Raw genomic sequence first — 72,089 nt, 5'->3', positions numbered from 1 at the left:
GAGGAATTTCTAATTAGTTGCAATGAAATCTCCATCTTGGTTTCTGTTCAATGACGGCAAATTTGCAAAACAAAAATATTTATCTTCAACATTGTTGCTTTAAAATGTTTCCTGTGTTTACTATACTCCAGCAGGCCGTGATATACGTCTGTCTTCCCCCCCCCCCCAGTCTATAAATGCGAACTTAAAACAAACGGCTTCCTTAATGTTACATGCATCACGAAATGCAGTAACTTTAGTGGAGTTGTAGAGTTTACTTAATTTTTGTAAATATTTAAAAACAATAATTAACAGTTCAATTTAGGTGAAATTGCAGTGGTAAGTTTCCAATTTATAATTATTACTATATTGAACGTCTCTAAAAATAATATGTCAAAAGCCTAAAGCAGTAAAATCAATATGTCACTTAAGCGGTAAGAAGAGGGAAATTGTTATGTGTGTTCGGTTGGGAATACTGAATGTGAAATTTTAGACTTACCGCGGGTTGGTTTTGTGCGGAAACCAAGCAAATGCGCACGATCTCGCACAAAATATATTTGTTTTTACCTCCTCTATTACCCCTGAAACGTTTTAAACGTTATTTTAACACTCTGTATATATATTATATACGTTTCTTTCTTAGAAGTAATATCTTTTTACTTAATGTGTTTTGATTGTAAACCGACGAAACATTTACCAGTAATGTACTGACAAACAATTTGAAACTGTTAAATTTGAACATCAGATATCTTTACTTTCCCACAATTTTATGTTGCAAACACAGGAATACCGTGTTTACTCGTGTAACTCTCACAAATTTTTGCTATAAATTTGTTGTATTACATTAAGGGTACGTGACTATACAAAAATACGAGATGTGTCGAGTATTTTCATATCATATTTTCTTTATTCATTGCTAACTCTGTAGCACCTCTTAGCGCTTTCTGATTGAGCTACATTGTTAACAGTATGACATTGAAATGTGTTATCCAAGTTTCTCCCCAGGGACAGTCCTGATAATTATTGTATTTTAATTTTGAAGATCGATTAATTAATAACACGGCACACTTGCAGTCACAGTAACATTCGTACAAATTTCCAGATTCTAGACACCCAGGGAAATTTTCTTCTTCAGGGAAAATTCCCCTAGAGACGAGCCCGAGAATTGAACCCGGGACTCCAGATGTGGAAGTCAGCATGTTGACCACCAGACCATGGAGACAGCCATCATAGTAATTCTTGAGAGAATTTCATAATACAAGTTGGTGCATAAGTAGATATACAATAATAAATTACCGGTATAGTTTTATTAAATACAGATGAGGATTAAAATCGATAACGGATCCATCGGGCAGTTAAATTGATGTTGAGTGTCGGTTGATGTGATTGTTGTTGCAAAATCAGATACCTATATATATATATATACTTAATTACTCACTTATTGGCTTTTAAGGAACCCGGAGGTTCATTGCTGTCCTCACATAAGCCCGCTATTGGTCCCTATCCTGAGCAAGATTAATCCAGTCTCTATCATCATATCCCACCTCCCTCAAATCCATTTTAATATTATCTTCCCATCTACGTCTCGGCCTCCCCAAAAGTCTTTTTCCCTCCTGCCTCCCAACTAATACTCTATATGCATTTCTGGATTCGCCCATACGTCCTACATGCCCTGCCCATCTCAAACGTCTGAATTTAATGTTCCTAATTATGTCAGGTGAATAATACAATGCGTGCAGTTCTGTGTTGTGTAACTTTCTCCATTCTCCTGTAACTTCATCCCTCTTAGCCCCAAATATTTTCCTAAGCACCTTATTCTCAAATACCCTGAACCTATGTTCCTCTCTCGAAGTGAGAGTCCAAGTTTCACAACCATACAGAACAACCGGTAATACAACTGTTTTATAAATTCTAACTTTCAGATTTCTTGACAGCAGACTGGATGATAAAGGATTCTCAACCGAATAATAACAGGCATTTCCCATATTTATTCTGTGTTTAATTTCCTCCCGAGTATCATTTATATTTGTTACTGTTGCTCCTAGATATTTGAACTTTTCCACCTCTCAAAAGATAAATTTCCTATTTTTATATTTCCATTTCGTACAATATTGTGGTCACGAGACATAATCATATGCTTTGTCTTTTCGGGATTGACTTCCAAATCTATATCTTTAGTTGCTTCCAGTAAAATATATAATAATAATAATAATAATAATAATAATAATAATAATAATAATAAACCTATATTGTATTATTGTGTACCTAATTATGCACATCATGTATACAAAAGTATTGCCCAATACAATTTAATAAATAATTGTTATACATATTAGGCGTGTAATATTTTTTATTAAAGTACTTAATTTGCAGTATAAAGTTATCCTTTATATACATGTTAGCCTTGCTAGAAACGAGAGGATGAATTTACAAAATCCACTTGTCACTACGGCATCGAGTAACAAAAACAAACATAGAAATATCCACTACTTGTTCGTAGAAAGGTTAACATGATTATAAAAGGTAAGTTATGCACTAAATATGAACACAGCAACTGGTAATTTCATTAGAAAGTGTTAGATAATACCATAATTATATTAAGGCTAGCTGCGAAAGTGCAACTTCATGCAGCAGATTAGAACGCGGCCATACGAGTGCTCCAAGACCCAAGAGTGCAATAGAGCTATTTTTGTGACTAGTTGTATACGACATGTTATCTACTTGTGTATTTTTCTAAAAAAATGGAATAAAAGAAATTCGTAATAAGACAATTAAAATTTCTTACTATGATGTACCGAAGTACGTATGATATTTCCGTGCATCCTTCTTTATATGTTAAAAGTTAGTTTCTTTTATATAATCCGGGTTGCCACGTTAGAGTTCCTCAGTAACCACATTGTTGCAACGTAAAATCAACAAGCTGCTGTTGTCATTTTTTTCTCGCTAGCATAATACTAAACAGAGTCTTATAAATTCTACACTAAAAATACGTAGCAACCTGTGTTTTAATTTATAACAAAAAATGTGATACTTTTTAAATAGGACGTCAAAAATGACCTAGGTCTACTTTTGTAAAAAAAAAAAATGGACAATATACACATATGTTAATCACTTATTTTTACTTTCAAAATAAAACCTCAATCGCAAATCAAGAATCAGGTATAACTCCCTGTAAAGTTGATTTGAATAATTTCGTGGGAAAAAATGTTCCGGGGCCGTGCATCGAACCCGGGACCTTCGGTTAAAAGTACCACGCTCTACCAACTGAGCTACCAGGGAACTCTACCCAGCACCGATCCAAGCTAAAGGTCCCGGGTTCGATGCCCGTCCCCGGAACAATTTTTCCCTCGAAATTATTCAAAATCTCAATAGCGTCCTTAATATCAAATAATCAAATATAATAAAAAATGTAGTAATTATAAAAAAACATCGGGATTCATTGTCTATCCTATCATCTGTTTCCTTATTCGTCTGCCCTTAGTCTTCCTTTCACAATGTAAAAATTATGTATCGTTTATTTTATGGTAGATCGATGGTACATTATTACAAAACAACAGGATTGCTATTTCATAGTTTTCCAAGTATAATAAAACTTATGTTATGAAGAGACATAGGATTTGTATGCAAATGCAGGTTCTGTTTGCTCTTACATATTATGATACGCAAAGTGGGACCGAAGAATATTTCACTTTCTTCTAAACCAGTGTGTGAAGTTTTATAGTGCATATATCTGCATATTTCGACTGTTGGGGCATATTTCAGGAATACAACCTTAAACATGCTTATTTTAAGATACAAACGGTAGTCAATAATTTTCGGGACTGTCCTGAATGTAGGCAACACACAGGACATAAACGGGAAAGACGTTATCTCATAACCTGGGAAACGCCTGGAATCTATACTAAACGCATCACTTCAAAGACAGAGAAGAAGACTAGCCGTAAGGTGTATATGGAGAGATTCCAGAAAAAATAGAAATAGGTCCTTGACTTGTTTGCACAAAATCACTTATAGAAGCTCAGTTCTTAATGACAATCTGACGTTGTTTGATAGACTGACAACAGACATGGAAGCAATGATCTTCAGTGACACGAGTATGTATGTTTAACGGTACAATAATTAATACACGTGCAGTACGAATATTGATTGCAGATTATATATATGAAAAAAACCACACATATTCATTGCCTTTCGGTAACATCCAGTTTGTGAGATCATAAAAAAACATTCGATGAGTATTGCATTACCATTCTGTCATGTATTGTATGGATCAACTTAGAAGCGAACTATCAGGGTTGGTGTAGGCCTTAGAGAGGAGGAACCCACGAATTGCAGATGCTAAGTGCCAACTCGGAAATACTGCCTGTATTAATTTGAATTTATATTCAATAAACAGTTTCTTATATTAGATTCATTGGTATATTGAAGTGCATACGTGTCTTTAATGGCGTATTGAAGTGCATATGTATCTTTAATGACATATTTAAGTGAATATGTATCTTTAATTGCATATTTAAGTGTATATGTACCTTTAATGGCATATTTAAGTGCTTATATAATATTATGGTTTATTTAATGACGCTCGCAACTGCCGAGGTTATATCAGCGTCGCCGGTGTGCCGGACTTTTGTCCCGCAGGAGTTCTTTTACATGCCAATAAATCTACTGACATGAGCCTGTCGCATTTAAGCACACTTAAATGCCATCGGCCTGAGCCGGGGTCGAATCCGCAACCTCGAGCACAAATGCATATATATCTTTAATAGCATATTTAAGTGAATATGCATCTTTAATGGCATATTTAAGTGAATATGGATCTTTAATGACATATTTAAGTGCATAAGTATTTTAATGGCATATTTAAGTGAATGTACATCTTTAGTGTCATATTTTAGTGTATATTCTTCTTTACTGGCATATTTAAATGCATATTTCTCTTTAATGACATATTTAAGAGTAGTGTGCTTTTATCTTTAATGGCATATTTAAGTGTATATTTTTCTTTAGCATCATATTTAAGTATATATTATTCTTTAGTGGCATATTTAAGTGCATATTTATTTTTAAAGCACATTTAAATGCATATTCATATTTAGTATATATTTAAGTTCATATTTCTCTTTAATGACATATTTAAGTATACATTTTTTGTGGCATATTTCTCTTTAATGACATATTTAAGTATAAATTTTTCTTTAGTGGCATTCTTAAGTGCATAGTTCTTTTTTATGGCACATTTAAGTCCAGGTTGCTCTTTAGTGGTATATTTAAGTGCAGATTTCTCTTCAATGGCATATTTTACTACATAATTCTTTAGTGGCATATTTAATGCATGTATCTTTTTAATGATTTACTTGAGTATACATTTCTCTTTAGTCGAATATTTAAGTGCTTATTTCTCTTTACCGGTACATTTAAGTGCATATTTATCTTCAGTGGCATATTTAAGTGTATATTTCTTTTTTATGGCATATTTAATTTATATCTTTAATGGCATATTTAACGCATATTTCTTTCTAATGACTTATTTGAGTTTACATTTTTCTTTAGTGGCATATTTAAGTGCTTATTTCTTTTTAACGGCATATTTAAGTTATATCTTTAATGGCATATTTAACGCATATTTCTTTCTAATGACTTATTTGAGTTTACATTTTTCTTTAGTGGCACATTTAAGTGCTTATTTCTTTTTAACGGCATATTTAAGTTATATCTTTAATGGCATATTTAACGCATATTTCTTTCTAATGACTTATTTGAGTTTACATTTTTCTTTAGTGGCATATTTAAGTGCTTATTTCTTTTTAACGGCATATTTAAGTTATATCTTTAATGGCATATTTAACGCATATTTCTTTCTAATGACTTATTTGAGTTTACATTTTTCTTTAGTGGCATATTTAAGTGCTTATTTCTTTTTAACGGCATATTTAAGTTATATCTTTAATGGCATATTTAACGCCTATTTCCTTCTAATGACTTATTTAAGTTTACATTTTTCTTTAGTGGCATATTTAAGTGCATATTTCTTTTTAACGGCATATTTAGGTTATATCTTTAATGGCATATTTAACGCATATTTCTTTCTAATGACTTATTTGAGTTTACATTTTTCTTTAGTGGCATATTTAAGTGCATATTTCTTTTTAACGGCACATTTACGTTATATCTTTAATGGCATATTTAACGCATATTTCTTTCTAATGACTTATTTCAGTTTACATTTTTCTTTAGTGGCATATTTAAGTGCATATTTCTCTTTAACGGCACATTTAAGTGCATATTTATCTTCAGTGGCATATTTAAGTACATATTTCTCTTTAATGGCATAATTAAGTGTATCTTTAATGACATATTTAAGTAAATATTTATTTTTAGTGGCATATTTAAATGCATATTTTCTTTTAGTAGCACATGTGAGTACATATTTCTTCGAATTTAACTGCATTTTTTGCATTTTTTTACTGTATTTGGTGCATAAAAATCCAATGTCTACTTATAAACAAAGGTGATAGGTTCGTAGTTCGGTTAGTTTATTGTCTTTATTTTATATCATAAGTTGCTACCTTATAACAGAGATAATAGTTTTTATCCATGACCATAACGAAAAACATGCCTTTACTAAATACTTTTGCGTTTGTAAAGTAGGCTTTTATTCAACATTACTTTATTCCACTAGTGAGATAAAGACTTTACCTCACAGTTTGAACTTTAACTCACAGTTCATTAGTATTTTCCTAGTACCCGGGCACGCATGTATACTTTTCCATTCAACTATTACTCAAGAAGTTAATATATTAGTTACTAGATGTCACTACCTCTACTTCTTTATTACCATTTCTTAAATATACATACACTCAATCTCCTTCTCTTTTCTCTATCTACTACATCGTAATTTGTGCATTGCATCCATATCTAATGTGTATTTTTTTTTAAACGTGTAATAATTTACCTTTTGGGAGGCGATGAGACTTGAACCTGCGAAGTTGGGTTTATAGGATTTTATAACATTTTATAAAAACACGCGTTAATCAACTGAGCTAAATAGACACGATGATTAATTAAGTTTTAATATTTCTCTTAAGTTTACAGAAGTAAAATGTGAAATTATTTTAATCACATTAGTCCCGTGAACAGTTCTAAATAATCCCTGAAACTTCAAAAAGATGAAAATACACGTTTAAAATGAAAAAATATACATTAAAACTATATAATTAATTATAATTTGTTATTTATCCAACGCCTTAGATACCATTCTTTACTAATCATGGCCTCCTACATCATGACCTACCTAGTACACGTATCGATTCTAAAATCCATGCCATGATATGTGATTATATGAAGACTTATTTTCAACATACTTTCTTTTATAAAACAGAATTTTTCGTTATGGTCATGGATAAAATTACGTATGGTACTTGTGAGCGTGATCTTTATTGCGCTCGTGTAATTTAAGCACTCGGCTGACGCCTCGTGCTTAAATCTTTCCACTCGTGCAATAAAGATGCACTTACCTCACAAGTACCATAAATAACTATTATTTTTCGCCTGATCTTGTGTGGTATAAAAATAATGTCATATGACCAAATGCAATCATTGGTAGTTATAAATTGCAAATCCTTCAACCAACGCTCCTATAGGAATTGTATGACGTTGACAAACATTTGCATACGACCTCAACATGCTTTTTTATACCGTTTCTAAGAAACGGCATTAGGAAATAAATTATGACCTTTCTTACGGATGTTAAAACGATGTAGCAATACATATTCACAGATCCTCATGCACGCAACAATTAAGTTCCACGTTCGATGTTGCGTGAAGGCCACGGGCGCGGGTTCGACTTCCTTCAACAGAAATTAAAATCGCAGGCCATACGGAACCCTGCCGCAGGAAAAAATTGACTGCTAATCTCCCTCTGAACCGCTCTCCCCCCTGTACGACAGACCTAGAGTAAAGGCTGGTTCACAATAAACCGGAAACGAGAATCGGAACGAAAACGGTAAAATTGTTAAAATGTACACATATAAATGCGAGCATTCACAATTAACGAAAAGCTTGCCGGAGCCCGAGATCGGGAACGGAGAGTTGGCCAAGTTTCCTATCACAGTCCACTAGATTCATTCTATTGCCATCTAAAAGCTATTTTGTCGTCGTATATTTTGTAGCAAGAAGATCGTGACATAACCTATGCATTATTTTGTTCTGTGTTGTGCATCATGGAGCAAGTTTTATTTGATGAGATTCTAATATTGAAATCCTCGCATTTACGATAAGCGGTGCGCCTCGTATAAAGATGGGAAAATGAAGGAGAATACGTGGCTTTCAATAGCTGCGTCTATTAACACCGATCCTAAGTGAATCATATTTTATTACTGTATTGGTTGTATTACACACTACATATTCACGCTTCAATTCAATAACTACTGTTGTGTTCATTTTTGTTCTATTACAAATGTTTCTTCTCTAATTATTTTACGTTATGGTAGACTTAAAATAGGTTGTGATAATAAAGATGCATGGGCATATTTATAGTACCGTACCTAATGAAATGTTTCAGTTGAATACATGTCGATATGCATAGTCGTCTAAGTTCTCGGTTTATTATGAATCAAACATTTTCATATTCTCGTCCTCTGCTTCTCGTTTTCATTCTGGTTCTCGTTCCCGGTTTATTGTGAACCAGCCTTAAGACTTTATCCTTCCACGAACTCGGGTCTCTGCTAGCCAAGATCCCAGGAACACTGTTTCTCATAAAATGGAACATTTATCTGTGTGCTAGTAGAGAAAAAAATATTGTAACAAAATGACATTGTCTCTAATGTTTGTTGTGTCGATGTATTCTTTAGTGCAAGAACTTCATTTATGCATTCATGACCCACGTCATGCTTCTACTAAAACACTGATCAAATGGAATGCGCACCCATACTTATTATGTCGGCGGATTTATCCTCTCTTGCTTTTATATTTTAAGAAGTTGCGTGCATCATCTTGCGACTTCTAAATGGGGCAGTAGAGCAAATGGACAGCTTCAAATACTTGGAGTGTACTCATGAGCTGCTGCCAAGAATTCAAAAGGAGAATAGCAATGGCAAAGGAAGCTTTTAATAGGAAATGGAGCATCTTCTGCGGGTCTTTGGAAAAAAGAACTAAGGAAAAGACAGTGAAGTGCTTTGTGTGGAGTGTGGCATTGTATGGGGCAGAAACATGGATATTACTACGTAGTGAAGAGAAGCGAATAGAAGCATTTGAAATGTGAATATGGAGAGGAATAGAACGTGTGAAATGGACAGACAGAATGAGACATGAAGCTGTGTTGGAAAGAGTGGGTGAAGAAAGAATGATACTGAAACTGATCAGGAAGAGGAAAAAGAATTGGTTGGGACTGGCTGAAAAGAAACTGTCTACTGAAGAATGTATTGGAGGGAATGGTGGACGGAAGAAGAGTTCGGGGCAGAAGAAAATATCAGATGATAGACGACATTAAGATATATGGATCATATGCGGAGACTAAGAGAAGACAGAACATAGGAAAGATTGGAGAAAGCTGGGTTTGCAGTGAAAGATCTACCCTTGGGCAGAACACTAAGAATGAATGAATGAATGAATGTGCATCACACCATTTCCTTAAAGAAACCCCCAGACACCCGGAATGTTTCTTTATGTAGACAATTCCAACAATAATAAGGACACATTAATTAATAACGTATTTTTTATTTAATTTATTTATATTTCGTGTTCAATTTTGAATGGAAGCTTTCACCATTATTGTTTTTACGTTGACGTCATAGGTTTGTTTGCCGAGCCTAACCAAAGTCGAACGATTTTACTAATTTAATAAAATTCGTGATACTTTCGCATATCTGAGTTTAGAAATCAGCATTTTAATTTGCTAGATTATGTCCGTTTTAAGAAAATGTGTTAATTTTCACGTGAACAAGAAAATGTTAATTTTATCTCTTAAAATTTCTGAGAAGATTTCGTCGAGGAAGTTGCTGGAATCGAGGCCAATTGGCTAGAAATTCATTTACGCAGTGATCTACATCATACGGATATTGCTTACTTACAACTTACAAATGACTTTTAAGGAACCCGAAGGTTCATTACCGCCCTCATATACTCATATAAGCCCGCCATCCTGAGCAAGATTAATCCAGTCTCTATCATCATATCTCACCTCCCTTAAATCCATTTTAATATTATCCTCCCATCTACGTCTCGGCCTCCCCAAAGGTCTTTTCCCTCCGGTCTCCCAACTAACACTCTATATTCATTTCTGGATTCTCCCATACGTGCTACATGCCCTGCCCATTTCAAACATCTGGATTTAATGTTCCTAATTATGTCAGGTGAAGAATAAAATGCGTGCAGTTCTGCGTTGTGTAACTTTCTCCATTCTCCTGTAACTTTATCCTTCTTAGCCCCAAATATTTTCCTAAGAACCTTATTCTCAAACACCCTGAACCTCTGTTCCTCTCTCAAAGTAGAGTCCAATTTTCATACCGATATTGCTGTCCAACTAAAACTTTTGTAAGAAATTAAGTTCAAGAATAAATTTTAATGCTCTGTTGTAACATTCATTTAGCTCTTTAAAATGTTAAAAAAAAGTATTGGTTGGAATAAAAACACGGATAACATTTATTTCTTGTTTTTAATAAACAGCTACATTCAGACGTTTGAGATGGTCAGGGCATCTAGCACGTATGGGCAAATCCAGAAATGCATATAGTGTGCTAGGTGGGAGGCCGGAAGAAAAAATCTTTGGGGAGGCCGAGACAAGGATGGGAGGATAATATTAAAATGGATTTTATGGAGGTGGGATATAATGGTAGAGACTGGATTAATATTGCTCAGGATAGGGGCCGATGGCGGGCTTATGTGAGGGCGGCAATGAACCTACGGGTTCTCTAAAAGCCGTAAGTAAGTATACAACAGACACACAGATAGCCATTCCTACAGTCAGTGGCGTGTAGCTGCATCTCTGAAATGTTGGCATACATTGCAAGAATAAGATGGCATTAATTGAGTCAAGTGTACCAAAAACCCGCCTATTTTTTTTTGCCCCTACTACAGAACTTCATATATAAATTGTAAACTTGCAAGCACCGAATCACTTGTTAGACCTGTATTGAGAAAATAAAACCAGTTCTCAACTGTTTAATATTTTTATTTTTAAACTTGTACTGGCTTCACTTTCATTCCTTAATTTGTTCGATACTTCACTATAAGACAATGTTGCAAATATTTTTAACAACTGATACTTAGAGCAAGTTGTATGTTCACTTTGTAACATTAAGAAGTCGATTTTTTCCACACTTGACCTAGACGTCCTTGGCACCAACAGGTTTAATGTACTATGCATACGTATATTCTTGATGTTCATTTTTCGCGACTTAAGTGACTGTTGCCACATTGTTTATCCTTAGGACTAGGAATTTCATGCCCAAAAAACCTACTAAATATGCATGCAAGTATGCCTTTAAAAGTCTTAAAATATGCCAATACATTTCTTGATATATCACTAATAAATAAGTAATAATAATAATAATAATAATAACAATGAAATAACATTGTAGATTAAACTAGATGAGATTAAACTTACATTCATTGTTGAAAGCGGCACAATACTGTGCCGTGAGATTAGCTAGATATGCAGTGGAACTTTTAATACTTTTCTGGTAAAAATAATGAAAATAATTTCACTCAATATCAGTTTTCAAAAATAAAATATGGTGCTTTTATTTTTAAAAAATCCAAACTATGCATTTTTATGCAGCATAAAATCAGCTTTAATGAGATTAAACGAGAAAATATGCCGCAATAATATAAATATACTGAAATATTATGCATTTTTTAAAAACGCCAAAATATGCCACAATAATATAAATATACTGAAATATTATGCATTTTAAAAAAGGTCAAAATATGCCACAATAATATAAATATACTGAAATATTATGCATTTTTAAAAAACGCCAAAATATGCCACAATAATATAAATATACTGAAATATTATGCATTTTAAAAAAGGTCAAAATATGCCACAATAATATAAATATACTGAAATATTATGCATTTTTAAAATGGCCAAAACATGCCACAATTTTATATATATATATATATATACTGACATATTATGCATTTTTAAAAAGGCCAAAACATGTCACAATAATATAAATATACTGACATATTATGCATTTTTAAAAAGGCCAAAAACGCCACAATAATATAAATATAGTGAAATATTATGCATTTTTAAAAAACGCCAAAATATGCCACAATAATATAAATATACTGAAATATTATGCATTTTAAAAAAGGTCAAAATATGCCACAATAATATAAATATACTGAAATATTATGCATTTTTAAAATGGCCAAAACATGCCACAATTTCATATATATATATATATATATATATATATATATATATATATATATATATACTGACATATTATGCATTTTTAAAAAGGCCAAAACATGTCACAATAATATAAATATACTGAAATATTATGCATTTATAAAAAGGCCAAAATATGCCACAATTATATATATATATACACACACTGAAATATTATGATTTTTAAAAAGGCCAAAACATGCCACAATTATATATATACTGAAATATTATGCATTTTTAAAAAAGGCCAAAATATGCGACAATAATATATACTGATATATTATGCATTTTTTATAAAAGGCCAAAATATGCCACAATAATATAAATATACTGAAATATTATGCATTTTAAAAAAGGTCAAAATATGCCACAATAATATAAATATACTGAAATATTATGCATTTTTAAAATGGCCAAAACATGCCACAATTTTATATATACATATATATATATATATATATATATATATATATATATATATATATATATATATATATATATACTGACATATTATGCATTTTTAAAAAGGCCAAAACATGTCACAATAATATAAATATACTGAAATATTATGCATTTATAAAAAGGCCAAAATATGCCACAATTATATATATATATACACACACTGAAATATTATGATTTTTAAAAAGGCCAAAACATGCCACAATTATATATATACTGAAATATTATGCATTTTTAAAAAAGGCCAAAATATGCGACAATAATATATACTGATATATTATGCATTTTTTATAAAAGGCCAAAATATGCCACAATAATATAAATATACTGAAATATTATGCATTTTAAAAAAGGTCAAAATATGCCACAATAATATAAATATACTGAAATATTATGCATTTTTAAAAAGGCCAAAACATGCCACAATTATATATATATATATATATATATATATATATATATATATACTGACATATTATGAATTTTTAAAAAGGCCAAAACATGTCACAATAATATAAATATACTGAAATATTATGCATTTATAAAAAGGCCAAAATATGCCACAATTATATATATATATATATATATATACACACTGAAATATTATGCATTTTTAAAAGGGCCAAAACATGCCACAATTATATATATACTGAAATATTATGCATTTTTAAAAAAGGCCAAAATATGCGACAATAATATATACTGATATATTATGCATTTTTTATAAAAGTCCAAAATATGTGACAGTAATATATACTGATATATTATGCATTTTTTATAAAAGGCCAAAATATGCCACAATAATATACATATACTAAAATATTATGCATTTTAAAAAGGCCAAAATATGCCACAATTATATGTATACTGAAATACTGTGCATTTCTAAAAAGGCCAAAATATGCCACAATAACATAAATATACTGAAATATTATGCATTTTTAAAAAGGCCAAAACATGCCACAATTATATATATATATATATATATATATATATATATATATATATATATATATGTATGTATGTACATATCTATACCGAAATATTATGCATTTTTAAAAAAGGCCACAATATGTGACAATAATATATATACCGATATATTATGCATTTTTTATAAAAGGCCAAAATATGCCACAATAATATAAATATACTGAAATATTATGGCATTTTAAAAAAAGGCCAAAATATGTCACAATAATATATACATATATATACAGGGTGTTTAAAAAATACGGGGCATAATTTCAGGTATGTATTTCCCACATGTAGACAATCAAAATAGTTGATTACAACATGTGTCCGGAAATGCTTCATTTCCGAGTTATGGCCTTCACAACATTGAAATTCACCGGAACGTTTTTCTTTCCGCAGGTCGTTGTCATTACAGAATATGTTCAAAATGTCCACCTCCTGCTTGAATACAGACCTCACATCGATGTCTCATTGACCTGCGAACACGATCCCAAACTCCAGGAGTATTGCGTATGTCCTCAGAACATGCCACAATTCGATTCCGAAGGGATTCCAAATCAGGCACCGGAGACGAATAAACCAATGATTTCAAATGGCCCCACAAGTAGAAATCGAGAGGGTTCAGATCAGGTGAGCGTGGAGGCCAAGTAATTGGGCCACCTCTACCTATCCATCGATCAGGAAACCTTCGATCCATGTACCGGCGAGCCGTACGACTGAAGTGTGCAGAAGCGCCATCATGCAAGAAGTGAATGTGTTGACGATTGATCAGTGGAGTGTCTTCTAAAACATGAGGTATGGTTCCGGTGAATTTCAATGTTGTGAAGGCCATAACTCGGAAATAAAGCATTTCCGGACACATGTTGTAATGAACTATTTTGATTGTCTACATGTGGGAAATACATACCTGAAATTATGCCCTGTATTTTTTAAACACTCTGTATACATCTGTGTGTGTGAGTATATATACTGAAATATTATGCAGTTTTAAAAAAGGCCAAAATATGTCACAATAATATAAATATACTGAAATATTATGCATTTTTTTTAAAAAGACCAAAATATGCCACAATAATATAAATATACTGAAATATTATGCATTTTTAAAAAAGGCCAAAATATGCCACAGTAACATAAATATACTGAAATATTATGCATTTTTAAAAAAGGCCAAAATATGCCACAGTAACATAAATATACTGAAATATTATGCATTTTTAAAATAGGCAAAATATGCCACAATAATATAAATATACTGAAACATTATGCAATTTTAAAAAAGGCCAAAATATGCCACAGTAACATAGATATACTGAAATATTATGCATTTTTAAAGAAGGCCAAAATATGCCACAGTAACATAAATATACTGAAATATTATGCATTTTTAAAATAGGCAAAATATGCCACAATAACATAAATATACTGAAATATTATGCGTTTTTAAAAAAAGGCCAAAATATGCCACAATAATATAAATATACTAAAATATGCATTTTTAAATAAGGCCAAAATATGCCACAATAATATAAATATACTGAAATATTACGCATTTTTTAAAAAGGCCAAAATATGCCACAATAATATCAATATACTGAAATATTATGCATTTTTAAAAAAAGGCCAAAATATGCCACAATAATATAAATATACTGAAATATTATGCATTTTTAAAAAGGCCAAAATATGTCACAATAATATAAAAATTACTAAAATATTATGCATTTTTAAAAAAGGCCAAAATATGCCACAGTAACATAAATATTCTGAAATATTATGCATTTTTAAAATAGGCAAAATATGCCACAATAATATAAAAATTACTGAAATATTATGCATTTTTAAAAAAGGCCAAAATATGCCACAGTATCATAAATATACTGAAATATTATGCTTTTTTAAAATAGGCAAAATATGGCACAATAATATAAACATATTGAAATATTATGCACTTTTAAAAAAGGGCCAAAATATGCCACAATAATATAAACATACTAAAATATGTATTTTTAAAAAAGGCCAAAATATGCCACAATAATATAAATATACTGACATATTATGCATCTTTTAAAAAAGGCCAAAATATGCCACAATAATATAAATATATTGAAATATTATGCATTTTTTAAAAAAGGCCAAAATATGCCACAATAATATAAATATACTGAAATATTATGCATTTTTTAAAAAAGGCCAAAATATGCCACAATAATATAAATATACTGAAATATCCCTTTTTAAAAAGGCCAAAATATGCCACAATAATATAAATATACTGATATATTATGCATTTTTAAAAATGGCCAAAATATGCAAATATATGCAACATAAAATTTGGTTTGTTAAGATTAAATTCGTGAAGATAATTAATCAGAAATTAATTACAGCCAATGGAAAAATATATGCAAATGCATGAACGTCCCGGCCCTATTTACTGTATCTTACAAAAATTAGCTTGTATAATTTTTATATTCAAATAGTCGCGATCCAGTTGGGACGGTTCTCTTGTCAGTCAGCACTTTGTAGGCTGCTGGGACGGTTCTCTTGTCAGTCAGCACTTTGTAGGCTATGTTGGGAACGTGAGACACGAGTAACAAGTTTTCTGATCAACAGTCGTAATTATCCGGAATCTATTTTAACTCTTGCATGAGCGCAGTTGCTAGGATACGTGTCACTGATGGTCAACTTCAGAGAGTTAAGAAATAATGGGCGCCAGATAATAGCAAGTGGCCCTATTAGACAAAAAAAATAGAAATAGAAAACGTCTGTACCTTCATGCTAACTAAAAAATTACCTGGAATTTTCCATTAACCTTCTGGAATAAGTTACTGTGACCATGCAACTTTATGGTTTAATTGTCTCTATGAATGTCAGAAAAACTAACAAGAAAAATAGCCATGAGAAACGCGTAGTACCTAGTTAAGGAATTATTACGTCACGACTTAAGAGTAAGCGTGGTTGTGTTATTCATGCAAAACAGGTCCTCTCTTTCTCTTGTAAGTAACAAGCAAGTCTAAACAATTCCTGCGGGATAGAATTTCGGTACACCGGCAATGCTGACACAACCTCGGAAGTTACGAGAGTCAATTAATATCAGAGGGGAAAAAAATCGTTTCGACGACGGGGATCGAACCCGGGTCCTTGATTCAAGGTACAAAGCGCTCTTACCATTGAGCTACGCCGAAGTCCAATCCACAGCGCCGTATCGAACTCCCCTCCTCCGGTGTTTTTTCCCTTTGTGGCCTGACTCCAAGTTGGGAATGTATGTTGACATTTTATATTAAGTCAACTGCCATTATACAAGGAGAGCACTCAGTTGAATGACTTGGTGGCCAGGATTCCACAGTAACTAATGGCTTGTGCAGCAAATGCTGCAGCAAATGCTAAATAAAAATTTTTCAGATTTATTTTCAATGAAGAATACTTGATATTTTGATAGTTATTTGCTTTCTAATAATGAAACATACTCCCTCTGAATGGAGTTTTTAGGCCAAATACTTCTTCTTCAACCTATCCACTTTCAGTTTTTGAGTTTCAACGCGAAAACGCAAGTAACAATGTCAGGACGATAGCAACAGCTATTTCAGGTCATTGTGGATTGTAGGTGAAAGTTAAAAAAATGCCAGGTATGCTAAGCTTTCGAACAATAGCATTTTCGTATAGCAGCTGCATGTAGAACTTGAAATGTAGAGCGTAAAATCATTTTATCCTGCTAAGAGGTCTTGCTGAAATGATCTGGAGACTACAAAATTTTCTAGGCCTCTTATTTTATCAGTACGTAATATCTTTTGGTATTTCCTTAGGAACTGTATTTTTTGCGCTCTCTAAAGACAATACAGAAGACAATGACGCATATCAATATCTACCCCACACCGCCATTAAGTATATGAAAAAGACCCAACCCCACTTGATTAAGAACTATAAAAATATTTGAGTTTTAAAAACAATATTATCATCTTACGTAAGTTTTGTAGTTATATATAGCCGTCACTCAGTAAATTATAGAAATGAAGATCTAAATTAAGATATTCTCTACATTTACTTACATAACCTCAAAACGTTTCACTTTCATGTCATCAATATAGCATTAATATTATGTATAATTAACGAAAAATAGACGCATCATGACATTAACTATAATAATATGTAATTTCTAAAATGGTAATAATGTCATCAAACCACCTCAAGTTTCGTAGATGTGAATATCCAATACACAGCTGTACTCACAGAATCAGACCTGTAAATTATTTTTAGTAACTCTTGAAGTTTTTAATAACAAATTGAATTTGAGCTCTAAATATGTCGGCAATCCTGCAGGTCATGGCCTACGTGTAATAGCCTATTGTTTATTGTAGTGTGTGTTTTGTTTTGTTCTGAAATTCAATCAAGTCGGCCGTGATTCAATAAAATTATTTCTCAAAACTGACAACAGATGGATTTTGGAAAATAGGAAAATTATGTAGGAAAATTGACATTTCACTGAAAACTACTATTTTTCTGAAAAACTTTGGATGCCAGCCATGAAAATGAGGGGTCACTCATTAAAATCCTTTCAGCCGTTTTCCCGTAATTTCCATTACCAGTTCAAATTACATATATAGATGTGCACAGGAATCTGTACAGAAATATGCACTGTTGCTAGAAGAATTTACTAAAGATTATTATAGATGGAAGAATACTGGAGGAGGGGAGTTCGATTCGGTGCTGTGGATTGGACTTCGGCGTAGCTCAATGGTGAGAGCGCTTGGTACGTAGAACCAAGGACCTGGGTTCGATTCCCGGCGCCGGAGCGAATTTTTCTCCTCTGCTATTAACTGTCACCATAATAGATATATTCTGTAGGACTAAAAAAAATAATAATCTTTAGTAAAAAAGAAAGTTGCGAGAGTCGATAAAAAAAGAAAAAAACAAACAGCAAGCAGTAGATCAGCCATCAAATATTGCACATCATTGTATTAAAAACGATAAAACAATTAAATGAAATTATTATTCCATATTACTTAAGATTTTATTTTTACTCGTATATAAGACTGATATGGAATCATTTTGCTTCAGACAAACTGTTCATATTTTTCCAGTCCCCTACTCTGGATAGTACAACCCTGGGCATAAAAGGGGAAGTATATTTATATTATTGTGGCATATTTTGGCCTGTTTTTTTAATCATAATATTTCAGTATATATATAATTGTGACATGTTCTGACCTTTTTAAACATGCATAATATTTCAGTATATTTATATTATTGTCGCATATTTTGGCCTTTTTTTTAATGCATAATATTTCAGTGTATATATAATTGTGACATGTTCTGGCCTTTCTAAAAATGCATAATATTTCAGTATATATATAATTGAGACATGTTCTGGCCTTTTTAAAAATGCATAATATCTCAGTATATTTATATTATTGTCGCATATTTTGGCCTTTTTAAAAAATGCATAATATTTCAGTACATATATAATTATGGCATGCTTTGGCCTTTTTTTTTAATGCATAATATTTCAGTATATATATAATTGTGACATGTTCTGCCCTTTTTAAAAATGCATAATATTTCAGTATATTTATATTATTGTCGCATATTTTGGCCTTTTTAAAAAATGCATAATATTTCAGTATATATATAATTATGGCATGCTTTGGCCTTTTTAAAAATGCATAATATTTCAGTATATATATTATTGTGGCATATTTTGACCTTTTTAAAAATGCATAATATTTCAGTATATATATATATTATTGTGGCATATTTTGACCTTTTTAAAAATGCATAATATTTCAGTATATATATAATTATGGCATGCTTTGGCCTTTTTAAAAATGCATACTATTTCAGTATATATATTATTATGGCATATTTTGACCTTTTTAAAAATGCATAATATTTCAGTATATTTATATTATTGTGGCATATTTTGACCTTTTTAAAAATGCATAATATTTCAGTATATACAGTATATAATTATGGCATGCTTTGGCTTTTTTAAAAATGCATACTATTTCAGTATATATATTATTATGGCATATTTTGACCTTTTTAAAAACGCATAATATTTCAGTATATTTATATTATTGTGGCATATTTTGACCTTTTTAAAAATGCATAATATTTCAGTATATATAATTATGGCATGCTTTGGCCTTTTTAAAAATGCATACTATTTCAATATATATATTTATATATATATATTATTGTGGCATGCTTTGGCCTTTTTAAAAATGCATAATATTTCAGTATATATATTATTGTGGCATATTTTGACCTTTTTAAAAATGAATAATATTTCAGTATATTTATATTATTGTGGAATATTTTGATCTTTTTAAAAATGCATAATATTTCAGTATATATATTATTGTGGCATATTTTGACCTTTTTAAAAATGCATAATATTTCAGTATATATATATTATTGTGGCATATTTTGACCTTTTTAAAAATGCATAAAATTTCAGTATATATATTATTGTGGCAAATTTTGACCTTTTTAAAAATGCATAATATTTCAGTATATATATATATATATATAATTATGGCATGCTTTGGCCTTTTTAAAAATGCATACTATTTCAATATATATATATTATTGTGGCATGCTTTGGCCTTTTTAAAAATGCATAATATTTCAGTATATATATTATTGTGGCATATTTTGACCTTTTTAAAAATGCATAATATTTCAGTATATTTATATTATTGTGGCATATTTTGATCTTTTTAAAAATGCATAATATTTCAGTATATATATTATTGTGGCATATTTTGACCTTTTTAAAAATGCATAATATTTCAGTATATATATTATTGTGGCATATTTTGACCTTTTTAAAAATGCATAATATTTCAGTATATATATATATTATTGTGGCATATTTTGACCTTTTTAAAAATGCATAATATTTCAGTATATATATTATTGTGGCACATTTTGACCTTTTTAAAAATGCATAATATTTCAGTATATATATTATTGTGGCACATTTTGACCTTTTTAAAAATGCATAATATTTCAGTAGACTATATATATATTATTGTGGCATATTTTGACCTTTTTAAAAATGCATAATATTTCAGTATATATATTATTGTGGCACATTTTGACCTTTTTAAAAATGCATAATATTTCAGTATATATATTATTGTGGCACATTTTGACCTTTTTAAAAATGCATAATATTTCAGTATATATATATTATTGTGGCATATTTTGACCTTTTTAAAAATGCATAATATTTCAGTATATATATTATTGTGGCACATTTTGACCTTTTTAAAAATGCATAATATTTCAGTATATATATATTATTGTGGCATATTTTGACCTTTTTAAAAATGCATAATATTTCAGTATATATATTATTGTGGCACATTTTGACCTTTTTAAAAATGCATAATATTTCAGTATATATATATATATATATATAATTATGGCATGCTTTGGCCTTTTTAAAAATGCATACTATTTCAATATATATATATTATTGTGGCATGCTTTGGCCTTTTTAAAAATGCATAATATTTCAGTATATATATTATTGTGGCATATTTTGACCTTTTTAAAAATGCATAATATTTCAGTATATTTATATTATTGTGGCATATTTTGATCTTTTTAAAAATGCATAATATTTCAGTATATATATTATTGTGGCATATTTTGACCTTTTTAAAAATGCATAATATTTCAGTATATATATTATTGTGGCATATTTTGACCTTTTTAAAAATGCATAATATTTCAGTATATATATATTATTGTGGCATATTTTGACCTTTTTAAAAATGCATAATATTTCAGTATATATATTATTGTGGCACATTTTGACCTTTTTAAAAATGCATAATATTTCAGTATATATATTATTGTGGCACATTTTGACCTTTTTAAAAATGCATAATATTTCAGTATATATATATTATTGTGGCATATTTTGACCTTTTTAAAAATGCATAATATTTCAGTATATATATTATTGTGGCACATTTTGACCTTTTTAAAAATGCATAATATTTCAGTATATATATTATTGTGGCACATTTTGACCTTTTTAAAAATGCATAATATTTCAGTATATATATATATTATTGTGGCATATTTTGACCTTTTTAAAAATGCATAATATTTCAGTATATATATTATTGTGGCATATTTTGACCTTTTTAAAAATGCATAATATTTCAGTATATATATTATTGTGGCACATTTTGACCTTTTTAAAAATGCATAATATTTCAGTATATATATTATTGTGGCACATTTTGACCTTTTTAAAAATGCATAATATTTCAGTATATATATTATTGTGGCACATTTTGACCTTTTTAAAAATGCATAATATTTCAGTATATATATTATTGTGGCACATTTTGACCTTTTTAAAAATGCATAATATTTCAGTATATATATATTATTGTGGCACATTTTGACCTTTTTAAAAATGCATAATATTTCAGTATATATATATTATTGTGGCATATTTTGATCTTTTTAAAAATGCATAATATTTCAGTATATATATTATTGTGGCACATTTTGACCTTTTTAAAAATGCATAATATTTCAGTATATATATATTATTGTGGCATATTTTGACCTTTTTAAAAATGCATAATATTTCAGTATATATATTATTGTGGCACATTTTGACCTTTTTAAAAATGCATAATATTTCAGTATATATATTATTGTGGCACATTTTGACCTTTTTAAAAATGCATAATATTTCAGTATATATATTATTGTGGCATATTTTGACCTTTTTAAAAATGCATAATATTTCAGTATATATATTATTGTGGCACATTTTGACCTTTTTAAAAATGCATAATATTTCAGTATATATATATTATTGTGGCATATTTTGACCTTTTTAAAAATGCATAATATTTCAGTATATATATTATTGTGGCACATTTTGACCTTTTTAAAAATGCATAATATTTCAGTATATATATATTATTGTGGCACATTTTGACCTTTTTAAAAATGCATAATATTTCAGTATATATATATTATTGTGGCATATTTTGACCTTTTTAAAAATGCATAATATTTCAGTATATATATTATTGTGGCACATTTTGACCTTTTTAAAAATGCATAATATTTCAGTATATATATTATTGTGGCACATTTTGACCTTTTTAAAAATGCATAATATTTCAGTATATATATTATTGTGGCACATTTTGACCTTTTTAAAAATGCATAATATTTCAGTATATATATTATTGTGGCACAATTTGACCTTTTTAAAAATGCATAATATTTCAGTATATATATATTATTGTGGCATATTTTGACCTTTTTAAAAATGCATAATATTTCAGTATATATATTATTGTGGCACATTTTGACCTTTTTAAAAATGCATGATATTTCAGTATATATATTATTGTGGCACATTTTGACCTTTTTAAAAATGCATAATATTTCAGTATATATATATTATTGTGGCATATTTTGACCTTTTTAAAAATGCATAATATTTCAGTATATATATTATTGTGGCACATTTTGACCTTTTTAAAAATGCATAATATTTCAGTATATATATTATTGTGGCACATTTTGACCTTTTTAAAAATGCATAATATTTCAGTATATATATATATTATTGTGGCATATTTTGACCTTTTTAAAAATGCATAATATTTCAGTATATATATTATTGTGGCACATTTTGACCTTTTTAAAAATGCATAATATTTCAGTATATATATTATTGTGGCATATTTTGACCTTTTTAAAAATGCATAATATTTCAGTATATATATTATTGTGGCATATTTTACTTACATTCGCCTTATAAACAAACGTGCAGTAAGGCTCTGTGTATCAGTGGTGGATTTTAGGCGATCAACGAGAGCCGAAAATTCGTAAAAGCTATAATGTCTGCCTGATACAACTCGTCACTGGTCAACCGTATAAAAACATTACTGTCTCAGCCGGGGAAGGTGGAATGAGGAGTTAACAGGTAATCGAGTTAATAATGCCCAGACCTGAGATAGTCACAAAACGCACATTTACTTTCGTTTCACCACGTCCAATTTTTTTTAGAAATAAAAGTTTTCGAAATTCCTGAAAATGTCTATTTATTGAAACAATTTACTATGGTCCAGAAATCTGGGGCGGAGACTATCTGTGTCGGAGTGTATTGCGGGAAGCATCAGCTTGAGTCCGCTAAGGGGTAAGATGTTCGTGATAGAGTTCAGACAGAAGTGATCCCCTTCCTGCAAGCGATTGGTAGGTTCGTTTAATCAATACCTCCTCCAGAACGGTCATTGACCTTAGCCCTCCCACACACCACTTCCGCAGAGGTCTTATTTCGTCTTTATACTCTAAAGATTCCTAGAACGGACCATATACAGGGTGCAAAGAAAGCAATTACATTAATTTATTACGCACAATATACTTAACTTTATTTCAATCAGTAATTATGTATGGAATTATAGGATGGGGTAGCTTATTTAAATCCTATTTTAAGCCACTTTATTTATTACAGAAGAAAATAATTAAAATAGGTCTTCATAAACCTATTGATTTTCCATCTCAAAAATTGTTTTTAGACTTTAATGTTCTTAAAATAAGACAAATTTATTATATAGCATTAATAAAATTCATACATAAAAATCTAAATAATTTTGAATTCTATTCGCATAGTTATGAAACAAATGGTATGAATTCTTTAAGATTGTTTGAACCAAAATGTAACACTGCTACAGTATTTAATCATAGTAGTAATTTAGGCCCAAGAATATATAACAAATTCATATTTAAATATCCTAATCTTGTCAGTTCTAATAGTTGTAGTATTAAATTTAAAAAGTTATGAATGGATTTTATAAAAATTGAAAATTTGTAAATTTAAATTTATATATTCTTATTGCGCAGTAGACATAAGACAAATTGTATTATATACTTCTTAATTTCAATTCAGGAATCCGCTCCTGAGCACGAGTTCTACTCTTTCAGGGGCGAGCTAAAGTTTTTCTGTTTATTTATATTTTATGTTACAATTATTAGCAAAATAAATAAATAAACAAACAAATAAACAAATAAATAAATAAATAATAAATAAATACAATTCACATGATAATAGATGAAGTCAATGAGAAGAAATTTTGTCAAACAAGTTTTTTGATATGTCCAATAGTTTTGCGAATACGAAATGTAACAAATAAGAAATTAACTGTAATTTAGGAAGTTTAAGCTGTTGAAAGTTGTCATATATTGTAAGAATTTATTTCCTGATAAATCACAATGTCATCGCATTTAAATCTTCTTCTTATTCTTTTATTTGGCAGTTTTTTCTCCCACTCTGCCTTGCATTAAATTATCGCCCGTGATAATGACAGACAACATTGCTTCGGCGTGCTGTCTGATTAATAGAAAGTATCACTTCTCTGTCTACAGATTACGAAACTTCGTGGCCCTCATTATACCCGTCGTTCAAGGCCAGATCGGTTATTTCTTTACTACCAGTTAGTTTTCTATTTTGTTTGTTGCAACAGATTTATCTCAACCTGAAAACGAGTCAACATATTTCCTTCAGGTTTGCCTTGGCAGTCATCCTCCTACGTCGTTTTTCTTCCGTCCTTCGCTCCCGCAGTCTTCAAGGGGACTGTCAACTTAATAATATTTTGGTTTAATATCCTAGCAGTCCTTACTCTTTCTTTCACAGCCAGTTCTTCAGAAAGATCTATAGTCTCGAATTTTTCGCGGTCCTTGAAAGAATCAACATAGTGTCAGATGTTAACTAGAGGTTCTTTTTATGTTTATTGGCTCTCATATATTTTCTTGACCCCTTTAAGAGCCAAAGATTCCATAAGGACTTCTGACTTGAAAGATAAACCATCTTCCCATGTTTTATTCTCGTTTGTATATCTTAATATCGATTCGCGATGAGTTCTAGTTGGGTTTTTGCTCCAGTTTCCCACAACTGTATGGAGAATATCAGGTAATTCATGACGAATCCTCGGCCTTATCTCGCCAAATACAGTAAAACCTCTCTAATTGGACAGCCCTGTATCCTGGAGACCTCTCTAGACTGTACGGATTTGGTGAAAACACTGTATTTTTATATGTCCACAATCCATTATATCTTGAATACCCCTTCATCCTACACCTTAGACACCCTTTTCATTGGCGTGCACGTCCAACGGTATTTAAATCAAACAGTGCTCCAGCGGATATCTTCCTGTAATTTAGTGTTTTGAAAAAAAGATATGGATGGCGTCAGAATTTTTTTTGTGAATTGCTAAATCATGTAAACGTCAAGATGATGCGTGAAAAACGAAAAATACTGCTTTCGTTGACAACATGTTTACTTAAACTCGTAAAATATTGTGAAGTTTCCTCCCCCCAAATCTTACAGGCGAAGTGCAGACTCTAGTATGGACATTATTTAGTCTAAGCCTTCTGCTAGCCCCAAAACATGGGGACGGACGCAAGCTTCAATTTGTCCCTACTCTAAACTTCTGCGCAGCCTCGGCTGTAGGGGCTTGGTTTCGTAAGACATTACATTACCGCCTTTATCATTCTGCTTGGCGTGGGACCTTGCAATCACAACACGTACTTGAGATCCTGTGAGTGAACAAGTAGCCTATATTTTATTTCTTTTCATTTATTTATTTGATTATTTATACATATAGGGGAGAGTCGGGTAGTATCGGATATCGGGTAGTATCGGACAGTGCGTTTCTTTCATCTACCACCATATGGTAGTACCTGAATGACATGGTTACGTTTCTCTATGCGACATCACAGAAACGTAACCATGTCAATCAGGTACTATCATCGTGTGGTAGGTGAAAGAAACTCACTGTCCGATATTACCCGATGTCCGATACTACCCGACTCTCCCCTATATTTGTGTTAGTGTTAATTTCGCTGTTTTATCATTCACACTACTGAGGAACATGTCGATAATTATGCGAAAAAAAAACACTAAAATTGTTAAAAAATAGTAGGCCTATAAGGACAGATAGAACTCGATTCTTCCAAAAGCAGTGTAATAGCAAATGGTACGTGGAAAATATATTTAATTATACAGTCAAAACTGACCTTCGACATCAAAATCAGACATAAAAAATGAAAAACAATTTCATCGAGATTTGTGTATAATGTTGGTACATACAAACAGCCCTTACAACAATATTTCAAACCGTTTCTTGACAAACGTTTTCTTTTGATACGTTGCGAATGTACCTTGTAATTCGCTGCATTAAATTGTGAAGAAATGTTTCTTATGTATGTAGTGTACAGTATATTTTTTTCTTTTCTGCTCACACACAAATGATTATTTTATATTGCTAAAACTTGTACATACAATGTAAATTGAAACATTTAATGTTAGACACTTGTTTTTTATACTGGAAATGCACTGTATGTATTATATTTGTAAACGTGAACATTTATTTTGTGTTCTACTGTGACAATGTTTACATGTTGAGGCAAAGAGTAACTGCACTTCAATCTCCCATTCACCTCGATCTACACAACGCAGTGGTCTGTGCGTTTCGATACCCTGGTGCTATCTGATCGTGATCGTGTATGAAATATGATATAGTACTGCAGCGGTGGCGAAAATGTAATTGTGCGCCGAGCCACTGTGTAACCTGCAACGTGCATAGCACCTATGGAGGGAGGAGGACACCCGAAGGGGAAGTGAAGCAACTGTCTGACTTATTAACGGATTTTCATTTTCCTTACGTCAAGCACTTACATATAATTTTATACAGTATAAGGCTACAAACTAATGTTTGGTACGTGTAACGAAGAAAGAAATGACCAATAAATGAACAATATCACAACCTAAAATTAACTGTCTTCAGAATGTCTCTGCGACAAAGTTTCACAACCAGGAATTATGTCACTGACTGCCAGTCGTAGTTGATCACGAAGGTATTTGTCTATCAGTCGTGATCTAAATTTGGTTTTTACTATTTTCATTGTTGAAAATAATTTTTCACAAACGTAAGTTGTAGCGAACATGGCTTCAACAGAGCAAGCGAAAGAACGAAGCTTCGGATATTTATTTTTTGGCAAAGAATTGAAAGTTCAACATATTTTGTCACGTCCTTACATTTAGCTTTCATTTGACATCACATAGTAAATCTGTGAGTTTAAATTGAAGATCTAACCGCATTATTCGTACATCTGCTGAAAAAGGATCGACATAAAGAGATGATAATAATAATAATAATAATAATAATAATAATAATAATAATAATAATAATAATGACAACAACATTTAACCTTTTAACGTTTCATGAGTGACATGTAGTATAATGCCGTTTTATGTTATACATCCATTTTCCTCGTAATACTTGTGAACAAATCATACATTGAATATTCTCACCATATTGACAGCAAAAAAAATGCGTCCTCCCATCCTACTAGAAACTTTCGTTTCTGTAGAGGTAGCCTACATGGTTTCGAGAGAGACATATGCCACTCGCAGGTCAGAGACAAATACAAATGGAACGGAGTTTGACTCCAGTGAGATGATGGGGATTAGGGGAGGTTAGAAGCAAGCGAAATGCATAGCTATCATTGCGAGCCACATGGACTCGCGAGTCACATTCTCGCCACGGCTGTAGTACTGTATACTATACCACAGTCTAGTATATACAGTCGCGAAGCTCAATGCGTAGTAAATATGCAAACATTAGATAGTTAGTCCGACTGAGAAATAGCTCTAAGTGACAAACTACTGCTGTAAAGAAGGTCTCCTTCATGACTGACCGCGAGGGATTATATTTAATAATTTGCAGAAAATGCAGGAAGAAACTGAGTCGTTTAAGGTCAAAAAGAAATCCATGTATTTGCCCCAAGAATCCTTCCCCATTTCGCTTTCACATTTAACATCGATCAAGGATTTGGGGTGTGTGGAAGTGGTCCTAACCTTGTGACGATAGAAGTTGTTTGAAGGGCACCCTTGATTTCTTACACTTTTTGCAACGTGCTTGTACATTAAGTACTTCCATATTACAAAACGAGCACACAATCTCCAGACTGGAAAGCGGCATCTTTCGATTTAGGGCGGAAGAGCTAGCATATGCAAGTAACAGAAACTGAGCAGTTTTGGTGATTTCACAGAACATGAACTAATAATTTAAAATACAGGGACATCATTTTATTTTTACTAACATTTTTAATACTAACCTGCTATATCTTTTGATTAAAGGTCTAGAACCGGAAACACCGCTTGCTCCCCCTTCCAAGACTGGAGTTCGATGATACTGGCGTAAAATACAAACAAATCACTTTACTAGGTATAGAAAGGAAGAAAAGTAGTTCATCCATTTATGTAAACTAGGAAATATCGCGATTTTGAGTTTGATAATTTTCATTAGGTTTTTGTTTAATCAAAATACAGTACTGTATTAACAACCAGTGTTTTTACTCACGAATTGAGCTATCCATTCGGACGTATTAATTATGCAGTGTAGCTATATTGTACTGTTACAACACATTAGCGTACAATATAGAGAATGAAGTTAAATTGAAAAATAATCATAATATGGATATTTAAACACATTTTTTTTTAAATGGCCGTTCATTTCGATACAAGCTTCAGTTCTTTTGTGCATATTATCGCACTATAGACTATTGTACCTAATTCCAATTACCAGTTTCGTCCTTCGTACTAGTAACTAATGTTGAAATAATTCTGTACCTACTCTATAAAAAGCACCTTACTTACTGTAAATTTAATCTTCACTTCTGCCCGATCCGAAAAGATAAAATTACTCAGAAATGCTATCTACTGTCCGTTGAAGTGGTTTTGTCGCAGGGTCGTAGAAAGGGGGGGATCACGTGACAGTTAATTACTTAACGAGGCCCTTTTATTTAAGTTATTTTAAAGAGTTGTATAATATCAGGTAGACGTCCAATTCCTAACAGAAATTAATGTTTCCAGAAAAGAGCTGAGACAGCCCAGCTACTAGACTTTACAGAGGGGCGAACAGAAGCGGGTGGGAGAAATCGGGATGCGACGTAGGGAAACTGACGACAGTACCTGTGCGAAAATATGATTCAATATTGAAAGCTCTTTCGTCACCTGGAAAACGCGGACATATTTCTGCAACGTACTAGGCCTATACTCACTAACTCAGTACTGCATTACGCGGCCTTGGTTCTGTTGGAGAACGGTTGGAAGTTTACTAGTAGAGGGGGTGGGAGTGAAGCACATTAAAAAAACTCAGGTACAATAAAAATTGAAGTAAAAATAAAATGATGTCCCTGTATTATTAAACCGAAATCAACGTGCTTGCTAGAATAAAATTTTGAATAAAGATTTCTTCGTTTGAAAGAAAAAAAATAGCATTATTTATTTTTTACATAGTGGAGTTTATGAAGATCCTTTAAATGTCAAATTTTTTTAATCACATTTTGATTTTACGCAAAGAAAAAAAAACATTTTTGTCTGAAGCATTTTACTTTTACCAAACCCTTATTTTTATAAAATATTTAACAAAATCAAAAAGATTATTACACGGTAATATTTAGAAATAATCTGAAAGTTAGGATTTATAAAACAATTATATTACCGGTTGTTCTGCATGGTTGTGAAACTTGGACTGTCACTTTAAGAGAGGAACAGATATTAAGGGTGCTTGAGAATAAGGTGCATAGAAAAATATTTGGGGCTAAGAGGGATGAAATTACAGGAGAATGGAGAAAGTTACACAACGCAGAACTGCACGCATTATATTCTTCACCCAACATAATTAGGAACATTAAATCTAGACGTTTGAGATGGGCAGGGTATGTAGCACGTATGGGCGAATTCAGAAATGCATATAGAGTATTAGTTGGGAGGCCGGAGGGAAGAAGATCTTTGGGGACGCGAGACGTAGATGGGAGGATAATATTAAAATGGATTTGAGGGAGATGAAATATGATGACAGAAACTGGATTAATCTTGCACAGGATAGGGACTGATAGCGGGCTTATTTGAGGGCGGCAATGAATCTCCGGGTTCCTTAAAAGCCCTAAGTAAGTAATACTTAGGAATATTTATCTTAGATTTAATTTGTTTACCTTGAAGATAAACATGAATTACTGCAAACACCGGAGTCTTTTCTTTGCCTCTAACATAAATATACTGTACTGTAGATAATATGAATTATGTAAAAACAATTAAAAAAAATAAAAACATTAATAGAAGACATGGTTTTGCGGCTATGGGTATTGTTTCTGTGTATGTTAGAAAGCCAAAAGACTTTAAAAACAAGCATTCTCTTCTGGAATTTTTATGTACAGACCCAGAAAAAAAATTTGGGCCACCTGAATTTTCCAAGTTCCAGTTATAACATACGGCATATTTTAGAAAAAAAGACAATTAAATTGCAATTAAATTACTCTTAAAAATTAAACAATCCATCTTTGATAGGCCTATAGCTTATAGCATAGCCACTGCACATTTCTTATTTTAGCTAGCTAGTAACACGTTTTGACACAGAAAACATTTAATGCTCTCCCTTTCCTAAAACAAAGTATTGTTCTTCCCGTAGCTTATGGTAGTATTTCTTTGCCTTCTTCGATTAACCCACTTCTTATGAAAGAGACATTCTTTCTTATTAAGTCTGTTAACAAACCCTGCACGTACAGATCAATTTGAGAGTAGGGGTTCTACAAGTTCTAAACGTACTACATTTGCAGAGAACTGCAGTAGGCCTAATAGTATCAGGAATTGCTGGGTAAATTAATATTTCTCAGCTTCTCTAAATTATTTTCGTAATTGTCTCAAGTTTTATCAGGCCTATAAATTGTGGTATGAAGTTTACTTTTCAGAAAACGTATTATTTGTGTTAAATTTTATATTACCTTGTTAACATGTTTCAGCCTTCTATTGGCTGGTTGTTGCTGGTCTTAGTGCCTTTTTTTTGTTTCCTGTGGGGGTGTGTTTGTATAGTGTAATGTGGAGTCAAAGAGTGTATGTGTTCTGAAATTCAGTTGTGTGTTGAGGATTTCATTTGGGTGAGTTTTTGTGTGTCTGTATATTTCGTATTGTTCTAGTGTGTTTAGTTTCTGGCTTTTTGGTTGGGTGTGTAGAATTTCCTTGTCTGTGTTGATGTCTCTGTAGGTGTGGTTAGCATTTGTGATGTGTTCTGTATATGTGGAAGTGTTTTGTAATTTTGTTATGGCTGTGATGTGTTCTTTATAAAGTGTTTGAAATGAACTGCCCGTCTGTCCTATGTAGAAGTTGTTGCAGGTGTTGCATTTGAGTTTGTATACGCCTGTGTGGTTTTATTTGTTTGTTTGTGTTGTTTGTGTGTTGAGGTGTTTTTGTAGAGTGTTATTTCTGCAGTGCTTGGGAAAAGTGACACAAGTCAGTTTCCACAAACTTTTTTGATAATTTATTGACAACTTACGGAACATCTGCTCGCTTGGAAAAAAATACGTAAGTATTTCTGCCATTACAATAATTCATACAGAAAAAACTCAAATCGACATTAACCAGTGTAAGTTGTCAATAAATTATCAGAAAAGATTTGTGGAAATTGACTTATGTCACTTTTCCCGAGCACTGCAGATTTGTCCTGTAGGCTATGCGATATTATTATTTAATTTCTTGAATGAGGTTCCAATCTTGTGTGTGTTTCTGTTTCCATATTTTAGTGTGGTATATTTTTTGTGTTCTTGTGTTTGTGTTGTATTCTTATGATTTTTGTGATTATGTTTTATCTTTCGTATTATGTTGTCTAATATGTTGGGGTTGTATCCGTTTTCTTGTGCTATGTATTTGATTGTGTTTAGCTCTTCGTTATAATCTTGTTGGTTCATTGGTATGTTGAGTAGTCTGTGTACCATTGTTCGGAATGCAGCTTGTTTGTGTTGTGTGGGGTGGTTGGATGTGTTGTGTATGTGTGTTGTTGTTGTGGGTTTTCTGTATACTTTGAATGTGTGTTTGTTGTCGACATTTGTTATTGTGATGTCTAGAAAATTTATGGATTTGTTGTTTTCAGTTTCTAATGTGTAGTGTAGCTTTGGGTGTATTTTGTTTAATAATAATAATAATAATAATAATAATAATAATAATAATAATAATAATAATTTATTTAATCTGGCAGAGCTAAGGCCAGTAGGCCTTCTCTTCCGTCCAGTCAGACTCTAATTCTAATTGAATACAAGTGGTTACATAGTAATTACATTAATATCTAGACCATAAAACAACATGAAAGTAAATAATGAAAGTTGGATAAGTAATGTTAGTGTGACAATAAAAAAAAATTGGTAAGAAATAGGAGAAACATGAAACAGCTATTATTGTTAACAAGAATTCTTATAAAAATACTTCGTTAGCCTATTCTTAAATTGGTTTGATGTCTGACAGTCCCTGACATTACTCGGTAGGGAATTCCAAAGCCGAGGAACAGCCACAGTGAAAGAAGATGAATATGAGGATGTTCGGTGGGAGGGAATGGATAATATTGAGGAGTGTTGTGATCGTGTGTCTAGGTTATGATGGGTGGATAAATTTTGAAAACGAGACGCAAGATAGACAGGAGTGTTGATGTGTTGATGCAGATTTTGGATCTGTCTTTTGTTTCCTTTGTTCAACTTATTTTGTCTATATTTTCAGACGATTTCTAATGCTACTCATAAACAATCAACATGTTGATGTTGTTCTTAAAGTATTGCGAACATAATCTGCTCATTTACAAGACTACATAATGATAATTAAAAAAAAATGAAAAATTATCTAAATTCAAGGTTAAAAATTTGTCCACGTCTGTAGTATATGCTGCACGACATTCATACTCCAATTTCGAACGGATCGCATGTCCCAAGGTACGAACTCAACATGTAATTAGCGAGTTAGCCTCCGGGATTGCGATCCCCGCGGTCAAGGACGGCAGTGGCGCGCCTGATGTGCGACGCCGGATCACCGTGAGAGCTCAGTCGCTTTCAGAAACCCAACTATGAAGCTCCTTGTGGCCGTGCTCCTGCTCCTAGCCATCGCGCACCACGCCTCGACGGTGCCCGCGAGTTCCGACAAGTATACCACCCGCTATGACAGCATCGACGTGGACGGCATCCTCAAGAGCGAGAGGTTGCTGAAGAGCTACTTCAACTGCCTCATGGACAAAGGACCCTGCACCCGGGAGGGCCAAGAACTCAAGAGTAAGTTAACACTTATATCATTGCCCAGAATTTTTATATGAAATTTGGGAACGCTTCACTTAATGTACCTCGATGTTTTCTACACGGTCCGTCTCGCTCTATTCTCTATTTAATGTGCCTCGATGTTTTCTACACGGTCCGTCCCGCTCTATTCTCTATTTAATGTGCCTCGATGTTTTCTACACGGTCCGTCTCGCTCTATTCTCTATTTAATGTGCCTCGATGTTTTCCACACGGTCCGTCTCGCTCTATTCTGTATTTAATGTGCCTCGATGTTTTCTACATGGTCCGTTCCGCTCTATTCTCTATTTAATGTGCCTCGATGTTTTCTACACGGTCCGTCTCACTCTATTCTCTATTTAATATGCCTCGATGTTTTCTACACGGTCCGTCTCACTCTATTCTCTATTTCATGTGCCTCGATGTTTTCTACATGGTCCGTCTCGCTCTATTCTCTATTTCATGTGCCTCGATGTTTTCTACACGGTCCGTCTCGCTCTATTCTCTATTTAATATGCCTCGATGTTTTCTACACGGTCCGTCCCGCTCTATTCTCTATTTAATGTGCCTCGATGTTTTCTACACGGTCCGTCTCGCTCTATTCTCTATTTAATGTGCCTCGATGTTTTCTACACGGTCCGTCTCGCTCTATTCTCTATTTAATGTGCCTCGATGTTTTCTACACGGTCCGTCTCGCTCTATTCTCTATTTAATGTGCCTCGATGTTTTCTACACGGTCCGTCTCGCTCTATTCTCTATTTAATGTGCCTCGATGTTTTCTACACGGTCCGTCTCGCTCTATTCTCTATCTAATGTGCCTCGATGTTTTCTACACGGTCCGTCTCGCTCTATTCTCTATTTAATGTGCCTCGATGTTTTCTACACGGTCCGTCTCGCTCTATTCTCTATTTAATGTGCCTCGATGTTTTCTACACGGTCCGTCTCGCTCTATTCTCTATTTAATGTGCCTCGATGTTTTCTACACGGTCCGTCTCGCTCTATTCTCTATTTAATGTGCCTCGATGTTTTCTACACGGTCCGTCTCGCTCTATTCTCTATTTAATGTGTCTCGATGTTTTCTACACGGTCCGTCTCGCTCTACGGAGTTTTAAATTGCCGAAAAAAGCTAACGTTTTCGTAATGGAATATTGAAACATTTCCTATAGTCCAAAATATCGCTTAATTTCAAAATATTAAAGGGAGAGGATGGTATTTTTTTAACTTTTTTCCTATTTGGTGTAAAATATTAATTTTGTGTATGTAGAGAGCACAGAGCTGTTGCAACTCAACCAAATATAAATATTTTGAAAAAAAGTTATTTGGGGGGCCCAAATTTGAAAAAAAAAAAAATATATATATATATATATATACCCAATGTAGGATTGTACTAAAACCGATATATATCTAAACCGTTTTTTAAGATAGATTCAAACAGTTTTTTGCAATGTGTTTGCAAAAGCATGCTCTACAAACTGTCTGTAACAGAATTTTGATATTAGTCCCCACGTTTGTAAAATAAACAATTAAAATTTAATAACAATTTTCTGATTTCCTTTCTTGCAAACAAACGGACGTATTTTTGAAATGAGATCAATTAACAAAATTCTGTTACCCAGAAAAGTTTCCTAATAGTTTAAAGAATGTGTGTTCTAAATTCCATGCATGTATCTTTAATAATTCAGAAATTATATAAATTTTTGTCTGGCAATGTAGCAAAAAAAAATGAAGTTACCGGAAACCGATAAAAGGTGGCATGTGATTTAAAAATCCATAGCGCAGGAAGTTTAAAAATGACGTTTCAAGATCCGATAAGGGCACAAATACCCACAAAATATTATGCAATGCATTCCACATATATCAAAGAGTATTTTAAAGAAAATTGTTTTTCTTTTATTTAATTTACCGGAAACAACAATAAAAGGGGGCGAGTAATTTAAAAATCCATAACGCAGGAAGTTTAAAAATGACGACTTAACATCCGATAAGGGCACAAATACCCACAAAATGTTATGCTATGCATTCCACATATATCAAATAGTATTTTAAAGAAAATTGTTTTTCTTTTATTTAATTTACCGGAAACAACAATAAAAGGGGGCGAGTAATTTAAAAATCCATAACGCAGGAAGTTTAAAAATGACGACTTAACATCCGATAAGGACAAAAAATACCCACAAAATATTATGCAATGCATTCCACATATATCAAAGAGTATTTTAAAGAAAATTGTTTTTCTTTTATTTAATTTACCGGAAACAACAATAAAAGGGGGCGAGTAATTTAAAAATCCATAACGCAGGAAGTTTAAAAATGACGACTTAACATCCGATAAGGGCACAAATACCCACAAAATGTTATGCTATGCATTACACACATATCACAGAGTATTTTAAATATTTTTTTTTTAATTTACTTATTTTTCACCAAAAAATACCATCCTTAAGAAACAGATATAGTGGCCTTCAATTTTACGAGGGAGATGTGTAATTTAAAATTTTTCCGCCACTGGAAATTTACCTCCATAGGCAGCTGCCTATTCATCCCATGCGTAAATTCGCGCCTGTAATAATCCTGAAAATAAAATCTACTATTTATTTTGCGCAAACAAACCACATATTCCTCTACACTACAGATACAATTGTCATCAGACTAATCTATATTTATCAATAATGTATTGTAATTTAGTACATATCAATTTATAATCCTACAGATATTTTCGCGAATACATTCGTTTTCAACATTCCTAGTATCGGAAAAATACCTTTGGACATATTTGCTGTCTGTAACTATTGCTGTAGAAAAGGGCTATAAGAATTATATAAAAGGCAACTTATAACGAACATTGCAAACCAATGGTCAGCACTTCTTGACTCACGAGTCAATCCCTTACTGCACAAGTAGGGCGGAGGGTTAAGGCATGATCTCCCTCCCCTTAGCCATCACTTCTTCATTCAACGTTAAGCAGTCTGAGTATGCCCCCCCCTTATTTACTTACTTATTGGCTTTTAACGAACACGAGTTCATTGCCGCCCTCACATAAGCCCGCCATCGCTCCCTATCCTGAGCAAGGTCAATGCAGTCCCTACAGTCATATCCCACTTTCCTCAAAATGTATTTTAATATTATCCTCCCATTTACGCATTGGCCTCCTCAAAGATCTTTTCTCTTCCTCCCTACCTTCCTTTTTTTTGGTGTGTACTGTGGGCTGCATTTTATATGACGTAATCTTTGCCGACCACTTTGTAAACACTATACGACGTCGGCTTATAGTTTCAAAGGACAGAAGAAATGAAGACACTGTGACTAGTTCAAATCAATTCCTCAAGTTTATTTAATGTATTGCAGCAAGTTTTGTATTACATTTTTTACGTTATGACATAAATTACTCACTTTAAGCGTCGGGTAGAAATTATTTTTTACGTGTAACTTTCCAAGCCTGATACTACATCTGTTACTCAGCTTTATACGCGCCTCTCTCATTCAGATCTGGAGACGAAATTCTTTAATAAATATCAGAGTTTACAAATTGATTCGCTTTAGAACACTTGTTAAAATATAAAACCTTAAACGTTTTAACGAATACTGAATCGACGTTTATATTCTAATATGGAAGAACAGTTGGAAGAAGGAGTAGTTTCGCTTCACAAAGGCGAAAGGTGCGAGAGATGCAATTGGACTGCTACGAACAATCGGCGAAAGATCCCTAGAGAAGAATAAAGAAGTGTATGTAGTATTTGTGGACCTAGAAAAGGCTTTTGACAGAGTGGACTGGATTAAACTGATGGAGATCGTAAAGAAAATTGATGTGGATTGGAAAGAGAGAAGACTGTTTAGTAATCTTTATATGAAACAACGAGTCAAAGTCAGGATAGGAGAAGAAATGTCAGAAGGAAGCGAAATTGGAAGAGGAGTACGTCGAGGATGTCCTTTATCACCTACCCTGTTCAACATCTACCTGCAGGACTTAGTAAAGAACTGTTTTCATAACATGGGAGGAGTGATAGTAGGAGGAAGAAGAATAAAGTGCATAAGATTTTCAGATGATATGGCATTGTTAGCAGAAGAGAAAATGATACTAAAGGATATGCTACTGGAGCTAAATGACAGGTGTGAGCAGTATGGGATGAAGATAAATGCAATTAAGACGAAGAGCATGGTTATAGGAAGAAAAATAAAGAAGATAAACTTACGAATTCTAAATGAGGCAGTAGAGTAAGTGGACAGCTTCAAATACTTGGGTGTACTATAAGCAGTAACATGAGCTGCTGCCAGGAAGTCAAAAGGAGGATAGCAAAGTTCAAGGAAGCTTTGAATAGGAAAAGGAATGTTCTGCGGACCTCTGGAAAAAGAACTACGGAAGAGACTAGTGAAGTGCTTTGTGTGGGCAGGAAAATGGACATTACGACGAAGTGAAGAGAAGCGAATAGAAGCATTTGAAATGTGGATATGGAGAAGAATGGAACGTGTGAAGTGGACAGACAATAAGAAACGAAGCTGTGTTGGAAAGAGTGGATGAAGAAATAATGATGCTGGAACTGATCAGGAAGAGGAAAAGGGATTGGGTAGGTCACTGGCTGAGAAGAAACTGCCTACTAAAGGATGCACTGGAAGGAATGGTGAACGGGAGAAGACTTCCGGGCATAAGAAGATATCAGATGATAGACGACATTAAGATATATGGATCATATGAGGAGACAACGAGGAAAGTAGAAAATAGGAAAGATTGGAGAATGCTGGGTTTGCAGTGAAAGACCTGCCCTTGGATAGAACAATGAATGAATGAATGAAATCTTTTAATTCTAAAATTTTATAGGCTTATTTGAATATAAGCTATCTGCTATCTGATATTGGCTATACAATATGTCTACTGTAATAGGTCTATATTGATTGTAGTCGGTGAAACCTTTCAGAACTCTGTAACAATTTCCTTCTCCGAACTGTTGTTTCGCTACACTCGACCTTGAAGGATAGCGCCAAGAAAAATGTGAACACGTAGTCCAGCCAGATAGACTGGATCAACAAGGAGAGTAAAGTTTTTTTTTTAGGTTATTTTACGACGCTTTATCAACAGCAGGGTAAAGTTCCTAATGCTTGAACTGAAGACCTACTTGGCCAGAATGAAAAAGAAAAGTTGAGGAACTGGGTGTAACAAGAGCGTTAGCTGGTTAATCCGTTCTTACATAAATATTACAAAATGTATAAAAAAAAAAAATCTAATTGTATTAATATGTAGACTTTTCGTGCACAACCAGTCATTTCAATTCCTCGAAACTGTCGAATTACCTTTGCTCCAGAGACAGACCTACCTGAACAAGGGATGGCGAGAGAGACAATGACAATACGCTTGTCTATCAAACTGCATATCGTTCAGTGGCGTGTAAAGTGAAACGAAAATTAAATTTGCTTTATTCGAATAAAATAAAATCATTTTACAGACAAGAGCTTTGACACATTCAAATATAAAACAGAAATAATTCTCCTTAAAATTTGTGACTGGTTTACAACCAATAAACTAGCATTAAACATTAATAAAACTAACATAATTCAATTTAAAACCACTTCAAATTTAATCTCTGAAACATTGGACACAACTATCAACAATATACATCTACTAGAAACATCAACAACCAAATTTCTTGGTTTTCATATTAATAATACAATAAATTGAAAAATCATATCAAAGAAATAACCCCCAAACTTAGCTCAGCATGCTTCGCAATTAGGTCGTTACAACAATTTCTAAACAGCAGTAGGCTATCTTAAAGACAATATATTTTGCCTATTTTCATTCCATTATGTCCTACGGAATAATATTTTGGGGAAATTCTGCAGATAGTAAAAATATATTCTTACTAGTGGCTTGTGGAGCAAATGCTGCTGCAAACTAAGTTCGTTAGACGTTCAAATAAAAATTTTTCAGATTTATTTTCAATGAAGAATACTTGTCTTTTTGATAGTTATTTGCTTCCATAATAATAAAACATACTCCCTCTGAATGGATTTTTTTTTAGTTCAAATACTTTTTCTTGAACCTATCCAACTTCAGTTTCTGAGTTTCAACGGGAAAATGCAAGTATCAATGTCAGGACGATAGAAGTAGCTATTTCAGGTCATTATGGATTGTAGGCAAAAGTTAAAAAAATGTCAGGTTTACTAAGCTTTCGAACAATAGCATTTTCGTATAGCTGCTGCATGTAGAACTTGAAATGTAGAGCGTAAAATCATTTTATCCTACTAAGAGATCTTGCTGAAACGGTCTGGAGACTACAAAATTTTCTAGGCCTCTTATTTTATCAGTAATTAATACCTTTTCATCTTTCCTTAGGAACTGTAATTTTTGCGCTCTCTCCAGCCAATACTGAAGACAATGACACATATCAATATCTACACTACACCGCCATTAAGTATATGAAAAAGACCCAACCCCACTGGGTTAATAAGTATAAAAATATTTGATTTTTAATAACAATATTATTATCTTACTTAAGTGTTGTAGTTACATATATAGCAGCCACTCAGTAAATTATAGAAATGAAGATCTAAATTTATTCTCTACATTTACGTACATAACCTCAAAACCTTTCACTTTCATGTCATCAATATAGCATCAATATTATGTACAATTAATGGAAAATAGATGCATCATGATATTAACTATAATAATATTTAATTTCTAATGGTAATAATGTCATCAAACCACCTCAAGTTTCGTAGATTTGAATATCCAATACACAGCTGTACTCAGAAAATTATACACTGCAGAATCAGTTTTTAATAACAAATTGAATTGAGCTCTAAATTTGTCGGTAATCCTGCACGTCATAGCCTTCGTGTAATAGCCTATTGTTTATTGTAGTGTGTGTTTTGTTCTAAAATTCAATCAAGTCGGCCGTGATTCAATAAAATTAGTTCTCAAAACTGACAACAGATGGATTTTGGAAAATAGGAAAATTATGTAGGAAAATTGACATTTCACTGAAAACTACTATTTTTCCGAAAAACTTTGTATGCCAGGCATGAAAAATGAGGGGTCTCTCATTAAAATCCGTTCAGCCGTTCTCCCGTAATTTCCATTACCAGTTCAAATTATATATATATAGATTACAAAAAAGAGCCATTAGAATAATAGTTGGAGCAAAGGCTAGAGAATCATGTAGATTATTTTTAAAAAAAATTAGAGATTCTAACCTTAACAAATCAATACATATACTCTATAATAAATTTCCTCTTATGTAATAAAGAAATTTTTCCAACTAATTCAGCCATACATAGTAGGAATACCCGCAGAAAGAATGATTTTCATACGCCATCATCAAATTTATCATGCTATCAAAGGGGAGTATGTTACATGGCGATAAAAATGTTCAATAGTCTTCCTGAAGACATTAAGAATCATAGCCAAAACCCTGCATTATTTAAGGTAAAACTAAAAAATTACTTAATATCTCACACTTTCTACTCTGTAGATAAATTCTTGACATTTCACAGTACTGTGTAAATATTTTAATACTATAAAATGGTAAACAGCCGCGGACAGCTTGGGGGTTGGGCGAAGAGCTAACAACCCAGCATCGTAAAAAAACAGCTTGTTACGAATCCTTCAAATAAGATGGATTTGAGGGAGGTGGGATATGATGGTAGAGAATGGATTAATCTTGCTCGGGATAGGGACCAATGGCGGGCTTATGTGAGGGCGGCAATGAACCTCCGGGTTCCTTAAAAGCCAGTAAGTAAGTATAAAATGGTAAACATATTACATTGTATAAAATATTATCATCGTTATTAAGGTATTAATTCTGTACACATTTCATATTTGCATTTTATAATTATGTATTGCATTTATATTTAAACGTAAGAATTGGACATTTTCTTTATTCTATGCTATAAAGGAAATGTAAGAATATTATGGAACGAATAAATCTATCTATCTATCTATCTATCTATCTATCTATCTATCTATCTATCTATCTATCTATCTATCTATCTATCTATCTATCTATCTATCTATCTATCTATCTATCTATCTATCTATCTATCTATCTATGATAATTACATGTGTAGTTATCTCTTACATCCGATGACTTTACATCCAAAATAGATGTCTCCAGTCATTTTTTAATTTTTTTTAAACTTGGTTATTTAATGACGCTGTATCAACTACAATGTTGTAAATCTAGTCTTTCAGGTGAAGCTCCCTGTAAAGCAGATTTGAATAATTTCAAGGGAAAAATTGTTCCGGGGCCGGGTATCGATCCCGGGACCTCTGGTTGAACGTACCAGCGCTCTGCCAACTGAGCTACCCGGGAACTCCACCCGACACCGTCTCAACTTTTCCCTTTATATCCACACAACTCGCGTGGGCTGACGAAATGCCAGAGACCCACATCGAGTGCACACAATCTCTGTGTGACTTAGATTTGCATAATATATACGTCACTGTGTGCGTTAACAGAAAACTACAATTCCAAGTCACACAGAGATTGTGTGCACTCGATGTGGGTCTCTGGAGTTTCGTCAGCCCACGCGAGTTGTGTGGATATAAAGGGAAAAGTTGAGACGGTGTCGGGTGGAGTTCCCGGGTAGCTCAGTTGGCAGAGCGCTGGTACGTTCAACCAGAGGTCCCGGAATCGATACCCGGCCCCGGAACAATTTTTCCCTTGAAATTATTCAACTACAAGATTGTTTAGAAAAGTGGGTGCAGTATTTTGATGACTGGTTCCTCCATTGAATGGACAAGTGCATAAGATTTAAACGGAAACATTTTGAGAACCAATAAAAACGACAACAGAAAAAATGAGTTGCTATACATACAGCCTATTAGTTCGTATAAATTTTCAATGTGACCCATAGTAGAGATGTCTCCGATAAGTATTTGCGTGTATGGGGGCCCTTAAGGAGTCTATGATAATTAACTTCGAAGTAGGCCTAAATAACTGAAAAAGAAGGGTAAAACAAGATCTTATGTCACATCTAATAACATACTAAGTATAACTTACGTAATAGCATAATAAACACCTAGCTCCTGGCAGGAGGTGCTGCAATATAAGCTAGCCTGAAGAAAGTCTGACACAATTAAGAAAGAAAAACGGACAGACCATTTTCGCTTTCTCATTGCACGAAGTATAGATAAAAATAATTATTACATGCTGCAAAGAGTCTATTTCAACATTTTCACAGACGTATAAGTTTCAAGCCGTATTGTTAACTCGTGTGTCAGAGTGATGGCTTACAAAAACCGCAGGTTCGAGTTTGTATCTCGGCGATGGCAGAGTTGTATTTGTGGTGGATAAAACCAAGGCTGTGATGTTTTTCTCGCGTTTCTCCCGTTTTTCTCTCGTCATTAAAAAATGTTCCATAATTTTCCTTTCATTATCTTCTCTGTCTCGAAAAAAAATAGTTTATCTCTTTTGTTTCGTCACTATAATAGCATACACATCCAGTCTGCTTTCAAAAAAAGCTGAAAGTTAGAATTTATAAAACAGTTATATTACCGGTTAGACCTATTGTGTATGATTGTGAAACTTGGAGTCTCACTTTAAGAGAGAAACGGAGGTTAGGGGTATTTGAGAATAAGGTGCTTAGGAAAATATTTAGGGCTAAGAGGGATGAAGTTACACAACGCAGAACTGAACGCATTGTATTCTTCACCTAACAATTAGGAACATTATTATTGTTATTATTATTGTTATCCAAATATTGAAACCCTATTTTACCTTTGGTATATTAGGGTTGTAGTTTGTTACATGTAAAATACATTATGTAGTGATAATACACAATTTTAAAGAATTAATAGTAGGTGTGAATCATAGTTACAATATAAATACACTAATTAAGAGACATAAACAATACTAAATACGTTATGCAATAATTACTTTCAGTTAAAACAAAATGAAATAAAATTAGAAATTATAATCGAAGGTGTAGAGAAATTGCAAGATTATTACATTAATTTGTGATCTTATACATAATTTTAAGCAATATTAATGAGATAATGCACAGAATTGGCGTAGTTACAAATAAAATACCTATTATATAGTTGGTTTGCGATAGTAAAGAAAAAATAAAAACAAAATTACTTATGGTTACAAACTATATACCTGTCATCAAATACTCAACAATAGTAAAATCTATAATACAAACATAGTTATTGTTGTCATTACTATTATTATGTCCCAAAGATAGACACCTTGTTTTACATAGTGCATTAGGATTTTATAACATCATTAATTTATATACAATTAACAGCTACAGTCTTGCGTGGATGTGGTGTATAAACTCTGTGAATTGTTTGTAACAACATTTTTTTCTAAGAAAATGGTAAAGGGGTGTGGAGTAATTTAAATTGCAGTCAGAGATATGATATCTTAAAAAGTGTCTTTTCCTTTCGAACACTGGACAGTGAAAAATCAAATGTTCAACAGTCTGATTCTCTTTGCATATGCACAGAGATTCTTCTGCACTTTTGATCCTAAATCTTTCAAAGTAGGAACCGAATTTTCCATGGCCGGTCATAAATTGGGTGTAAAAGAAGTCGGTTGAGAACTGACTGCAACATAGTCTGTCTTGTACATTGGGAAAGAATAATTTCTTGGTCACAGAGCCTTTAACACTAGAGTTCCAGTATGTATTCCACTTGAGTGTAGTTGTGTGCTTGATCTTCTGCTTGATGTACGAAATAGGACAGGTGATTAGGAACATTAAATCCAGAAGTTTGAGATGGACAGGGCATATAACACGTATGCGTATAGTTGGAAGACCTGAGGGAAAAAGACCTTTGGGGAGAACAGGATATAGATGGAATCTGGAGTAAATCGACGCCATTGGGTGGAGCCTACGACAAGCGAATGGGCGGAGTCTAGCAGTGCAGTAGAGTATTGCGGGTTGCATCGGCTCACGGCCCCTAAGGGGTAAGATGCACGTGACAGACGGTGATAGATAGGGGTGGCATTTTGGACGCTTGTCTTCAATCAATGCTTGCCTCCAGGGCGGTTATTGGACTGGCCTCCCTCCACCCACCACTTGCGCAAAGAACTTGTTTCGGTTCCTATACTCTACAGCAGTGGTTCCCAAAGTGGGGGTCGCGTCAAGAGCTGGGGTGGGGGGGGGGGTGTTGCGACATGATTTACAAAATAAAACGTCTTACTATAACACATTTATTTTGTATTTAGAAAGATAGGATAAATCGCAATATAGCGAACGCCAGTAGGGGAAGTTATCCCCACCCACTTGAAATGTGTATTCGACAGAACACTCGCCTATCACGTAGAGGTCTGATGAGCTAGTAGGGGAAAAGTGGAAGGGGTCGTGGGCGGAGCTTCTACGTTCGCTATATTGCGATTTGCCCGAAAGATAAACAAGATTTTACAAAAAAAAAAAATACTTCAATAGTTGTAAAGTAAAAAATAATTAATGTGATATATGCACAAAGTAGCTTCTCAAATCTGGACTAAGTACCACACATACACACACGCACGCACACACAGTGATATTTTCAAGTTCTGTAGATTTTTCGCGTTTGTGTTGATGGCAATCATAGACGAGAAACTTATTTTGCAAAATGAATCAATTTGTTTTCAAAGGACATCAGTCAACTAATCTGTATCATTTAAAATTAAGAATATCTGTTAAAAATTAATTATTAATATACATTACAAATTTTCTCAAAATGTCGCTTACATTATTAAGAAGCTGAAAAAAATACAATTACTTTTTAAACCTGTTAATAACCTATAGTTTTTTGTTGTTTTCCTAAAATTTACATCGATTGACTGACATCATTTACAAATGACTTTTAAGGAACCCGCAGGTTCATTGCCGCCCTCACATAAGCCCGCCATTGGTTCCTATCCTAAGCAACATTAATACAGTCTCTACCATCATATCCCACATCCCTCAAACCCATTATAATATTATATTACAAAAAGCAGCATCTAGTACTTTTTTAAACAGAATGTCACAGTGTGAGAATATTGAAGCGAATACTATTAGTAGAAAATAAATTCAAAATCATTCAGTAAACTTAATAATCCTCGTACACAAACGACAGTTTCGTGGTCCCATTCACAATCTTCATTATCCATTACTGATTCAAATAAACATGCCAACTTTGATGATTTAGAGAAAAACTCGAAAATCCAGCAAGATTGGTGAACTTCACTTTTACTTGCAAATCAAGCTTTCAGGTATAACTCCCTGTAAAGTTAATTTGAATAATTTCGAGGGAAAAATTGTTCCGGGGCCGGGTATCGAACTCGGGAGAAGTACGTACGTTTAACCAAGGTCCCGGGTTCGATACCCGGCCCCGGAACAATTTTTCCCTCGAAATTATTCACTTTTTGTTGTTTCATAAAATCGGCAGACTGAGTTAAGACGAGGTTTAATTTGAACGCGTAGCGTATACAAGAATCGCTGACTTACAGTGGCTGAGAAATTTTGCATGTAAATCATTATGTTCTCCCGCCATCTCAGCCGCTCCATCGTAGGTTTCAGCAATAAGTTTATCATTGCAATTTGCACAGGTATTTTGTCCCTGTATAAACATCAGGGGTCCACACCTGTGGAGTAACGACTAGCTCGTCTGTCCGCGAAACCAGGTGGCCCGGTTTCGGTTGGGGCAAGTTGAGGTTTTTCCGGGGTTTTCCCTCAACCCAATACGAGCAAATGCTGGGTAACATTCGGTGCTGGACCCCGGACTCATTTCATCAGCATTATCAACTTCATCTCATTCTGACACTAAATAACCTAAGATGTTGATAAAGCGTCGTAAAATAACCTACTAAAAAAACATCAAGCTGTTTCACATAAGTATAAGGACATAAATGAAACATCACTTATGGAGGGGTATCCTTAAACTTTCGGCGGTGGATGTATACAACATCGCGACATGTACCTTATTCTTGCATGTTTATAAATGCAGAGAATCCTACTGTGAATTGATCATGGCTTTCTGTGACTCATTTTCTTACTGGGAACTGAGAGTTCGCTTGACGGCAAATGATTCACATCCCGTCATACGAGACCACGAGATAAGAGAATACTATTAAAACGATCTGTTTAAAGGCGAAACGAAGTAGGCTGCAGGCTGTAAGTAATTACGTCACCTACCTTCATCATATTGGCCTTCGCTTTGCGTTACAAACGTCACTGCTCAAGGCTTAAGATTCCATAAAAAAAAATAGAAAACGGAGAGCACGAACACGGCACATACCTGCTACTTATGTTGCTTACCCATTTCGCAACTGTTCGTTATTTTTATTGCGCTGTGAATGGTTTTATTAATGAATTATCAATTAAAAGAGAGACATAAACTCAATTAATTACCATAAACAGAAGATAGATTCTCTTTTCCTAGATCCTACATAAAAGCATTCCTTATATCCCAGAAAACCATTAAGATATTTCACTGCTACTATAAAAGAGCTATTCATGTATTACAAACATTTATAATATTATTATTCTACAAAAAACCGGTTAATCAGCTTCTTGTTTATGTAGATGATGTGAATATGTTGGGAGAAAATCCATAAACTAATAAGGAAAATATAGAAATTTTACTTGAAGCAAGTAAGGAGATTGTTTTTTTCGGAATTATATAATTATGTTTCATGATCAGAACATAGGGCCTACTACGAATTTGAAATATAAAATTTGCAAATTTATCCTCTAAAAAGATGCAAAAATTCAAATACCTTGGAGCAAGAGTAACAAATATAAATGACATTTCAGAATAAATATGGGAAATGCCTGCTATTATTCGGTTGAGAAGCTTTTGTCATCCAGTCTGCTTTCAAAAAAACTTAGAGTTTATAAAACACCTATGCATATGACTCGGTTAAGAGAGAAGTTTTATATAACATTCTTATTGAATTTGGTATTGCCAAGAAACTAGTTCGATTAATTAAAATGCGTCTCAGTGAAACTCACAGCAGAGTCCTTATAGGTCAGTTTCTATCTGATGCTTTTCCAATTCACTGCGGTCTGAAGCAAGGACATGCACTATCACCTTTACTTTTTAACTTCGCTCTAGAATATGCCATTAGGAAAGATCAGGATAACAGGCAGGGTTTGGAATTGAACGGGGTACATCAGTTCTTCTCTATCGAGAAAATCCACAAACGATTAGGGAAAACACGTAAAATTGAACTTGAAGCAAGTAAAGTGATAGGTTTGGAAGTAAACCCCGAAAAGACGAAGTATATGATTATGTCTCGTGACCAGAATATTCTACGAAATGGAAATATAAAAATTGGAGATTTATCTTTCGAAGAGGTTGAAAAATTCAAATATCTTGGAGCAACAGTAACAAATATAAATGACACTCGAGAGGAAATTAAACGCAGAATAAATATGGGAAATGCCTGTTATTATTCGGTCGAGAAGCTTTTGTTATTTAGTCTGCTGTCAAAAAAATCTGAAAGTTAGAATTAATAAAACAGTTATATTACCGGTTGTTCTGTATGGTTGTGAAACTTGGACTCTCACTTTGAGAGAGGAACAGAGTTAAGGCTGTTCGAGAATAAGGTGCTTAGAAAAATATTTGGGGCTAAGAAGAATGAAGTTGCAGGAGAATGGAGAAAGTTACACAACGCAGAACTGCACGCATTGTATTCTTCACGTAACATAATTAGGAACATTAAATCCAGAGATGGGCAGGGCATGTAGCACGTATGGGTGAATCAAGAAATGCGTAAAGAAAGTTAGTTGGAAGAACTGAGGGAAATGATATAAGAGGAGCCAATATTTTTAAATACATCTAAACCAACACAATTCTTATGGTTGCATTTCACAAAGGTGTCATTCTGGTGATCAGCAACCTCAAATTAGACCAACCGACAAATAAAAACAAATTGAGACATTGGCATAAATCTGTTGTTCGCTGAGTATTTTTTAACTCGGAAAAAATAAAGAACGCGATATCTACATTTTGCTGCCATTTACTCGTGTAAGCAAAATTCGTTTATTGCATATATTTATTTTATTTATTTATTTATTTACGTATTTATTTAAGTATTTACTTATTTATTTATTTACTTATTTATTTACTTACTTTCATATTTACTTATTTACTTATTTATTTACTTATTTATTTACTTATTTACTCACTTATTTATTTATTTATTTATTTACTTATGTATTTATTTATTTACTTATTTTCTTATTTATTTACTTATTTATTTACTTATTTACTTATTTATTTACTTATTTACTTATTTATTTATTTTCTTCTTTAGTTATTTATTTATTTATTTATTATTTACTTATTGACTTATTTACTTATTTATTTACTTATTTCCTTATTTACTTACTCATTTATTTATTTACTTATTTACTTATTTATTTACTTATTTATCTATTTACTTATTTATTTACTTATTTACTCACTTATTTATTTACTTATTTATTTATTTGTTTATTTATTTATTTATATACTTACTTATTTATTTATTTACTTATTTTCTTATTTATTTACTTATTTACTTATTTATTTATTTACTTCTTTACTTATTTATTTATTTATGTATTTATTTATTTATTTATTTATTTATTTATTATTTACTTATTGACTTATTTACTTATTTATTTATTTACTTATTTCCTTATTTACTTACTCATTTATTTACTTATTTATTTATTTACTTATTTATTTATTTATTTATTTATTTATTTATTTATTTATTTATTTATTTATTTATTTATTTATTTACTTATTTACCTATTTACTTATTTATTTACTTGTTTATTTACTATTTTTTTATTTATTATTTATTTATATACTTATTTATTTATATACTTATTTATTTTTTATTTACTTATTTATTGACTTATTTATTTATTTATTTATTTATTTATTTATTTATTTATGTATTTATTTATTTATTTATTCATTCATTTATTTATTTATTTATAAATATTTATTTTGCAATATTAAATCAACTGCCAGTTTATTATTAAAAATCGGTTATCCCTTTTTTAGTGTTATTTGTGCTATTTTTGTATGAATATTAAAGCCTATATAAATAACCTTAAATAAACTTAACTAAAATAATATCTCGTAGATGAATAATGATATTCATTCCTCGGATAAAATTTTTGTCTCTTCATTGGTCCAAGAAAGTGAATCCAAATAGTTTTCATTACAGAAATCTCATCTCAGCAGAGTACTACAGTATTTCTGAGCACTAAACATTATCCAGGTTCCTGTAACAGGATAATATGAAAGCAGAAATAAAGTACCTAGGTCGTAGCCTTCGCCACCATCTAATCCAGAGCATGATAAATAACGAGAGCCCCACCTCCATTTAGTCAGTTAATTTTTAGGTCACAAGTTAGACGTACGTCCGGTGAGGGGAAGCATTCCACGCTCTTAATTCTCTTGAGCTGGGTGGGATCGACAGTAAATGGGTACAGTCTGTGTAATAAATCCAGCCTCGAAACTAGTACACTGATTTACAAGGAAACTTATTACTAGAGATAGGAAGTTGGTACCAAATCTACTAAGTTGTATGATGAAGGATGGGAGAGGAGAAAAATTCTCTCCGGCACCGGGAATCGAACCCGGGTTTTCAGCTCTACGTGCTGACGCTTTATCCAAATGATGCCAAAGCAAGCGCATTTTTCTGACCTTGACGTCGTGCGCGGGCATCAAGCGCTAAGTATGGAAAGAGGAGGGGTTGTGTATATGAATAAGCAACCTGTTAGATTAAGAAAACAGTGGTGCACAAACTTCAAACGGAACGTGAAATTTTATGTCGTTATTTTTATATGGCTTCTTTCTGTTTGATATTATCTATATTGTCTGTAAAACAAAAGTACTAATACCAATTTCTTAATATAGCACTTGTGTTTTAAATGTTAATAACATAATAGAGAGTTAAGAAGGAATATTCACATAAATTCCATAGTAGTATATTATTATACTGTACTAAATGGATGAAACACATCATTCATAAAGAAAGTGATATTTCAAGAAAAGATATTGAGTATGACATGATAAGTTGGAATTGATATTGATGGTACCTTTAGTCTTATAAAAATAATCAATAAACCAATCAAAACAATATTATAGTACAAAGCAAAGTTACCTAGGTGCTGTATATGTTTTAAGTGTAACTAATATTCCATAACAAAACTCTTATCGCATTATGCTTTTAAGGTGATATTGGTGAGCAACTTCCTATCATCAAAATATTAAATTATTTTCTCAAAATGTGCTGAAGCTATAGAGCTGACATTTTTACAACACATGGGCATGTATCTTTTGCTTATGATGTAAGAGTAGTTGCTTTGTTAATTCATTTCCTTACAAGCAATTTCCATGCGAATATTTTCAATATTTTCTATACACTATCTTCAGTAATACGTATATACGGTATATTAGATTTACGAAAACATTCTGTAAGGCTACTAAATAAATAGGCCTATTTCTGAAAATTTCACTTTTCTATAAAATAGAGTTGAGAAAATATTTTTTTATATAAAAAAAAATCAAAATTGTGAGAAATGAGCATTAAAATTAAAACTCACATTCTTATAATGCACTTATACTTCTCAGGCAAATCTAAAAATTAACATGGACACAGTTTTAATAAGTTCTCTTCCCTGTATCTATTGAATCAGTGCTGGTCATCCCTGTATATAGCTCGACCAAGCGGCATATACCACCTCTTTCGTCTGTCTCTTTGCTTTCCGCTGTAAAGCGCTCAGGCTCTCCTGAGGTCTAAAGCGCGCGCTTGCTCCTGTGGGCATCAATTAACATGATTGCTTTATCCACTAAGCCACAATCGATTCCAGTCCCAATGCTGGATTGAATCCTCTCAGTTTTAACTTCCATCTCTTCGTTTTCCTTTAGTGGCCAATCCTATGTGTGACAGTGGCACAATGTCCAACACACTAATGTACAAAAGTGCACTCATTACGAGTGACTAAGTGGCCGGGATCCGACGGAATGAGCGCCGTCTTAAACCACTAAGCGATTATTTAAGCATATCATATTATTGTGATGTACCAAAGTACATATGATACTTCCGTGTAGGAATTTTGCGTTATCATATGATGAAGGATGGGTACTTACTTACTTATTGACTTTTAAGGAACCCGGAGGTTCATTGCCGTCCTCACATAAGCCCGCCATTGATCCCTATCCTGAACAAGATTAATCCAGTCTCTACCATCATATCCCACCTCCCTCAAATCCATTTTAATATTATCTTCCCATCTACGTCTCGGCCTCCCCAAAGGTCTTTTTCCCGCCGGCCTCCCAACTAACACTCATTATGCATTTCTGGATTCGCCCATACGTGCTACATGCCCTGCCCATCTCAAGCATCTGGATTTAATGTTCCTAATTATGTCAGGTGAAGAATACAATGCGTGCAGCTCTGCGTTGTGTAACTTTCTCCATTCTCCTGTAACTTCATCCCTCTTAGCCTCAAATATTTTCCTAAGCACCTTATTCTCAAACACCCTTAATCTCTGTTCCTCTCTCAAAGTGAGAGTCCAAGTTTCACAACCATATAGAACAACCGGTAATATAACTGTTTTATAAATTCTAACTTTCAGATTTCTTGACAGCAGACTAGATGACAAAAGCTTCTCAACCGAATAATAACAGGCATTTCCCATATTTATTCTGTGTTTAATTTCTTCCTGAGTGTCATTTATATTTGTTACTGTTGCTCCAAGATATTTGAATTTTTCCATCTCTTCGAAGGATAAATCTCAAATTACGGCCTCCAGATATGGAGGGTAGCTGCGAATATATTGAATAAGCAGTCGTGGACACCCGATAAGGGGTGGTCCTCCAGCTTGGGGGTTGGGCGAATGGCTAACAACCCATCACCGTAAAAAACAGCTTGTTACGAATCCTTCAAATAAGCCTCGAAAGGATGGGTAAGCGGATCAAAATGACGTCACGTCAATATACTCTAAGAACAACTAACCTTATCTCCGTACGTCCTGGGCCAAAATTTGGTTCCCAATAATAACCAAATTGTCAACATTGTTACTCTATAGGTTCATAATAATTTCATTTCGATAAACGACAATTTCACAGCAAAGCCAGTCCTTAAACACTACTGTGAAACCTGGATACACATTCAAAGGAATTGCGAAAAGCTAACAGCAACACAGATGAGATTCCTAAGGTCCATGTAGGTGTCATTTGGAGAGACGGAATAAGAAATAGGGCTATATAAGAAAAACCGTGTGCACAAAATATCATTGAAGAAATCAGGAAGTATCAACAGGATTGGCTACAGCTTTTCTCAACCTTGCCAGACACTAGATTGCCCAATATTACCTTCAATTACAAACCCCGAGACATAGGAAGGTCACCTAGAATTTCGTGGGAACAGACTATAATAATCCTAAATCTAGAATGTCGATAAAAAGAAACAATTTAAAATGTAGAAAATATCAAACAGATGCAACTCTTAACCATTAAATTGATTAAATTACAATAGCACTCTTCTTGCTTAATTGTCAATCCATTAACATCTGATTAGTAATTGTAATTTGTCACACAATTCCTCTTCTATAGCTAGCAATCCTAGATCATTAAACCTTTGAGTGACAGATATTGTTAAATAAGTTTTTGTAAGTTTCAGTTTCGAAAAACTCCTTGCACTGACATTACTTACTTACTGGCTTTTAAGGAACCCGGAGGTTCATTGCCGCCCTCACATAAGCCCGCCATTGGTCCGTATCCTGAGCAAGATTAATCCATTCTCTATCATCATATCCCACCTCCCTCAAATCCATTTTAATATTATCCTCCCATCTATGTCTCGGCCTCCCTAAAGGTTTTTTTCCCTCCGGCCTCCCAACTAACACTCTATATGCATTTCTGGATTCGCCCATACGTGCTACATGCCCTGCCCATCTCAAACGTCTGGGTTTAATGTTCCTAATTATGTCAGGTGAAGAATACAATGCATGCAGTTCTCTGTTGTGTAACTTTCTCAATTCTCCTGTAACTTCATCCCTCTTAGCCTCAAATATTTTCCAAAGCACCTTATTCTCAAACACCCTTAACCTATGTTCTTCTCTCAAAGTGAGAGTCTAAGTTTCACAACCATACAGAACAACCGGCGGTAATATAACTGTTTTATAAATTCTAACTTTCAGATTTTTTGACAGCAGACTGGATGATAAAAGCTTCTCATATTTATTCTGCTTTTAATTTCCTCCCGAGTATCATTTATATTTGTTACTGTTGCTCCCAGGTATTTGAATTTTTCCACCTCTTCAAAAGATAAATTTCCAATTTTTATATTTCCATTTCGTACAATATTCTGGTCACGAGACATAATCATATACTTTGTCTTTTCGGGATTTACTTCCAAACCTATCTCTTTACTTGCTTCCAGTAAAATTCCCGTGTTTTCCTTCATCGTTTGTGGATTTTCTCCTAACATATTCACGTCATCCGCATAGACAAGCAGCTGATGTATACCGTTCAATTCCAAACCTCTCTGTTTATTTTATTGGGTTATTTTAAGACGCTGTATCAACATCAAGGTTATTTAGCGTCTGAATGAAATGAAGGTGATAATGCCAGTGAAATGAGTCCGGGGTCCAGCACCGAAAGTTACCCAGCATTTGCTCGTATTGGGTTGAGGGAAAACCCCGGAAAAAACCTCAACCAGGTAACTTGCCCCGACCGGTATTCAAACCCGGGCCACCTGGTTTCGCGGCCAGACTCGCTGACCGTTACTCCACCCCTCTCTGTTATCCTGGACTTTCCTAATGGCATACTCTAGTTTTAAGATTATGCAACACATTAAATTGCTTAATAAAATAATGTCAAATTGCCTCAGTTATTTATTAGATTATCTCACAATGTCCACTGGGAGTTATCATTTAAAATAATGTTAAAGCTTCAAAGTCCCTTAATTAATTATTAATAAAAAGCGCAACAACAAAAATGACAGTCACTAAATTGGCAACAATGTTCACCACAAGCCTTCTATATTTTAAATACTACTCTTTTAAGCATTCCAGGGGTGGACTTATCAAAGAAATATCTCTAAATACACGTTGAATACAGTTTCAGAAGGCTGTGGTTTAGATTTACGAAGGAAACAGATAGTACTCTTTGCTGTGAAGAAGTGTATAAACAAATTTTTATGAATCACATTTTTTCAGTGGCGGTATGTCATTTTTCTGGCCATAGAAACCAGTCGCGTATTCCATACCGGCGCAAACCGCCTCACTCCCTCGCTACATTTATCTGACTATAATCCTGAATTGTAACCACAACGCAACGGAAGACAAAAAATAACTGTTATGTATTAATATTAATATTAATTAATTAATTATTAGTATGTTCAAATTTCACTAGTTTCCAGTAATGAGCTCAGAAATCTGTAACAATTTGAACTTTCAGAATTTGCACTACTGACAACTGCTGTCATTGCTGCCAACGTAACAGTTAGAAAATCACTACCAGTATTTCTCAGTATCGAAATTCGAAATGGAAAATTCAACCTTCAAACTAGAAAATCGCTAAGGTCCCTGAGGCAAATAACGCCATGTATATCTTTAACGCCACCCTATTAATTCTTGTTAATGACACCAGATTTCGGTAGTGCACTACTGTAGCCTGCATTCGCTTGCAATCTAGTGATGAAATGAGTTACTAGCTGTCCGCTGACATTTACGAGTGACATGATTTTCAGCAGTTTTTCTGTTGTATTTTGATAGTGAAAGGCTGTTCTTATATCAAGATAAGATGCAATATTTTATTTTGTGTGTTAAGCAAACAACTATACTAAACTATATATTTTCGTGATCCTTACACATTCTTCTATGCAGAGAAAGTATTTGCTATCTATAAAATTTGAAAATGTTAGAGAAACAGGCATGTCAAGTTATCAAGTACTCAGTAGCGCTTTAACGCCACGTGTACAGAAAGGTGTACAGAAAAAATTATAATTTATGTTAGTACAGTACCGTCAACGCGGGCTAGTTTGACCCTTAAGGTGTTACTTGAACTCAGAAGAAAAAAATGTTTTCGTCGATGTACAATAACAGTTTGGTGTCGAAAGTTGTGTTTTTTTTTCTCTGCAAACTTTCATCTGTACAAATATTTACATCTAAGTTACTCCAATGGTAAGTAAACATTTTTTTTTCTTCTAGGTTCAAGTAACACCTTAAGGGTCCAAGTAGCCCGCGTTGACTGTACTCATTTGTTTAACGATACTCCTCAGCTTTAATAGTGTTTTCATTGCTTTTATATTCATATTGTATGAGGTATTTACATGGTAAGTGTAGAAACATAAGGAAAAACACTAACCTTTCAAATGTACAGTATGTGCACAGTGATGATATTGGTTCAATTGCTTACCAGACTTTATTTCTTTCTTTCTTTCTTTCTTTCTTTCTTTTATTTCTTTCTTTATTTCTTTATTTATTTATTTATTTATTTATTTATTTCTCTCTCTATCTCTATTTATTTATTTATTTCTCTCTCTCTATCTCTATTTATTTATTTATTTATTTATTTCTCTCTCTCTATCTCTATTTATTTATTTATTTCTCTCTCTATCTCTATTTATTTATTTATTTATTTATTTCTCTCTCTATCTCTATTTATTTATTTATTTATTTATTTATTTATTTATTTATTTCTCTCTCTATCTCTATTTATTTATTTATTTATTTCTCTCTCTATCTCTATTTATTTATTTATTTATTTATTTATTTCTCTCTCTATGTCTATTTATTTATTTATTTATTTCTCTCTCTCTATCTCTATTTATTTATTTATTTATTTGTTTATTTCTCTCTCTATCTCTATTTATTTATTTATTTATTTATTTCTCTCTCTATCTCTATTTATTTATTTATTTATTTCTCTCTCTCTATCTCTATTTATTTATTTATTTATTTATTTATTTATTTCTCTCTCTATCTCTATTTATTTATTTATTTATTTATTTATTTATTTATTTCTCTCTCTATCTCTATTTATTTATTTATTTATTTATTTATTTATTTCTCTCTCTATCTCTATTTATTTATTTATTTATTTATTTATTTCTCTCTCTATCTCTATTTATTTATTTATTTATTTATTTATTTCTCTCTCTCTCTATTTATTTATTTATTTATTTATTTATTTCTCTCTCTCTATCTCTATTTATTTATTTATTTATTTATTTATTTCTCTCTCTCTATCTCTATTTATTTATTTATTTATTTATTTATTTATTTATTTATTTATTTATTTATTTATTTATTTATTTGGTTTTACTTGTGGAAAACATTCATATTTAACTAAGGTTAATACTTTTGTGTTTATAAATTTCTACTGTGTCTCGTCTCTTTTTTGAAAGTAAGGAGTTACCGGAAAACATATTTTCCTAACCCATCTGGTGTTCATTTTCAGATCAAGAATATTTCATTAGTGATTTTGTACCTTTTATTAACAGAAACTCAAATGTAGTTATACGATGAAAGAGTAATGGAACGGAGAAAAATTCTCTCCGGCGCCGGGACTTGAACCCGGGTTTTCAGCTCTACGTGCTGATGCTTCAACCACTAAGCCACACCGGATACAACCCCGACGCCGGCCAGAATCGTCTCCGTTCCATTACTCTTTCATCGTATGATGACGCAGAATATCTGCATGGAAATATCATATGTACTTCGGTACATTAAAATAATAATATATATCAAATGTAGTTGCTTAGTTCAATTTGTGTTACTTAGGAAAAATAATTCATTAATAATTATAAATGTATAGGTTACTAGAAAATAGGTGGCTTTAATTCAGTGGCGGCTCCTGCGTATTTCTTAAGAGGAGGAAAGAAGGTAACAGGACGAAATGACACCTTCTTGAATGAAACATGCTACAAATTAGCCAACATGCATACATGTAAGACCAGGTAGTGTTGGGGTTGGTCTTCCCTTCTGTATAGCAATAATCTGTTCTTGTAAACTGAGTTTCCTAAATTTTCCAAAATATATAATGTTTTCACTTCCATTCATTGTTGAATAATTGCACAAATTAGCAATTACAAGGAAATTCACCTCGCCGCATTTTTCGAGCACATTACAGCATCACACGTGTTGGAAGAGACTATAGCTACTAACACGTAATCGGAACCGAGGAAATGGGAATGGGAAATAATCTGAGGAAAGCGAGAACACTGAACCCACCTACGTGGTCTGTGTTGTCACATGTACATTTTAAAAGTTCAGTATTACATGCTTTTGAAGAATGTCAGTTCTTGTAAAGTCATATTACCATTATTGTTCACAGTTGCCGGTGGCCAATTAATTTTTTATGTTAAAAATAATGCAGTTTGGAGTACCTACTTTCAATTTCAAATATATTTGTACAAAACTGACAACTTGGCTGTTGCCCTGTCTAGTACACAATGAATGGAAGTGAATTTCAGGGGCCAAAAGATCTGCGATACTAACGTAGAACTACTTCCGCTTTGTTTTATATAAACCCGACTTTAACTTTAAAATATCCTTGAAAGTTTCAAACCATGAATAGTAGCTTATATAAAGTGCAATGAATAATATTTTTGATTTATAATTTTTAAAAAAGTTTATATGGTGTCTTTCATAGCGTTGCGTTAAAACTGTTTTTATTGTGCCTCCTCCTAGATGTGTTGAATGCAAGATCGTTAGATGGCAGCGGTAGCGAGCTTGCTGCACGACCAGTCGGTTTCTATTTCCCGCCCATGCGCTGATTCAGAGGAGGATCTCCTCCCTCTCCGTTCATTTACTCGCTTTAAAACTCTGCTTCTTTCTCTGGCCGCTAGTGCGCTGTTGTCTGTGTGTGTGTTAACTGCAGTAGAGGAGGAATGGATTGACTTTCCTCCACACAAAAAATCTCGCATTTTTCTCACAGTTTTCTAGCAGCACATGAGCGCGTATCCTTTAAAACTCGATCAACCGAGGTTTTCTTATAGCTGTGAACTTAAAAATTATCGAATCTTCCTTGAATTTCAAGGCACATATTTTATTTGGTATTTACTTTCAAAGGAAGAAAAATTTGAGGGGGACGTTCCTCCCTCCCCTCCCCCGAGGAACCGCCACTGCTTTAATTGGATAAGCTGTTCCTAATAACGCCAGTATACAAAGTTTTTCTATTTGAATTGTAATTCTTCTCCATTACAAAATATCACTATTTTCATTGTGCTATTTTCTAAAGATAAGATTATAGCACAGTCTACTATATACAGTCGCGAAGCTTGAGATGATTTTTTGCAAATCTCGTGATAAAGCGCTCCAAGCGGTTAGCAACTAGAAACAATAGACTGTCCACGGTCGACTTTGGACTGTGTCGTATTTCCATCGAGTGCTAGCTCGTTGCGTATTTCACGTTGATGCTTGTGAAATGTTCGTTATTGGTTGTAATGAAAATGTTAATGGCTAAAGTACAGTAATTGGAATAATAATATTTTACTAGAGACGTAGAAACATTAAGTTTGTTTTAATGAAATTTATTGATCATGTTTTATTTTCAATTCTGGTGGGATTATTATTGCTTAGGCCTACTTTTTTTTTTCAAAGGATATGTTTTTAATTATAGCTGTTAATTTTTTTGTTATTTTTATTTCTTACTTTACTAGAGACGTAGAAAAAGTCTGTTACAATAAAATTTATTGATCACGTTTTATTTCCAATTCTGGTGTGATTATTATTGCTTAACCTCATCCCACTTTGTTAACTACGTAAGCCTACACTACAAGTACCGGTACACGTAAGTTACTCTATTAATTCATATTTCCATTATTATTGCTGTAAAGGGAAATGAAAATTAATATTTATTGGTTTCATATCGCTATAATCTTGAATGAGTGAAGCCATTATAGTAAATTTCAGTTCGTTTTGCACAAACAAAAATAATATTAACCTATTTCTTGCAGGTATCTTCGAGTTTATGGTGGAATTTAATATACTTCATTAAAATAATAAATTAACTTTATGCATTTCATATTTCAATAATGGAAGGAAGGTGTTAATTTTTCCAAAAGAACACAACGAAAGTGTAACATATTTTGTCGTCTACTAGGAGAGAGATCTGCGATGATGAGGCGATAGTAGCGATCCTAGTGGTGGGCAACTACCCATGTTTGCATTTTTACTACATATTGAGCTTCGCGACTGTATATAGTAGACTGTGATTATAGTTTCTTTGTCATAATTTTTGTGTTTGTACGTAACTTATTTCCAGAGCAACAGTGACGTAATTGTTAAGGTGGTGTTATTTGGTACGTGTCCACTAGTTTATGTAGTAATGGGGAGAAATAGTTACAATTCACCCTTAGGGTATTAAGTAAGCTGATCCGGACTATATTTACAGGATAGTTAAGGATTAAGGAATCAATACAATACGTTTTCTCAACCCCGCAGGAGAAAGCTTTTCTCTAAACCGATGTTGTGATGACGTTACTATTCTCCCAGCACATAACATAATATACTCTCAGAGGACCATCTTGAGCTGTTCACCGGTTCGCCAGGCAGGAACAGGTAGGCCAACCCACAAGGAAACCTTCTCTGTGTATGTCTAAAGCATTAAAAAACAAATAATTATGAATTGTGTAACTTATGCTGACATTTCAAATGGCATAACAATTATTATTATTATTATTATTATTATTATTATTATTATTATTAATCACATAGGAATTAAGTTTCATTCTCTACTCATATTTCATCAAGCTTTGAAAGTTGGAGTGGATGGGAGTTGATGTATTTGTCGTTGATTTTCGTAGACGTGGACTCATTTTATCATAGGTAATAGTAATATCACAATCTACTATATACAGTCGCGAAGCTCAATATGTAGTAAAAATGCAAACATGGGTAGTTGCCCACCACTAGGATCGCTACTATCGCCTCATCATCGCAGATCTCTCTCCTAGCAGACGACAAAATATGTTACACTTTCGTTGTCGTGTTCTTTTGGAAAAATTAACACCTTCCTTCCATTATTGAAATATTAAATGCATAAAGTTAATTTATTATTTTAATGAAGTATATTACATTCCACCATAAACTCGAAGATACCTGCAAGAAATAGGTTAATATTATTTTTGTTTGTGCAAAACGAACTGAAATTTACTATAATAGCTTCACTCATTCAAGATTATAGCGAAAATTAACTATGAAACCAATAAATATTAATTTGCATTTCCCTTTACAGCAATAATAATGGAAATATGAATTAATGGAGTAACTTACGTGTACCGGTACTTGTAGTGTAGGCTTACGTAGTTAACAAAGTGGGATGAGGTTAAGCAATAACAATCACACCAGAATTGGAAATAAAACGTGATCAATAAATTTTATTGTAACAGACTTTTTCTACGTCTCTAGTAAAGTAAGAAATAAAAATAACAACAGAATTAACAGCTATAATTAAAAACATATCCTTTGAAAAAAAAGTAGGCCTAAGCAATAATAATCCCACCAGAATTGAAAATAAAACGTGATCAATAAATTTCATTAAAACAAACTTAATTTTTCTACGTCTCTAGTAAAATATAATTATTCCAATTATTGTATTTTAGCCATTAACATTTTCATTACAACCAATAACGAACATTTCACAAGCAACAATGTGAAATACGCAACGAGCTAGCACTCGATGAAAATACGACACAGTCCAAAGTCGATCGTGGACAGTCTATTGTTTCTACAGGGACATCATTTTATTTTTACTGCAATTTTTATTGTACCTGAGTTTTTTAATGTACTTCACTTCCACCCCTTCTACTAATGAAGTTCAACCGTCCTCCACACAGATCCAGGACTGCATATACAGTCATAGTAGCGTTTATGGTCATAGTAAACAGTACGTTTCAAAAATATGTTCGCTTTTCCAGTGACGAAAGAGCTTTCAATACTGAATCATTTTTGCATAGGTACTGTCGTCCATTTGCCTACGTCGTATCCCGGTTTCCCCCACCAGCTTTTATTCGCCTGCTAGTGGCTGGGCTGTCTTAGCTCTTTTCTGAGAACATTAATTTCTGTTAGGAATTGGACGTCTACGTAATATTATACAGCCGTTTAAAATAACTTAAATAATAGGGCCTCGTTAAGTAATTAACTGTCACGTGATTTCCTCCCTTTCTACGACCCTACGACATAACCACTTGGACGGACAGTAGATAGTATGTCTGAGTAAGTTTATCTTTTCGTATCGGACAGAAGTGAAAATTGAATTTACAGTACGTAAGGTACTCTTTTATAGAGTAGGTACAAAATTATTTCAACATGAGTTACTAGTACGAAAGACGAAACTGGTAATTGGGATTACGTACAATAGTCTATAGTGCGATAATATGCACAAAAGAACTAAAGCCTGTATCGAAATGAAAGGCCACCATTTTCAATAATGTGTTTAAATATCAATATTATGATAATTTTTAATTTAACTTCATTCTCTATATTGTACACTAATGTGCTGTAGACAGTATAATATACACTGTATAATGAATACGTCCACATGGCCAGCTCAGTTCGTGAGTAAAAACACTCATTGTTAATACTGTACTGTATTTTGATTAAACAAAAACCTAATGAAAATGATCAAACTCAAAAGCGCGATATTTCCTAGTTTACGTAAATGGATGAACTACTTTTCTTCCCTCCTATACCTAGTAAAGTGATTTGTTTGTATATTACGCCAGTATCATCGAACTCCAGTGGTGGAAGGGGATAGCAAACTGTGTTAATCCAAAGGTATAGCCAGGTTAATATTAAAAATGTTAGTAAAAATAAAATGATGACCCTGTAGTTGCTAACCGCTTGGAGCGCTTTATCACGAGATTTGCAAAAAATCACCTCAAGCTTCGCGACTGTATATAGTAGACTCTGGTAATATCACAAGAGTTCGAATTATCAAAAGAGCTGAGAAATCGCGATTTGGATAAGACTATTTCGTGAATAATAAAAATAAATACGTAAGTGGATAACATAATTATATCACGAAGAAATAAAGTATTTAAGGTGCTATTATTTAATTCCCGGCATGGTCTTGGCCTCCTGCGATGTGAAATTCATCGGTTAACGTTCTAGCAATGGCTGTAGAAACTATTATCATTGATCAGTAAAAAAAGAAAAAATACACAAATACACTGCTCTGCCGATTTAATAGAATGCGTATGAGTCCGAATCAAGCAGCAAAAGAGTACAAGTGATCTTCTGTTGTGACAAGAGTCCAAGTCCCCGCATACCGGTAAGGCATCATGTCAAAAACACGTTCACGTCTGAGTATTTCTGATAAAAGTAAATCTTATTCAAGGACTTGAAAACGGCGCAAATACTAAGGATACTGCTGCAGAGTTTAAAGTGATTTTATTTATTTATTTACTTATTTACTTATTTATTTATTTATATTTAGCCATTTATTCATTTTTATTTAAATATTTTTACTTATCTACTTATCTACATTTTCCTTCTTTCTTTATTTTTTATTTAATTCTTTATTTATTTACTTTACTTATTTATTTGCTAATTAACTTATTTACTTATTTAAATATTTATTTATTTACTTACGTCCTTACTTATTTATTTCCTTAGTTAGTAATTTACTTATTTACTTACTTGCTTCTTTATTTATTTATTTATTTATATTTAGTTATTTATTTATATATTTTTACTTATCTATTTATCTATATCTTCCTTCTTTCTTTATTTTTTACTTAATTCTTTATTTATTTATACTTATTTATTTGCCAATTAACATATTTAAATATTTATTTACTTACTTATCTCCTTATTTATTTACTTACTCATCTCCTTACTTATTTAGTTATTTCCTTACTTATTTAGGTACTTACTTATTTCCTTACTTATTTAGTTACTTATTTCCTTACTTATTTAGTTATTTACTTATTTCCTTACTTATTTAGTTATTTCCTTACTTATTTAGGTACTTACTTATTTCCTTACTTATTTAGTTATTTACTTACTTCCTTACTTATTTAGTTATTTACTTACTTCCTTACTTATTTAGGTACTTACTTATTTCCTTACTTATTTAGTTATTTACTTACTTCCTTACTTATTTAGGTACTTACTTACTTCCTTACTTATTTAGTTATTTACTTACTTCCTTACTTATTTAGTTATTTACTTACTTCCTTACTTATTTAGGTACTTACTTATTTCCTTACTTATTTAGTTACTTATTTCCTTACTTATTTCCTTACTTATTTAGTTATTTACTTATTTCCTTACTTATTTAGTTATTTACTTACTTATTTAGGTACTTATTTCCTTACTTATTTAGTTATTTACTTATTTGCTTACTTATTTAGTTATTTACTTATTTCCTTACTTATTTCCTTACTTATTTAGTTATTTACTTATTTCCTTACTTATTTAGGTACTTACTTATTTCCTTACTTATTTAGTTATTTACTTATTTCCTTACTTATTTAGTTACTTATTTCCTTACTTATTTAGTTATTTACTTATTTCCGTACTTATTTAGTTATTTCCTTACTTATTTAGGTACTTACTTATTTCCTTACTTATTTAGTTATTTACTTATTTCCTTACTTATTTAGTTACTTATTTCCTTACTTATTTCCTTACTTATTTAGTTATTTACTTATTTCCTTACTTATTTAGTTATTTACTTACTTCCTTACTTATTTAGTTATTTACTTACTTCCTTACTTATTTAGTTATTTACTTATTTGCTTACTTATTTAGTTATTTACTTATTTCCTTACTTATTTAGTTATTTATTTATTTCTTTACTTATTTGCTTACTTATTTAGTTATTTACTTATTTCCTTACTTATTTGCTTACTTATTTAGTTATTTACTTACTTCCTTACTTATTTAGTTATTTACTTACTTCCTTACTTATTTAGTTATTTACTTATTTCCTTACTTATTTAGTTATTTACTTATTTCCTTACTGATTTAGTTATTTACTTATTTCCTTACTTATTTAGTTATTTACTTATTTCCTTACTTATTTAGTTATTTACTTATTTCCTTACTTATTTAGTTATTTACTTATTTCTTTACTTATTTGCTTATTTATTTAGTTATTTACTTACTTCCTTACTTATTTAGTTATTTACTTATTTCCTTACTTATTTAGTTATTTACTTATTTCCTTACTTATTTAGTTATTTATTTATTTCTTTACTTATTTGCTTACTTATTTAGTTATTTACTTATTTCCTTACTTATTTGCTTACTTATTTAGTTATTTACTTATTTCCTTACTTATTTAGTTATTTATTTATTTCTTTACTTATTTGCTTACTTATTTAGTTATTTACTTACTTCCTTACTTATTTAGTTATTTACTTATTTCTTTACTTGCTTCCTTATTGTATTTATTTATTTATTTATTTATTTATTTATTTATTTATTTAGTATTGTACTTTTAGATAGATATATTCTAGGATATAACATTAATTTTTATTGATGTTGTATCAGATTCACTTTTTTTATGAATTGACAACTCTTAAATGTCCATTCCCATATGTTGAATTTTTACTGTCCATAATATTCCTTGATTTTCAAGTTCTACCTAACCATGATGCTTGCCGATTGCAGGGGACTGATTATCTGCTGGAAGTTAAAGAAAACTTTGACACTTATAATTAAAATTTAAACACGGCGAGTGAAACAATAGGGCAGGGATTTTTAAAGAGAAACGCGGCATCTACGCGTTGCTAAAGGAAAACGCCGTATGTGCAGTGTAAATACCAAACTTTGGCTTAGCTAGTCACATATACGGCGTTACTGCTTAACATGCTTTTTCAGTAGATATTGTCATTTACTAGTACATTATGCAACGAACCTATAATGATAGTAATTAAGACGCAAGTATGGATGTTTATGAAACGAGCGCAAGCGAGTTTCATAATATTCATACGAGCGTTTTAATTACCATTATAGGCAATTTTCATACGACTTTTTATGTTCGACCATAATTCTAACTTGAAATTATTCACATGTATACATTTTATTTGTATCTGACAAGATCGGAAGTGACCTTATTCTAGGTCGTGAATTGTGAGAAGTGCGCAGACGCGAAACTATTGATTTTTTTCCGAGGAACAATAATGTCATTGACCTTGAAGTAAACCCGTTAAACTTGATATAACCTTGATTATTGAATTCGACATTGAAAAACGAGATGACAAATTGAATTTCTTTGAATATAATTTACAATTAACGATAATTAATTATTATAGTAACAGAACATAACCTTCTGCGACAGTATTGGATTTTCAGCCTCCGTGATTTTTCGCTAATTCTCTTTCGATTGCATATCTGAGAATAATCGATATTTGCGGTTTTATAACGGTACAAAGCTGACTTGTCATTGGCTGAACACCTGTAAGCTGAGTTGTCATTGGCTGAACACCTGTATTTAATGAGTAGGTGTACTTTAATGACATGCATTAAAGGACTGCTACCAGGTTTATAATTACTACATTTCGGCATGGTCGAGCATAAAATATTATTATCTCATCAAGGATTAAAGGCATTTTTACTTAGCCCAATGAAAAGAGCGTGAGCGATTTAGTGGGAAAACATATAGAACATAATATGACAAAGTTACTTATGAATAACCATCGTAAATCCAGATGAGGGAATAAGATACACAAAAAAGCTAAATTCAAACTTTATCTCTGTTATTTTAAGTACAGCAAAGTGTAGTATGTTAGTTCAAGGAGTTAGATACAGTTTACAGCAGTAACATTTTTGGAAATATTCAACATTTTTTTCCTCCATTACTGTATCTTGTGCAATAATGAAAATTGGTATGTGTAAAATACTGTCCTCCTGCTATATGAAAATAGTACATCATGCAACGAGCCTATAATGTTAGTAATTAAGATGCGAGTATGTTTATGAAACGAGCGCAAGCGAGTTTCATAATTTTCATACGAGAAACAAATGTCGTTGACCTTGATATAATCTAGAGAGTAAAATAAACATTAATCTTGATATAACCTTGAAATTGATTTAGACATTGAAAAACGAAATGACAAATTGAATTTATTTGAATATTATTTACAATTAACGCTGATTATTATAGTAACAGAACATAACCTTCTGCGACAGTATTGGATTTTCAGCCTCCGTGACGTTTCGCTAGTTGTCTTTCGATTGCATATCCGAGAATAATCGATACTTGCGCTTTCATATTGCTACAATGGTGTTTTCTGATTGGTGGAACACCTGAACTTTAATGAATAGGTGTGCTTTAATGAGATCCATTAAAGGGGTGCTACCAGGTGTATAATTACTACATTTCAGCATTGTCAAGCATATAAATATTTTTACCATTAAAAAAAACAATTTTTTTTAATTCAAAATGGTGGCAGTTTACTGTGCAGTGATGAAGCTTTTCCCTTATAACTCATAAACTGATTAACTTTTTCATGTTCTCTCTCTCTCTTATTTTATTGCTGAAACTCATGTTTACAATATCATGTTCTTTCAACTACATTCCTTAATAAATATTTTTTTTTTATTTTGTGTTAGAAGAAAATATTGATATTTGACCTTTTTTAATGAATTTATTTTTATCAGACAATCTATCAAAGGTAGAGAAGTGATTTTGCATCATATTGTAGATATGATATTCCTGCCCACAGAACATCCCACTATTCATCCTCTTTTACTGTCTCAGTTCCCCGTGAATGGAATTCTCTACCTCAGAAGATTAGGGGCTGCCAGACAATAACCACTTTCAAGAAAAGGCTAAACGATTTCTTACGGGCGCAGGCAAATTGAAGTTATAATTGTGATCGAGTTTAATAATTTAATTTAATTTAGGTATGACTGTCATTACTATTACTATTATTATTATTACTCTTATTATTATTACATAATTATTTTATTGGTGCGATGAAAGAGTAATGGAACGGAGAAAAATTCTCTCCGGCGCCGGGATTCGAACCCGGGTTTTCAGCTCTACCTGCTGACGCTTTATCCACTAAGCCACACCGGTTTCCACCCCGGCGTCGGACAGAATCGTCTCAGTTTTAAGTTCCAACTCTTGGGTTCCCTCTAGTGGCCGCCCTCTGCACTACGTCATAGATATCTATGAACCTAGGACCGAAGTCCACATATGTGCTGAGGTGCACTCGTAATGAGTGACTAGCTGGCCGGGATCCGACGGAATAAGCGCCGTCTTAAATCACGAAGTGATTTAGCCTACGCATATCATATATATTATTTTTAATGTACCGAAGTACATATGATGACGCAGAATATCTGCATGGAAATATCATATGTACTTCGGTACATTAAAAATAATATTTTATTGGTGTTGTGAAGATGAAAAGAATTGTCATTGTACTATATTAATTATGTATTATATTGTCTTGTGTTGTAGTATTATATTGCTTTGAATTGTATTGTATTGTATTGCTTTGTATTAATTATGTTATATTCATAGCATTGTACTAATTTTCTATCATACTGGTTGAGTGGAAGAGAAGGCCGAACGGCCTTAACTCTGAAAGTTAAAATAAATTATTATTATTATTATTATTATTATTATTATTATTATTATTATTATTATATGACATGCCTAAATACAAACAAAAAATTTAATCACAGAATGTAGGATAGTTTTTGAGTTTTGAGGGAAAAGCTTCATCACTACACAGTGAACTGACACAATTTTGAATTTTGAAAAATATATAGACATTTTTTTAAATTGCAAAAATATTTTTTTTCATATAGCAGAAGGACAGTATTTTACACATAATAATTTTCATTATTGTACAAGACACAGTAATGGAGGAAAAAAATGTTGAATATTCCTAAAATTTTACTGCTGTAAGCTGTACCTAATCCCTTAATAACATTATATTATTATTCTTGTTGCAGAAACCATCCCCGATGCATTGTTGACCGATTGCAGCAAGTGTAGCGAAATCCAGAAGAAACAAGCAGGGAAAGTCATGGCATACATACAGCTGCACCACCCAGATGTGTGGGAAGCAGTCCTCAACAAGTACGACCCTGATGGGACCTTCAGGAAGAGGTACGGAGTGGATGATGATGACGACGACGAGGACGAAAAGTAGGGAGAGAAACTGTACTGACAACCAATGAGGCGTGACATCGTACACTCTGCTATATCAGTCTCAAGTTGAGGACAGAAATGAGGTTAAATTCCTAGCAAATTGCAAAAGTATTACGTTGAAGTTCGTGTTAAGAGGTTTTCTGGCCTCGAATAAAAACTCTAAAAGAAAAGTCTTGCATTGTGCCAAGCAGTGTTTCGTGTATTCTACAGCTGGAAGAACATTAAAATTGATATAAAAAGTTCATTGTATATGCCCGATCACTCCATAGTAATGTTTATGTATATACTGAAAGTTGTTACATAAAAATTATAACAATCAAAAAAAATTTTATTGGCACAAGTAAACGTTGTTTCCTTAAGATCTGATATTATTTTATTAGTAATCAACTCAACCTATATATAATTTTCCTACATTATGCAACGAGCCCATAATGGTAGTAATTAAGACGCGAGTATGTTTGTTTATGAAACGAGCGCAAGCGAGTTTCATAATTTTCATACGAGAGTCTTAATTACCATTATAGGCAAGTTTCATACGACTTTTTATGCTCGACCATATTTCTAACTTGAAATTATTCGTAAATATTCATGTTATGGTTATGTGAGTGAGTGCAATAGCCTACCTCATGAATTGTGAGATGTGCGCAAACGCAAAATTAATTGATTTTTTTCCGAGGCACGAATGTGTCATTGACCTTGATATAATCTAGAGAATAACATGAAGATTAGTCTTGATATAACCTGGAAATTGGTTTAGAATTGAAAAACGACATGACAAATTGAATTTATTTTAATATTATTTACAATTAACGCTAATTATTATAGTAACAGAACATAACCTTCTACGATAGTATTGGATTTCCAGCCTCCGTGACTTTTCGCTAATTGTCTTTCGATTGCATATCCGAGAATAATCGATACTTGCGGTTTTATAATGGTACAATGGTGATTTCTCATTGGCTGAACAACTGAACTATAATGAATAGGTGTACTTTAATGAGGTCCATTAGAGGGCTACTACCAGGTGTATAATTACTATATTTCGGCATGGTCGAGCATAAAATAAATTAAAAAACATCGGTGCCATGTAAACGGTAGGCATATACAGGGTTATTAAGACCACATTAATTTATTTCGGAAATCAGTGCATTAAAATTTTCGAGACAAAAATATATATTACTAAAGCACATGTCAACTTTTACTTGAGTTTAATTTCATCAATCAGCCTTAACAGGAAGTAGGGTCAGTAGCGTATTACTTTAAAATTTCAAATGTGAGTTGTGGTCAAATATGGTACCGCTGAGATATCACAGGATAATCACAAGTCAAGGAAAAATATCCTTCATCGTGAACGGAAGATAAAGTTCTGCCACTGTCCACGCCGAGAATCGATTCTCTGACAGTTTGATTGGGATGGACAAGTGATATTCACACAGTCACAATGGTGGAATTGACTACTCTCTGATGTAAATTTATATTATTTTTATAAAAATGAGATCAGATCAGTGGAAATATCAAAGGACTGATGGCATAAGCAAAATCGGAGATATCACTGTCTATAGGCAGGTAGAAAAAAAACAGCATGCCGAAAACCATTCAAAACCAATTTCTTTGGCATAACAACGTTTCTTGCTTGTAATTCCTGTAACTAGGAAGTGTAGAATAATTAATGCCAATATTAACCATGTTTGTCATTCCAAGAACTTTGATTCAACCTCCGCCACTGATTGGAGAGATGCTTGTGTTTGACGAGGATTTTTCCCAGATTTTTCCCATTTTCCTCAACATTACATGCTTTACTTATTTTATTTCACTCAAATTCTCCTCATCCTATATTTCTCTTCATATCACATAATTTTATGTCATTCATATAAATATGTTTTCAGACCAAGATGTACGAGCTACGGTGATGCCAGTTGCAGATGACCAATCAAACTGCTGCTTCTATTAGAAATTGTAATGATCTTGCACCGATACCGACGGAGACTCTGAATGGGCAATGCCTTCTGGCATTTCGGATGTTTCCGGTGCTGGAAAGACGCCTAGCGGCGAGACTCGCTAGAATTCGAATAAACTTAAAGTAGCCGACCAGTTGAAAGTTATGAAAATTATGTTTTATTTGCATTTGGGGAAGTTTTTGGTGTCTTAAGACCGAAAAGGCTCTCACAGGTCATCGATACGGTATCTCCGGAGATAAATACCCATCGATAAGATTTCAAACTCGACTCACGTCTATCTCTTCGGGATTATTTGCATGAAGGACTTAAGGGGAGAGGATGATATTTTTCATGATAAATGACTCAATTAAAAAAAAAAATTCTTTAAAATACTCTGTGATATGTGTGGATCGCCATTTTTATACTTCCTGCATTATGGATTTTTAAATCATTCGCCCACTTTTATTGTTGTTTCCGGTAAATTAAATTTTCAAAAAAAAATTCTTTAAAATACTCTTTGATATGTGTGGAATGCATTGCGTAACATTTTGTGGGTATTTGTGCCCTTATCGGATGTTGAGACGTCATTTTTAAACTTCCTGCGCTATGGATTTTTAAATCATACGCCCGCTTTCATCGGTTTACAGTAACTTCATTTTTTTTTTTTTTTTTTTTTTGCTACATTTCCAGACAAAATGGATATAATTTCTGAACTATTAAAGATACAAGCAAGAAATTTAGAACACATATTCTTTAGACTATTAGGAAACTTTTCTCTGTAACAGAATTTTGTTAATTGATTTCATTTTAAAAATACGTTCGTTTGTTTGCAAGAAAGGAAATCAGAAAATTGTTACTAAATTTTAATTGTTTATTTTACAAACGTAGGGACAAATATCAAAATTCTGTTACAGATAGTTTGTAGAACATGCTTTTGCAAATATATTGCAAAAACTGTTTGAATCTAATTTTAAAAACGGTTTAGATATATCGGTTTTAGTACAATCCTGCATTGGGTATATTTTTTTCAAATTTGGGCCCCCAAATAATTTTTTTCAAACTATTTTTATTTGGTTGAGTCGCCACACCTGTGAGCTCTCTACATACAAAAAATTAATAATTTACACCAAATAGGAAAAAAGTTTTAAAA

At 32.5% G+C, this 72,089-nt stretch overlaps 1 protein-coding gene and 1 non-coding gene across 2 annotated transcripts; one reads left to right on the top strand and one right to left on the bottom strand.

Annotated features, from left to right (window-relative positions):
- Positions 1-16,922: 16,922 nt before the first annotated feature.
- TRNAQ-UUG (transfer RNA glutamine (anticodon UUG)) lies at positions 16,923-16,995 on the bottom strand. Its single transcript has one exon. It is a non-coding gene; the product is annotated as a tRNA-Gln (tRNA).
- Positions 16,996-33,713: 16,718 nt separating this feature from the next.
- LOC138702073 (ejaculatory bulb-specific protein 3-like) lies at positions 33,714-69,361 on the top strand. The gene is made up of 2 exons (XM_069829613.1): positions 33,714-33,949; positions 68,804-69,361. Exons 1-2 carry the CDS (start codon positions 33,748-33,750, stop codon positions 69,001-69,003), a joined length of 402 nt encoding a protein of 133 aa, XP_069685714.1. The 5' UTR covers positions 33,714-33,747; the 3' UTR covers positions 69,004-69,361.
- Positions 69,362-72,089: the final 2,728 nt, after the last annotated feature.

The sequence above is a fragment of the Periplaneta americana genome, chromosome 6, assembly GCF_040183065.1.
Source record: "Periplaneta americana isolate PAMFEO1 chromosome 6, P.americana_PAMFEO1_priV1, whole genome shotgun sequence".
Lineage (NCBI taxonomy): Eukaryota > Metazoa > Arthropoda > Insecta > Blattodea > Blattidae > Periplaneta > Periplaneta americana.
The sequence above is the reverse complement of the archived record's forward strand: the minus strand, read 5'-3'. Positions and strand labels throughout refer to the sequence as shown.

Excerpts from the sequence above, each read along its gene's own strand:
- LOC138702073 (XM_069829613.1), top strand. The coding sequence starts at position 33,748 with ATGAAGCTCCTTGTGGCCGTGCTCCTGCTCCTAGCCATCGCGCACCAC. Across the intron at positions 33,950-68,803 it reads GGAGGGCCAAGAACTCAAGA|AAACCATCCCCGATGCATTG; the intron begins GTAAGTTAACAC and ends TTCTTGTTGCAG.